General features: G+C 35.5%; 3 protein-coding genes and 1 pseudogene across 3 annotated transcripts; 1 reads left to right on the forward strand and 3 right to left on the reverse strand.

Annotated features, from left to right (window-relative positions):
* Positions 1-4,705: 4,705 nt before the first annotated feature.
* On the reverse strand, positions 4,706-5,653 carry LOC136157577 (olfactory receptor 14A16-like). The gene has a single exon (XM_065919421.1). The coding sequence runs from the start codon at positions 5,651-5,653 to the stop codon at positions 4,706-4,708; it is 948 nt and encodes a 315-aa protein (XP_065775493.1).
* An 11,258-nt stretch (positions 5,654-16,911) lies between these two features.
* Positions 16,912-17,871, reverse strand: LOC136167362 (olfactory receptor 5F1-like). Its single transcript, XM_065934965.1, has one exon. It carries the CDS (start codon positions 17,869-17,871, stop codon positions 16,912-16,914), a length of 960 nt encoding a protein of 319 aa, XP_065791037.1.
* A 34,898-nt stretch (positions 17,872-52,769) lies between these two features.
* LOC136157588 (olfactory receptor 6E1-like) lies at positions 52,770-53,717 on the forward strand. The gene has a single exon (XM_065919428.1). It carries the CDS (start codon positions 52,770-52,772, stop codon positions 53,715-53,717), a length of 948 nt encoding a protein of 315 aa, XP_065775500.1.
* Positions 53,718-55,896: 2,179 nt separating this feature from the next.
* On the reverse strand, positions 55,897-56,880 carry LOC136157599 (syntaxin-17 pseudogene; annotated as a pseudogene).
* Between the last annotated feature and the right edge of the window lie 15,209 nt (positions 56,881-72,089).

Below are 72,089 nucleotides of genomic sequence, written 5' to 3' on the forward strand. Positions count from 1 at the left end.
ACAAGTTCATATAAACTCTTTAATTTGACATTTTTTTTCACAAACTAATGCATTGTAGCTGTTCATTAGGTCCACATATAGACATCATACTACCATTTTTATATCAAATATATGAATAAAACTGTAGTATAAGATCTTATCTGTTTTGATAGGCATAAAGGATGCTTCTAATCTTCTTTGATATTCTTTGTTATAAAAATATCTTTTGTTAAAATTGTTGGACTCCACAATATATTGAAAGAAAGACACAGAGAAAGAGAGTATGACAGAAAGAGAATGAAAGAGAGGTGGAATGAAAGAGGCAGGAAGAGAAGGGGGACAGCAGGGGATGAGATGGTTGGATGGCATCACCGACTCAGTGGACATGGGTTTGGGTGGACTCTGGGAGTTTGTGATGGACAGGAAGACCTGGCATGCTGCAGTTCATGGAGTAACAGCTACTGCTGCTAAATCGCTTCAGTCGTGTCCAACTCTGTGCAACCACATAGACGACAGCCCACCAGGCTCCTCCATCCATGGGATTCTCCAAGTAAGAGTACTGGAGTAGGGTGCCATTGCCTTCTCCATATGTGATCATGTTTAACTACTAATAATACTATGTTTCTAATAATCATTCCCTATACTTGCTCTTCCTGAGGAAATAACTTATTTAACTCTACATCCCATCAGTTTAACCTAGGACTTGAAAGTGTATATGTATTAATCTTTATGTATTAAAATTCTTAAATTAATAAGTGGATCAATGTTATACACTTAAATTTTTTTTTACTGCTTTCATGTTTGTTTGTTTGATTTTTATTACTCAACAGAAAGTAAAGTTTTTATAATTAAAATATTTTCCCTGCATCCAGGTAACGTAACATTTAATGTGTTTGTGCTGAAATAAATTTGATTTACTTTGATTTTTACCATTACTATTATCATGTATAAAACTTGATGTACTATGTTCATGAGTGTACATTCTCTGACCATGCTGTATAATCTCCTTAAAGTGAAATATTGGTTCCATTCATTAGTGTTTCTTACCAAAGAGAATGCCCAGAAGATGGCTAACAAGTTAACATTGAAAATATATAAAGAGATCACGAATGGCTGATTGGCTGAATGGCACTATGTTCTATTCCCTGGAGAAGATGACCTATTGTACCACTGAAGGTATTGACAAAGATGAGAAAGTTTTTCTGGAGGCCTACAAGAAATAGATTGCCAGACTAACACAGATTTCAAGATATAAAATGAAAATGTGTAGCTATAAGAATCTATAAACTACAATAATACAAATTGTTTTTTAAGATTAATATTCTTATAAACATGAAATAAAAAGTCAATAAATCAGTAGAAGTATGTCTGGCAAGTTTGCTCATATTAGAACCCTTCAGAGCACGACACCTTGTCAAGTCAATTGGCATTATGACTGAATTTTTATCACTTATTTCTTAGGATAAAGAGCATATCATGAAATTAGCTATGCTTTTTTTTTGCATTTATGTTACTCAAACATGTAAACTGATACCACTTGATTCAAGCCAGGTATTTTCTCCTAATGATGGCTCTCTATCTCCATTTGAACACATAGTTGTAAACTAATTGTCAAATTGTTATTTCACAAGGGGGATAAACAGGGACACGTGATATAGATCATATTAAATTTGTTGATTGTTATGTGTAGTATGGCCATTTTAACAAGACTTATCTAATCCAAGAGCATGGAATATATTTTGGTTTTTTTGAATCATTTTTTATTTTCTTTAACAATGTTTTATAGTTTTAGTGTATATCTTTCACCTTCCTTACTAGGTTTATTCCTAGTTTGTTTTTGCTTTTTATGACCCAATTTTAAATGGGATTTTTTAAAAATTCTCTTTCTGATACTTTATTGTTAAAGAAATGCAACATATTTCTGTATATGACTCTTCTATCCAACACACATATATGCACATATATTCACAAACACTTTTGATTATTTTAATCAAACTTTTTACAGCTAGTTATGAGCAAAGCTTTATGATTTATATAAATGTCAATGTTTTTGACAATATTATTATATATAAAGGCAACCCCTTACTGGATAGATACACAGAGCATTATGACACCATCATATGAAACATCAGACTAGGTTTTAAATTTAGAGTAGCTCTAGAGAGGAAAATCTAGAGAAATCTGTCATATATCAGAAAATTATTACTGACAACAATGAAAGACTTTCAGTTTATGTTTCAATGTAGCTCAGAATAATATGCATTTTAAAGCATGAGTCAACATTTACACATGCATAACTCAATTCGTATACATGACATAATAAGTTAAATTCTGATAAAAATAATTGGCATTATTTCTACATAATCAAGTAAGTTACAACAAAATAAGTATTTATGGAATTGTAACTGAGATCTATCCTGGGGTCTAGAACTGTGCTTCCTAATACAGCCGGCATAGCACACATGAGGCTACAAAGCACTTGATACTGAATTGACATGTACTATAAATGTAAATACACGCAGAATTTTAAAGGCTAAATATGAAATACAGACAATATTTAATATATAATTTTGCCTTTATTCTACATTGGAATAATAATATTCTACATATAGTTGTTTAAAAATTAATTTGAAATGCTAAATTTACTTGTTTATTTTTTTCTAAGAGGCTGGAAGAAAATCTGGAATTACATATCCATTTTGTATTATGGGCTATTGGACAGCAGTGGCAGAAGCAGAAAGAAAGATAATGCTCTTATCTTTGAAAAGGCCACCATCTATTATTACATTTCATGCATAAATTTTATAATACAGTATTGCAAACATAATGTTGATTTTCTTCAACATGTAGTCTCAGTAAAAATTATATTTTATTTCACAGTGTATACTCATCAATATACCTAATTTGTTAAAAGAGAAACATTTTTAAAAAGGAGAAATCTATTTGACACAAACAAAAAGAGAAATTTAAAAGAATGTAAATCTTTAAATGGGTGTTGGGTTTGGGGGAAGATGTATATACAACATGAAATACAAGCCCTTTTTCATATCTCAGTTCAGTTGACTAAGGTAAGCAAAATTCAGCTCTTTCTAATAAGTTTGAAGTAGAAAGAAAAACATTAAAAATATAAAGAGAGACTATAAAAATGGGAAGAAAAGGATAAAAAAGAGCTAATAAAAAAAGAAGTAAGAGAATGAGATAAGAATGGATGGAGAGAAAAGGGGAGCACAAATATAAATACTGAGTTTTAAGTTTAGTATTTATATTTGTGCTCCCCTTTTGTTTTACACTGTTGGGAAAGCAAACTGGTGCAGTCACTGTGGAGATTCCTTAAAAAACTAGGGAATAGAACTGCCATATGACCCAAAAATCCCACTGCTCTGCATAGACCCCGAGGAAACCATAATTGAAAGAGGCATATGTACCCCAAAGTTCATTGCAGCACTATTTACAATAGCTAGAACAGGGAAGCAACCTAGATGAATAGGTAAGGAAGTGTGGTACAGAGACACAGTGGAATATTACTGGGCCAAAAAAAAGGAATGCATTTGAGTCAGTTCTAATGAGGTGGATGAACCTGGAGCCTATTTGTCAGGAAGAGAAAGACAAATACTGTATATTAATGCATATATATGAAATTTAGAAAGACAGTACAGATGACAAAGGAGGCATAGACATAAAGAACTGACTTTTGGACTCAGTGGGAGAAGGTGAGGGTGGAATCATTTCAGAGAATAGCATTGAAACATGTGAGTTACCATATGTAAACTAGATGACCACTGTGAGTTTGATGCATGAAGCAGGGCACACAAAGTCAATGCTCTGGGAAAACCCAGAGGGATAGGGTGGGGAGAGAGGTGGGAGAAGGGTTCAGAATGGGAGGGACATGTATACCTGTGGCTGATTTGTGTTATATATGGCAAAAATCATCACAATATTGTAATTATCCTCCAATTAAAATAAATAAATAAATTAAATATATATAAATACCTTAAGAAAAGACATATATGAAAATAGTAAATGATAGAAAATTAAAAATATATAAGTTAAACAAAAATAGGATGATAAAACATAAACTTTCTGAAGGCTGGCTGGAAAAAAAAAATTAAACTGTTTTTGCTAAAGTTTCATTTTAACCAGAAATATGTAGTAAGTGATACATTATTTGTTATTACAATCCATAAGATTCTTCTTTGTGACTGATTCTTGATTATTGCTACTTAATAATTTTCTATTTTTAATGAATATATTTTAAACAGAAGTTTTTAAAAATTCTTTTTTTACTCTAAGTTTCTAACAGAAAAAAAAGCATTTTGATAAAAATTAAATTAAATTTCTTCATAACTTCTAGAATAAAATTGTAAAATGCAACGCTAGGAAATAAAACATGGTGTGTAAATTTTGGAGAAATAACATAATCATGTAAAGAAATTGTGATGATATTAACAAAAGAAATGAAACCATCAGAATAATCCAAACAGAATCTTTTGATATGAAATTAATGATGGAATATATTCAATACATATTGTGCTTCCTAGATAGTCCTCAAGTTCACAAAAAAAATATAAAAATCATCAGATATAAATTGATTGCAGAATATGTAAATTTGGTATAGCTATGGCAGGAGAGATGGCAAATATGGTATCTATTAAGATCTAGCTCTCAGTAAATGATTTCACTTACTTTATTTAATATATGTACCATACAATTAAAGTCAGCAGGGTACTTATATATTTAGCAACAATTTACCACCCAGTATTTTGCCTAAGGCTGCCTTCATATCCTTGTTCCTCAGACTATAGATGAGAGGGTTCAGGCTGGGAGGTAATACAGAGTATAATACAGACATGAAGAGATTCAGTGATGATGCAGACTTAGAATTAGTCCCTAAATAATTGGCAATACCAGAAAAGAGAAACAATATCACTACAGTGAGGTGTGGTATACAGGTAGAAAAAGTTTTGAACCTGCCTTGTGCAGATGGAATCCTCAGGACAGCTGAAAAAATGTAAACATAAGAGGCAATCAGGAAAAGAAAGCATACAAAAGCAAAAGTAAAGCTAGCAATGACAAATGCATATTCTAGAATTTGTTCTCCTGAACAAGCAAGTGTGAGCACTGAAGGAATATCACAGAAGAACTGATGTACTATGTAAGGCCCACAGAAATGCACAGAGAATGTACCTGCAACATGAATGGATCCATAGACACACCCACTAGCCCACGATGCTGTCACCATCTGCAGACAGGTGCCTCTATTCATGATTGTCTCATAGTACAGAGGATGGCAGATGGCAACATAGCGGTCATAAGACATCACTATAAGGAGGGCATACTCTGTGCCAGCCAAAAAAATGAAAAGAAAAATTTGTGAGGCACATCCCAGGAAAGAGATGGAATGGCTTTTGGTCAGAGAGTTTATGATGGATTTGGGCACAGTGACAGAGATATAGCAGATATCAATCAAGGACAAATTCTTTAGGAAGAAATACATGGGCGACTGGAGACGCCGGTCAGTGGTGGTGAGAATAATAATGAGGAGGTTCCCCATCAGTGCTGTCAGGTAACTCAGGAAGAAGAACGGAACATAGAGTCCTTGTAGCACCTGGTCATCAGTGAATCCCATGAGCAAAAATTCTGTTATGATGGTAGCGTTGGTTAACTTCTCAGTCATGCTGATTCTTACTTGTAAAAATAAAGATTATACCAGTAATTAGTTCATTCAGATATGGTAGCATTCATCTTTACTTAACTTTTGATGTGGCTTAATCCTGAGTGGGGCATAGTTCATCAGAATAACTGAAAATACATCATATAGATTTCCCTTCTTATAATATTAACAGGTAGAAATAAGATTAATATTAAGGAGAGCTTAGAAGAGGCGGAAAGTGAAATGAAATGCTGCTGTTGTCTAGTTGTCTACAGTACAGAAAAATTTTATATTTCATGTTTCAGGTACATAGCAGACAGGTGTAAAGCCTTTAGGACATATCTGTGTGTCAAGCAGCTAACACACTTTGCAATATTCTCAGCAACTGATGCAAGTTTCTTTCACAGATTCAGATGACAATGTTGCAACATCTTCCTGAGGTCAGAAGAAGAAAAGCACTTGAATAATATACCCTTCAAATGTATCAAAATTAATAGAGACTTTTCTTCCCATTCATTAGACTTGGCAATCAGACATGGAATAAAAAAGAGAATATCCCAATAACCATAGTGCGATGCGGTCCATTTTTCTCTTCCATTTTTCATGTGTTCCTTTAAATGTGTAAGGAAAGGATAGTCATTGGTATCTGTTATCAAAAAACACTTTTATTCAAGAATAGCTGTCTGCTTCATGACCAAGGTGCTTAAGTAGTTGTACAATCTGTGTATGACTGTTGTTTTAAGCTTTGCCTTCAGCCTCTACCATTGGTTTAAGTTTAATGATCTTACTTTTCACATGAGGTTACAGTTATATAATTGTGGTAGGAATTAACTAAGAGAAATGACCAAGGATTCTAATGAGAGATAGCATTTATTCCCCGAGGGATCAGAAGGCAACCTTAAACCTAGAACTTAAGACTTAGGACCGCTTAGGACTTAGAACCACTTAGATGGGTAATTTACTTACAACTACTGGTTTTCTGTCATAAGTATGTAACAACTTTATGAATACATTCAAGTTGTGTTTTCTATTTATTAATGTATTACAACATAAAGATTTCTGTGGAAAATAGAATATTTGAATTCAAATACTGAAAATAAGCTATGAATGTTGCTTTATTTTCATTTGGTCATGATTTTTCATTTTTTTGACACTATTATATATTCAAATGTTATTTATGTAATATACCAAGCAATGTAATAGACAACTTAAAGTAAACCTTGCCTAACTACCACATTTCTTCCCAGGGACTGTGGAAGGTACAAGAGTGGAAGTCTTTCCTCCAATTTTAAGTAGCTCTGTTTCTGGTTTTATTCATATAACAATGTTCGACTAAGCTGAAAATTCTGATTGGTTTACATTCACTCTTAGACTTTACAAATAAACCATGATCTCACAACATTCTCAGGACAGTCACACAAAATAACACATTTTACTATTATTCCAAGAAGTGTAAAGTATCTGTACTTAACAGGAGGTTACACAAACCTTATAATTTGATTCTGAGTATTATTTTTTATCTTGTTTATTAAATTTTTATTAGTGAGTTTCAGAGTTGAGCCATCAGATGAATGTCAAATCATTATGGTCAGTGGTCATTTAGGAATTAAGAATGTCTAAAGATGATAATGAGAATATTTCCATAAAAGTCCTGGTACAGAAAAGAACTTCAGCAGGAATGCTTTCTTTAATCAGAAATAAATTACAATCAGACAATACTGCAAAGATTCTGGACATGCCAATTTTTTTCTTTTTCTGTCTTAAATTCCTCCTTCTTTCTTGTTTTCAATTTTTCTTTATTTCTTTCAACTTTTGTCCTATTTTAGTCTTTTCTTCTCCACTTTAAATATAGATTTATTTTTTTCTTCCATTAGTGCTACTTGACATTCTATTGTTTCTCAAACTGATGAAATAAAATTTGTATTTAAGGCAGGAGAAGAAAAAGTAAACATAAAATTTTCTTCCTAATGTGCAGTCTATATCTGCACTATACATTAACCTGAGCTCTTCAAAGAGGGGAATATCTTGGTCATCCTTAGACATCAGTTTTCCCCCTTTTTGTCTGACACTACCAAGGTAATTACTTATAAAAATAGTGCTCTTCCCCAGCTTTGCCAGGGTTTTTTCCGACTTGCTGCTCACTTAGTATATGCTTGTGTGCGTGTGTGCTAAGTCACTCAGTTGTGTCCAACTCTTTGCAACCCTACGGACTGTGGCCCACCTGGCTCTTCTGTGCATGGAATTCTCCAGGCAAGAATACTGGAGTGAGTTGCCATGCCTTCCTCCAGGGGATCTTCCCAACCCAGGGATTGAACCTGTGTCTCCTGCGGCTCTTGCATTTCAGGCAGATTCTTTACTGCTGGGATACTGGGGAAATCCTTGTATGTGCTTACCTGCACTATTTGTTCCTGGTGAACTTTTTGTGAAATATCTGTATGTCCTTCTTTTATATGATCCTTTGTCTCAAAAATCTATGTGACTGTGTCTTCAACTTCTGATAGATGGAACACTTCTCAGAACTATCTGAGAATTTCTCTGCTGGGTTATAATCCTTAGTTGACTGGAATAAATTTCCTTTTTCCTTCTTAACTTGATTATTAACTGAATTTTTTGACTTTTTTTTTTTTTTTTGTACAGTCAGCAGAATATCAGAATACTCGCCAGAGGATACTTGGAGTCTACCCTGAACCAGTGCTTGGTACTAGCATGGCCCTTTGAGCCCCACCCACTTACTGGTATTCCTTAGGTTCTTTGGTGATTTCACCTGCTATCTGGACATCACTGCTTTAGATGACACCTGGATTTTACTTGAACTGTTTTACTTGTTAGTTGGATGCCTAAGATATATTATACTGCTACAATTTAAAGCAGAGATCTAGGGAGAGCTTTGGAGTGAACTGGCTTAGCTCACCTTTTAAAATTTTGGTTTAAATTGAAAAGATTATGTATATATGATCTGAACAAACCCTTTGCTAGTAAAATGAGAGGCCAAGACTACCCATCTCTGACAAAAAAGGGCACTTGCTCATTTTGGCCATAAGGTGTTGTCAGATAACTAAGAACCTAGTAGAAATGTTGGTGCATTAGTTCTACGAGATCCCACTACAATCATTAAGTAAATTCTGCTCACTGGGGTGGGGTACAATAATCCTGATAAACTAGTGGCCCAAGCACCCATAGCAGTTTATGCTGGAGCCAGAAACTGAGACTTACGTGAGAGTCAAACAGATCCAAGGGTAACTCCTTGGGGAGCTAAACTTACAAGCAGCACATATTCTATTTATCGCACTGCACTGAGAAAATTCATATCTGATCTGGTCATATCTGAATCAGGCTACCAAACTGATAAAGAGAAACTTCACCTCAAAAGCTGAAGAGTTCCCAGATGGATAATCACTCACTTAAACCCAACTGGCTTTATGTACATTAAAAATGAAGTTTTGGAATAGGGGTGACAGTGGCATCATAGAATGAGTTTGGGATTGTCCCTTCCTCTGAAACCATTTGCAGTTCTTTGAGAAGGATAGGTGTTAGCTCTTCTCTAAATGTTTGACAGGCTTTGCTTGTGAAGCCAATGCATGCAATCACGTATCCTAACTCTTAAACGGACTGGATGAAACTCTTTTGACATTCCAAAACTGTAGAGAAAGGTGGCTTAACAAAACATCTTTTCAAAATTCTGACTTTGAGAGAACAAAAAACTCCTAGGAAAAATCTGACATTTTAACTTCCATCATATCTTTGAAATGCAAACACAGTCTACATCACCTGAAAATGCAACCCTGGTTCAATTAGTGAGACCTAAAACTGAAAGCAAGAAGGGAAAAGAGGCCTTTTTAAACTCAGGCAGAAACAGAGATCTCTGTGTCCATTAGGATGAATATACATCTGTGTGTACATTATAACTATAATATATATTCCTATTTTCAGATGGTGTTATCAAAATTAATTGTAAATGACTTAAAAGTAAGCACATACAAATAAAATATTTCTAAAATAACTTCAACTAGTCCAGTTTTTTAAGGAGGATCTAGGACTAAACTTTAATGAATAAAAATAAATTTAAATTGATGGTTTAATTAATATTGATATGTCTTTTGAATCATCAACTTTATAATATACTTTTCTTGTATCTAGGCTTACTGAAAGTTAATAAGCACATGTTATCTGTGTTAAAATTTCCCAACAAGAAAATTAACTTGGTATCATGATATTTTCATAAATTAATGAAGTAGAGATAAGTGGGATAAAATCTTCTGGGTAAGATTTTTAAAGAAAGTTATGTTTTATGGTATGTCTTCCTACAAATACTATCTCCAGCTTTTTAGAAATTTGAAGCTTTGGAATTCAGCTATGTTAAGTAATGGAAATTCATTGAATGTCTAGATTATATTTAATAAAATACTAAAGCATCAACTTATATGCAGAGTACTTCATGAGAAATGCTGAGCTGGATGAAACACAAGCTGGAAAAAAGATTGCTGGGAGAAGTATCAATAACCTCAGATATGCAGATGACACCACCCATATGGCAGAGAGTGAAGAAGGGTTAAAGGGCCTCTTGATGAAAGTGAAAGAGGACAGTGAAAAAGTTGGCTTAAAGCTCAACATTCAGAAAACTAAGATCATGGCATCCAGTCCCATCACTTCATGGGAAATAGATGGGGAAGCAATGGAAACAGTGACAGATTTTATTTTGGGGGGCTGCAAAATCACTGCAGATGGTGACTGTAGCCATGAAATTAAAAGACACTTGCTCCTTGGAAGAAAAGTTATGACCAACCCAGACAGCATATTAAAAAGCAGAGACATTGCTAACAAAGGTCTGTCTATTCAAAGATATGGTTTTTCCAGTAGTCAGGTATGGATGTGAGAGCTTGCATATTGTGTTTCTGTGGCAATAGTGTAAGTTTAAAAGATGACACAGAAAATAAAGTGGTCAATAAGTAAGTGATACAGTGATTATTTTACCCTGATGGTTGTGATATTTATATTAGAGATACTTCTATTATTAATGTTTTAAATATTTCTTGAAATTTTATTTAATATATAATAGCTCTTAAGAAGTGTCATTTTTCAGGTGACGTATCATTTATGGGAAATTTATTTTAATTTAATTTAATTTTATTTAGCCACATTATAAATATTTCCTCTTTAGTAAGGGTGGTAGGGGCTTCTCAGGTGACTCAGTGGTAAAAGAATCTGCCTGCCAATTCAGGAGACACAGAAAACACAGTATATGCTGGCTTGATACCTTAGTCAAGAAGATCCCCTAAAGGAGGAAATGGCAACCCACTCCAGAATCCCGTGGACAGAGGAGACTGGCAGGCTACAGTCCATGGGGTTGTAAGAGTTGGACATGACTGAGTGACTAGGCACACATATTATTTTTGTTGTTATTAATTCTACCTAAATGAGAAAACTGATTACAACATACAATATTGTTTGGAGCTTGTCTACTTGCAAGCGTCTCTCTTAAGTGCATGATGAAGAACAGTAGAGTAGGTTGGATAACTTTTAATTCTACAAAATATGGGCCAAATTTGGGGGAACCAGAAACTACCTTTAGATCCTGAATTTCCTAAATAGATTACTCAATCTTTAAAAAGGAATATTCACTTAATTGTAGATTAGGGAAACACACTACAATGTAGGAGGGCTAGAAAGAGTGTCCAATACTAAGGGAATTTTAAAATATAAAATATCCTATGAACATATAATAACAAAAAGTCCTCTGAATCCTGGCATCAAACATCCTTCATGATGCTTAATTGCAAAGTTAAAACAATCAACAGTACAGTGTATATATTATACTCTATTTTTGTACAGAAAATATTCTAAATTTCTATTTATTTTGTATGCCTTCTGCCCACACCCAGCCACAAAGAATATCCAGATTTTTCTAAGTAAGCACTGCATTTATGTACAGAAAATCATTTTACTGTTTACCTATACAAGCAAAGGAAAATATAGGTAGATGATGAAATTGAAGCATTGCAATTTCTAAATATTTACTTTCTTTTATAGCTTTGAATTTTTAGACACGTGACATAATTCATTCTTAGATGTAAAATAAAATAGCGTGAATTGAATGCCATGACCTTATAATCATATGGATTATGTAAAATTGTAACTCAGCAAAGTTTGAGTAAAAGGTGCCTGATGATTGGAAGAACTTGATTTACAGAACCTTGAGTTTTTTCAGTGAGTTCAGGGAGGGCTTCTGCCAAAGGAGAGTGATGCCTTAGGGGAGGTCTTGAAAGAAAAGCAGCATACCCTGATGGCTGAAGGGAGAGCCCCGTGGAGTGAGTAACATCCTTCATGACATGTAGGGGAAAATTCATGCTGAGTATATGGTGATAAGACAATCTAGTAATGCATCAACTTTGACAAAAGAAGGAACAAGAAAATAAGACAGAACTGGACCATGCAATATTTCTAGATCAGGATGAGTAGTCTTTATATTCTTAAAGCAGAAAAATACTCTTACCTGTTTTAGAAACAAAAGAAACATGTTCTTATTAACACTGTAAAATGTCCATTCTGATTGTGTCATGTGCGTATCATTGGATGTTGTCTTGAGGGGAAGGGTCAGATCCTTGTGGGGAATAACAGTGGTATCTAAATATGCATAATATGTAGCTCAAATTCTGATATTGTCTAAGGAAATGAAAATATATTGATATATTTGAAAAGGATTTGGTAGCAAAAATGAGAATTTTGATGGATTGGCTATGAATAGTGATGGATTAGGGGATGGCAGTGAAAATTCGAATGTGCCAGACTTTCCACCTTAAATAACAAGGAACCATTGCTCAATATAGTTGTGGGGTTGTTTCCCATGAAAATACTGGAATGAAGCAGACTTCAGTTTTCTACATTTAATTTCAGAATTCAAGCCTCTTTCATAAGGAAACAATCAGTGAGCAGATAGATATTTTACACAGAATTCAGAACACTAGTATTTGGAAGGAATACACAAATACAGGTTTAATATTAAAAATATAAATTGCAACATTTATTTCAGCATATTCATACCATAGAGAAAGGTACAACCAGAAAAAATATTTATAAACAATTTCCTAAGTCAGGAAGTTGCTCAAATACTTATAAAAATTACCTTTATATACATTGTCATTTTAATTCACAGAACTACATGTATTGATAAGCGTTAGAGAACAAACTATAAGTAAACACTATTCTTTCTATAAAATATTTAATTCATTTGCATCCTGTGAAATTTTATCAAATACTTTTCTAGTTTTATAATCTAAATAAATATTATTTTACTTTCATTTTAACTTTTTCTTGTGGATTTGCATTTTGTTTTATGTTTTTACTGCTTTATAAAGATCACCAGCAGGAAAAATTCTAAAATATATGATAATCAGTTTTAATGTACCCTGCCAAAAAGAAATGTAGTACTTATCACATACAAAGTTTGACTTTTTCCAGTTTTTAAAAGTAAGATCAAAATGTGACAAAAATATAAAAACAAGATGAATATGAATAAATGAGACAGGCAAACTTATCTGTGTATCTTTAAATTGTAGTTGGAGTAGATAACAGACATTTTCCTTTTGGAATAACTCAAAATCACCTACAGTTCCTGGCTTGACCTTGCTAAAAACAAAGAAAAATAAATAAAATAGTCAGTTTTGGGATAAGCAGTGTGGCAAAAGTTTGGAGACAGATATATTTTCTGTCAAAGAACTGGATTTAGGAAGATCACTACCAGTAACAGAGTAAGAAAAAGTCTTTATCCATTTGTGAGGATTTAAGAGAATGCCACACCAAAATATGCTGCTTTGGCATAATGATTATTTCGAGCTGAAGGCACTTGAGAAACAGCAGATTCAGGAAGGGCTTTATGATTTTTCCTTTCTACCTATAATCAAGACATAACATTTCCTTTTGGAAGCTGCCCACTCTGATGCAGGAAAAGAATAGCATTCTTATCATTGAAAGCTGGGCTTTGACAACAAAATGAACTTGTAAAACAAATGTAGTAAAATACATTTTATTGTTCTTTAGTTTCTCCATGAATTTCTTAGTCACCCTCCCATGACTTCATGCTCCTAGCCTAGGAATCTTCATCTTGTCACATCCACAAAACTTACCATTATTTGATTAAAAAAAAAAGTTACATAAACTTCTGGGTTTAATGACTTCTGGTTTCTGTTTTCTTAAAGAAAAATGAATAATATAATGGTTGTAAATTCAATTTTTAGGCCTTTAGCCTGGGGCATAGCCTCTCACTAGCTTTAGGAAGAGGTAGGGGATAAGCCAGTATATAAAACTTTTTGCTAGGAAATACATGCCTCCAAGTATACATCTTGGTAAGAGATTACTGTGACTCACAAATAACACATACCTCAGTAAGTTATTTCAGTGTTTTTCTGTGTGTGGGAAGATGCAAAAATGTGGATTTATTAAAACACTTCCTGAGATATACATCTAACTAAGGAGCATACTATGTCAAAACATGAAATGACTCATCTTTATTTTCATTCTAAATTCCTCTTATTGGGCAGTGTCATCAGCAACTTCAGAAGCTAATGACTTAACCCTTCTAAAATTGCATAATGAGCAACATTATTTGTTTTATGTTTCTTTTCTTTAAAAGACACTGATGTGCTGGTAAAAAATTAAAATAGTGTATCTGCTTCTACCCCATGAAATCTGTCCTGCTAGTTTAATACATAGGCTTAACCACAGAACCTCAAAGTGTAGAATATCCTTTTTCTTACCCTGAAGAATGGCATACAGAAATACCTGTGTGAAGATACAAAATGTTTCCCTGTTACTGTAAAATTAGAGTCCCTTGGACTGCAAGGAGATCAAACTAGTTAATCTTAAAGGAAATCAGCCCTGAATATTCATTAGATGGACTGATGCTGAATCTGAAGCTCCAATACTTTGGTTACCTGGTGTGAAGAGATGTCTCATTGGGAAAGACCCTGATGCTGGGAAAGATTGAAGGCAAAAGGAGAAGATGACGACAGAGGATGAGATGTTTATGCACCAAGTCCAAGTTCACTCTGCTTGCCTCACGACAGGCCAATGAATCCGAGAGACAAGGTGTTGAGGCAAGGAAGAGACTTTAGTCAGGGAGCCAGCAGACCAAGAAGATGGCAGGCTAGCACCTCAAAATAACCATCTTATCGGGGTCTGGATGCCAGGTTGTTTTGTAGATCAGAGAGAAAGAAGCAATGAGGAACTAAAGTCAAAACGCAGAATAGAGAGGGAGATGCTGTGGGAAAGTAAAGTGAAAGGGTCTTCAGTCTTTCAAAATATCTCCAAGGGACTGTCCAGCCTTCAGGAGGGGTGTGATAGTCTTTTCTATTCACAGAGGGGCAGGGACAAACTATCTCTCCATGAGCTGAACAAAGGCACTTTAGTTTACAGTCAAGCAAAGGGGCAGGGTCTCCAGGCAAGCCACTGAGTACGATTATAATAATAAAAGGAAGTCGAAGAAACAGTTTCCAACATGGAGTCAGAGTTGACTTCCTCCCTGTAACAGTTAGATAGCATCACTGACTCAACAGACATGAATCTGAGCAAACTCTGGGAGATAGTGAAGGACAGGGAAGCTTGGTGTGCTGTAATCCATGGAATTTCAGAGTCGGACTTGACTGAATGACTGAAAAACAAAAATAGAATATTTCCCTGTTATTGTTATAATTGTATATACTTTTGATATTCTGTTGAAAAAGAAAGGGATAAAAATGTTGATGGATAACATAATTTTGGCAATAGTTTCCATGGATATGTATTGCATTAAAAATAAAAACTCATTGGGAATTCATGCAAACAACTTGTTTTAATTATGTACCTGAAAATGACATATCAAAATTTAAAATTAAAAAAAGAAAAAGAAAACCAGCATTGTCATGTGTGAGAAAATTTTGAATCGATATTTTTTTAAAAGATTTTTTTAAAAACTTGACTGCTTAAAATAGTTCTTCTAGTGATTTCATTTGCAAATCAGTCAACTGGGGAATTTTGTTTCAGTGCATAGTATCATTCAAGGGACTGAGGTTAGATTCGGCTTTCTACAAAGTCCCAGATTACTCTGATGCTTCTATGCCACTGACCACACTCTAAATAGCAAAACTTTCAGAGGCAATCTGGTAAAGAAAGAGAAGTGAAAGTGTTAATCTCTTACTTGTGTCCGACTCTTTGTGATCCCATGGACTGTAGCCTGCCAGGTTCCTCTGTCCTGGGAACTCTCCAGGCAAAAATATTGGAGTGAGTATCCATTCTCTTCTCCAGGGGATCTTCCAAACCCAGGAATTGAACCGGGGTCTCCTGCATTGCAGGAAGATTCTTTACCATCTGAGCCGCCAGGGAAGTCCCCAGGTAAAGGACACTTATCCTATAAAGCTTTGATAGAATTTATTTCTTCCAGCACTCCTGTAATCCTTTTTGTTATTAAACTATTTTGAAATAAAACTTGTAAAGCTTTTCATTAACATGGAATGTGGACTTGATAATGGTATTGTTTTTTCTAAGACTTTTTTTTCCTTTTTTCCCCTCTCTTTCTTTGCTTAATTAAATTAGTGTGCTTAAATTATTGACTGTTTAAATATTTTATAAGAATATTAGAAAGTTGATACTTGTTTTTACCATATTAGATATTCAGTTCTTGTACCCTCTAGTTCTAGATTTTTCCTTTTTCCCCCCTACTTATCAAAAATTTCTACCTCTGTGATCATTAGAAATTCTGTAATATTATCTGAAAAAATTTTAGCTATCTAATATTTTCCTGATATTTTTCTAATGAAATTCTCCAGTTATATTTATATGCATACTTAAATCAACATCCACGCTTATGAATAGTACCTGGCTCATTATATGTGTTTAATAAATATTTAATGAATTTGAAGTAAAAGATGGTACATTTATAATGGTCCATCTACTAAATGAAGCAACACTGAGTTATTTAACAGGAACAAATTTTGATCCATGGTTACTATTAAGATATAAATTATTTAAAAAATCAACCTAACTATTATATGGGACTAAATTAGCCAATTTTCCCATTGTAAATGTCTCATGGGCAGGAAATTTATGTTATTTGTCTCTTTATTATTATGACATTGCACTGAGATCTTCTTGAACATAGTAATTACAGAATATCTATTTCAGCATAATTCAAACCAAAATGAAAAGTACAGATATGTCCATATTAGGTTGTATCACTTACATAATTTTAAATACTTACCGTCTGCAAATGTGGTTTGGGAATCAATTCTAAATTGCTTGTTTTAGTTGATCTCTCAAATATTCTGCATGTGTCTGGCCAAGAGCAACCTCTTTCGTTCTAGAACTTTCCTGAAAGCTTTCTTCACATCTTTGTTTCTTAGGGTGTATACAAGAGGATTTACCAGTGGAGTGACTACACAGTAGAATACTGAAATCACTTTACCCATGGTAAAGTTGTACTTGGCTGGAGGGCGAACATAGGCAAAAATAATGGTGCCATAATAGATGGTGACCACAGTGAGGTGGGAGGCGCAGGTGGAGAAAGTTTTCTTCCGAGCCTCTCGGGAAGATAGATTGATTATTGTGACCACAATATTCCCATAGGATGACATAGTGAGAAGAAAAGAACTTAGAATCACAACAGAGCTACATGTGTAACCCAAAGCCTCCACCAAGAAAGTATCTGAGCAGGAGAGTTTAAAAATTGGGTCTGAGTCGCAGAAGAAATGATTAATCTTTTGAGGTCCACAAAAGTTTAGGTAAGAGATGAGTATGGTAGGTAGGAGAGGGGCAATGAAGCCCCCAATCCAAGATCCAGCTGAAAACCGCAGGCACACCTGGAGACTCATGAGGAATGCGTACCTTAGAGGGCTGCATATGGCCACATAGCGATCATAGGCCATCACAGCCAACAGGATGCACTCTGTGGCCCCCAGAGAAAAAAAAAAGTAGTACTGGGTTATACAACCAGCAACGGAGATGGTAACAACCTGTGAGAGACAAGTGGCCAGCAATTTAGGCACTGTGGCTGTCGTGTACCAGATCTCTAGAAAGGACAAATTTCCTAAAAAAATGTACATGGGTGTTTGAAGTGTGGAATCCATGAGAACAATGAAGATGATGAGGGTGTTTCCCATGAGAGAGAGCAGATATACAGTGAGAAACATCACAAATAATGCAAGCCTCAGATAGAGAACACCAGAAAATCCCAGAAAAATAAATTCTGTCACTCTTGTTTGATTTGCCACATTCATATCTCATCTTCTTGGTCTGGAATGAATCAACAAAACCTAGAATATGGCAGATAAGCAAGGAAGGAATATTTCATATTTATTTCATGATGATAATAGACAAAATAATAAAGATTAATGTCTGGCAAAAAAGTTGGTATCTTTATAAGTATTTTTACATCATTTAGTTTATCTAGTTTATGAAATAAATCACAAAGGTAAGCAGTCTAATAATCTACTTTATAAATGAAGAAATTAAGCAAGTATATTTCCTAATTACATCAGTTTAGTTTGAAGGTGATATAGTATAACCAAGTAGGTTGTTTTAAACAACTGCAGGTCAACTAATATATAAAATTGTGGCCATTGGAACAAGCATGCGATTGTCATATCGCTGAAGATTTCACATCCTAGAGGAGGGTGAAGAAATGAACAGCATGTGGATCAGAGGCCAGTGCATTGGGGGTGGGCACTCTCAGAATGGAACCCCTCGGCCATACTAGTAGCCTTATGTAGACAAAGAATTGCCTCCACTTTTAACACTGTAAACCCTGTTACATGGAATCCTTTAGGTTTTGGTGGGAAATTGGTAGATGAGCAAACTGTATCTGCAGACAATTTTTTTAAAAAGCATGAATTTGACATTTATGGACAAGCTTTTGTTCATAAATATTATTTTAACATTTTTAGTTTTTTTTTTAAATCCTTGCATCTATTAATTCTCCTATATTGCTTGTGTGTGTGTGCATGTTGGTTGCTTAGTTGTGTCCAACTCTTTGCAACCCCATAGACTTGTAGCTCACCAGGCCCCTCTGTTCATGGGATTTTTCAGGCAAGAACACTGGAGTAGGTTGCCATTTCCTTCTCCAAAAGGAACTATAGAAAGAAAGAAAGTGAAATTGCTCAGTTGTTTAGGAGCATTCAAAAAATTAATGTTAAAGTCAAATCCATTCATCCTTCAATGTATATAGCATTTTTAAGCACATAACACAGTATTTATAACTATAGTTGTAACTATTTCTTATCAAAATTTAGAAGAAAAAGAAATCTTGTTTTAGAGAAACAATGCTTTTCAACTGTTATATTTATGTATATATTTGCTCTTGTGCCAAAATATCCAGATGATAAAGGCAAATTATAATAGAAAACAATCAATATACATATTAAAACTTTGTATATGTAAAATACATATATTTGTCATTTAAATAAAAGTTCTGACAGTGAAAATATAGACTTTATATCTTCTATATCACAATGAAAAACCAGCTAAATGGAATATGAAAGCAATATGGTTCATATCTACAGGTTTCTGTTGTAAACCTCTGTGGATGTTTTGAATCATAAACCTCTATAGAGAACTGTATATAGGCTTTATGCCACAGCCTTCATGCTCCCTGTGGCTTTCTTATGATAAAGTAGAACTTTTCAGGATATATATGATAAAAATTTAAACCAACATTTTGATATTAATCCCCTAAAACTTCTAAGATTTTTGCCACATTATTCTGAATAATAAAAATAAAACTGTGCTTTTAAAACCAGTTGAAAAGTATTTTTTAAAAATATGACTAGAAATTGACCTAGAATATATAATTTAAGAAAGCCATTCTGCGGAAAGAACTCGGACAAAATATTTTTAATGTATTTGCCTAGTTTGATACTCTGGTATCACAAGAAAAATATTGATGTTTATATTCTTTTTGTAAGACCATGTGTCTGAAGTGTTGTTCAGTCACTCAGTCATGTCCAGCTCTTTGTGACCCCATGGAATGCAATATGCCAGGTTTCCCTGTCCTACACTATCTTCTGGAGTTTGCTCAAACTCATGTGCCAAAGTTATCTCATTGCTATTATCTATATATCTGATAACTGGGAAATATTGAAGGCAGGAGAAGAAGGGGATGACAGAAGATGAGATGGTTGTGGGCATCACCAATTCAGTGAACACGAGTTTGAGCAAGCTCTGGGAGATGGTGAAGGACAGGGAAGCCTGGTGTGCTACAGTCCATGGAGTTGCAAAGAGTCAGACACAACTGAGCAGCTGAACAACAAATAGCATACTATCTAGTCATGCTATAGCATGTCACATGACTAATCTATTGTTACTATTATTATTCTCCTAGAATTAACAAAAGGAAAGAAAAACTGTTTATTTGGAAGGAATATAAGTATAAACTTAACAATAAAATTAATTCAACGCCATCCCAAAAGAAAATACCTTTTCTTTTTAAAAATTATATAATTCTACCATTAGGCAGAAGGGAGTTTTTCACTCTCCAACTATATATATATATACACACACACTTAGTAGGAAACAAACGGAGAAGGAAATAGCAACCCACTCCAGTACTCTTGCCTGGAAAATCCCATGGACGGAGGAGTCTGATAGGCTGCAGTCCATGGGGTCACAGAGTTGGACACGACTGAGTGACTTCACTTTCATTTTTCACTTTCATGCATTGGAGAAGGAAATGGCAACCCACTCCAGTATTCTTGCCTGGAGAATCCCAGGGACGGGGGAGCCTGGTGGGCTGCCATCTATGGGGTCGCACAGAGTCTGACACGACTAAAGTGACTTAGCAGCAGCAGCAGCAGTAGGAAACAATGATAAAAATAAAAATTATTTAACATTTTTATAAAAATATAATAGCATTAAATATAAGGAGAAACTTACATGTAATTTTACTTATTTGATGTCTTAATTGATAAGCCATGATAACTCTTCTTGCATGCCAAATAAATATCTGAGAAACTGTCTCAAATCACAGAAATAATCTAAATAATAGAAAGTATTGCCATGTAACACTACTATTCTCTAGAAAAGTGAGAAATAACACAGGTTATATCCACCCAGGTATACTCACAGCCTGTATTTTTTGGTTATTTTTCAGAAATTTAAGGCTATTATTTATATTTTCTTTAAATGCGCCTTTTCATGCTATTCATGAATTAGATTGCACTGTATTCAATTAGTTTATGAGGGAAATAAGCTGAGGGATCTGCTCCCTGCTATGCCATTGACTTTGGCACACCATCTATGCTACAGATAAACACAAAATTCCTGTGTTTTTTTTTCTTTTTTCTTACTTTGTTTGTCCCTGTGGCCAGGATGTAGATAAAGACATGGTCTGAGATCCCCTTGGGAGAAGTATTAGGATTTCATCAGCCTTGAGACTTGGAGAACTGGCATTTACCTTGGGACATCTACCTGCAGAAATTCTCTGAAGACTTTCCTTTGGTGAAAGTTAGAGTATTCTACTTGTGAGGGTCAAAAGGAAAAGACAAAGTGTGAGAAGCATTTGAAATACCTCCACAGAAACTGAAGAAATATTCTCCTAAATGGCTTAACTGATTGCCACTGCCCATAGAATTTATCCTTCAAGCTATAATTTCAGTACTGTGTCTCAATGTGTCAGCCACCACAGAAGATAGTATTCTCTAGCATACAAAATACAAGCTGCATTCACATTGAAGAATCTTTCTTTTCAATAAAACAAATGAACTAAAAACAACACTGGTTTGACATTTTGATAGCAAATAACTCACCTCAAAAGCATTTACTAAGTGTATGTGGTAAACAAGATTGCCCAGTCAAGCCAGTACCAAGATCGAGTCATTTCACAAATAGTTACAGATGAGGCATAGTACACATGTGCAGAGAGAACGAAAGCATAACAAACCTCAGTATCAGAAGAAGAAAACAGCTAGAATAGTGAAAACAATAAAATAGATGCTGTTCATATACATGCAATGAAAAGAGAATTAGCAATGTAAGTTTCAGGTTGTTTAAATTATTCACAGAAAATAGTGTCTGTTCAGCATGTTGTTTTATAAACAGTTGGTTATCCCACATGCAAGTAAAACAAAAGCACAAATAAATGCCAAGTAGGTCAAACTCTTATGTATTAAAGAAGTAGATTATAAACCAGTAGTCAATGAGGCAGTGGAAGTCGCCAAGAGATATTTGAAAATGTGTGGAGATAGTTTTTATTTCCAGTAACATGAAATGTTGGTTTCATGTGTTAATATTGTCATGAAAGTTGCTTAGATAAGAATCCTTATCCAAGGTTCAAATCCCCTACCCAAGGTATTAATAGTGTTCCCACTGAGTATTGCTATTCTAAAGGTAAGAGATGACATCATTTTATAAATGTTTAGAGCTATAATTTATACATAATAAAATGCACCCATTATAAATATAGAGCCAAATGATTTTCACAAATGTATACACACACATAATTCCAACCATAGTAAAAAATATAGCACTCCTATACTACACAAAGCTTCCTTATGCCCTTTACTCTCACATTATTTCCCCCTTAGACTTAAGCAATGAACGCTTTTCTTTTTGTCACTATAGCTTAGTGACAAATAATATAGCTTTGCTTATTCTAGATTTTCAATTATACAGAATCCATGGGTCATATATTCTTTTCTGTCATCTACCATGATAGATACTTTTCCATGCTGCTGTGTGTTTTGTATGTCTGTTACTTTTTATTATATTGATTTCTATTTCTTTGAATGAATATAAATATCAAAGTTTAATTATCTATTTGCATGTTGGTAGATAATTAGATTGTTTCCAATTTGGGATAAATGAAAACAATATTAATATAAACTTCTATTTACAAATCCTTGCTGCATATATGGTTCATTTCACTTGATTAAACAGCTAGGAAGGCAATTGCTAGCTCATGTGGTAAGTGCTCTATTATTAAACAAGAAATTACCGTAAGATTTCCAAAGTCATTACAGCTTTTTACATTCTCACTTTAATACTTTCTTTTTTTTTTTTTTTTTTTTTTAGCTTTTGTAGTAATTATACAGCGTACTTGATGCCTCACTTTACATTTCTGATGACTAATGATAGAACCTTTTCATGTGTTATCTGGCCATTGTTATGAAATTTCATGTAATACAAAGTAATCAGCTCAAACTAAATAATTAAATGTAAGACCCAACTGTAAAACTGCTAGAAGAAAACATCAGGGAAAGTCTTCTTGACATCAGTCTTTGTAAATAATCTTTTACTATGACATCAAAAGCACAAGAAAATAAAACAAAAATAAATGAAGGGACTATTTTAAACTAAAAGATTCTTCTGCACAGCAAATAATCATCAAGATAAAATAAATCAACATATGGAATGAAATATGTGCAAACTATATATATGATATGGAGTTAATATTCAACAAATATAAGGAGCTCATAATTCATTAATAAAAGTAATAGTTGAAAATGGGGAAAGGACTTACATAGAGATAATGCTAAAGGAAATATTAAATTAACTAACAGGTAAATGTAAAGTCCAACATCACTAATCATCAGGGAAATAAAAATCAAAAACACATGTAAGCAGCTATACATCAATAAAATGAACAACTTAGAGAAATTCTTGGAAAGGTACACCCTCCCAAAAATGAACCAAGGAGAAATAGAAAATATGAACAGACCAATCATAAGTAACAAAATTGAAAGTGGGGTTTAAAACTTCCAACAAACAAGAGTCCAGGAGCAGATAGCTTCACAGGCAAAGCCTGTCAAACATTTAGTGAAAAGCTAACACCTATATTCAAAGAACTGCAAATGGTTTCAGAGGAAGCGACAATCCCAGACTCATTCTATGAGGCCATTGTCACCCCCAGTCCAAAACTACACAGAGATAGCACAAACAAAAAGGAAAATTATAGGCCAATATCACTGACGAACACAGAAAGCCTCTACAAAATACTAGCAAATTGAATTAAAAAAATATATTAAAAGTACCATACAACATGATCAGGTGATATTTATCCCAGGGATGCAAGAATTCTTCAATGTATTAACAAACTGAAGAATAAAAATCATGGGATCATCTCGATAGATGCAGAAAAAAATTTTGACAATGTTCAACTTTTTATCGTTTATGATAAAAAAAAATTCAGAAAGTGATCATAGAGGGAGCCTACCTCAACATAATAAAGGGCATATATGACAAACACACAGCAAACATAATTCTCAGTAGTGAAAAACTGAAAGCATTTCCTCCTAGATCAAGAACAAGAAAAGGATGCTCACCCTCACCACTTTTAATCAACATAGTTCTCTAAGTCCTAGCCATGGCAGTCAGAGAAGAAAAAGAAATAAAAGGAATCCAAATTGGAAAAGAAGTAACTATCCTTGTTTATAGATGACATGATATTATGCATAGAAATCCTAAGGATGTAACCAGAAAACTACTAGAGCTAATCAGTGCAGAAGTTTTTAATCTCCTGGCTTAAATCTATTAGCAATTATTTTATTTTTGATGCTATTTAAAATGGAATTTTTTTGTTAATACTATTTTCAGATAAGTTATTGTTAGGACATAATAGAGCAATTGGTTTTATATGGTAAATTTTATTCTACAACATTATTCTTTTTTTTTGTGTGTGTGTGTGTTGAGGTTTATTTTTTACTGGAGCATAGCTGCTTCACCATGTGTTGTTAATTTCTGCCATCCAGCAAAGTAAATCAGTTATATGTATATATACGTCCAATCATTTTTAGATTTATTTCCCATTTACATCACCACAGATCATTAAGTAGAGTTCCCTATACTATACAATAGGTTCTCATTGGTTATCTATTTTATTCATAATACTGTATAAATATCAACCTAATCTCCCATTCATCTCACCTCTCTCCTTTCTTGGTAACCATAAATTTGTTCTCTATATTTGTGACTCTACTTCTACTTTGAAGGAAGTTTATCTATATCACTTTTCTGCATTCCACATATAAGTGATACTACATGATATTTGTTTTTTCTTTCTGACTTATTTTATTCTGTATGACAATCTCTAGATACACACACATCTCTGCAAATAACACTATTTTGTTCCTTTTTATGGCTAAGTAATATTCCATTCTGTCTATGTACAGAAACTTCTTTATAGGGTCCTCTGTTGGTGAACATTTAGCTGCTTCCATGTCCTGCCTATTGCAAATAGTGCTGAAATGAACATTGGGGTGCATGTAACTATTTTTTTTTAATTGGAGGCTAATTACTTTACAATATTGTGGTGGTTTTTGCTATACATTCACATGAATCGTCCATGGGTGTATATATGTTCCCCGTCTTGAACCCCTCTCCCACCTCTCTCCCCATCCTATCTCTCAGGGTCATCCCAGTGCACCAGCCCTGAGCACCCTGTCTCATGCTTTGAACCTGGACTGGCGATCTGTTTCACATATGATAGTGTACATATTTCAATGCTATTCTCTCAAAACAGCCCACCCTCGCCTTCTCCTACAGAATCCAAAAGTCTGTTTTTACATCTGAGTCTCTTTTGCTGTCTCACATATAGGGTTATTGTTACCATCTTTCTAAATTCCATATATATGTGTTAATATACTGTATTCGTGTTTTTCTTTCTGACTTACTTCACTCTGTATAATAGGCTCCAGTTTCATCCACCTTATTATAACTAATTCAAATGCATTCTTTTTAGTAGTTGAGTGATATTCCATTGTGTATATGTACCACAGCTTTCTTATCCATTTGTCTGCTGATGGACATCTAGGTTGCTTCCATGTCCTGGCTATTGTAAACAGTGATGCAATGAACATTGGGGTACACGTGTCTCTTTAAATTCTGGTTTCCTCAGTGTGTATGCCCAGGAGTGGGATTGCTGGGTCATATGGCAGTTCTATTTCCTGTTTTTTAAGGAATCTCCGCACTGTTCTCCATAGTGGCTGTGCTAGTTTGCATTCCCACCAACAGTGTAAGAGGATTCCTTTTTCTCTGCACCCTCTCCAGCATTTACTGTTTGTAGACTTTCTGATAGCAGCCATTCTACTGCCGTGAGATGGTACCTCATTGTGGTTTTTATTTGCATTTCTCTGACAATGAGTGATGTTGAGCATTTTTTCATGTTTGTAAGCCATCTGTATGTCTTCTTTGGAGAAATGTCTATTCAGTTCTTTGGCCCATTTTTTGATTGGGTCGCTTATTTTTCTGAAATTGAGCTGCAGGAGTTGCTTGTATATTTTTGAGATTAATTCTTTGTCAGTTGCTTCATTTTCTATTATTTTCTCCCATTCTGACAGCTGTTTTTTCACTTTCTTATAGTTTCCTTCATTGTGCAAAAGCGTTTAAGCTTAATCAGATCTAATTAAAGACATAATTAAACTTAAAATTTTGCTTTTATTTCCATTACTCTGGGAAGTGGGTCATAAAGAATCCTAGTATGATTTACATCAGAGAGTGTTTTGCCTATGTTTTCCTCTAGGAGTTTTATAGTTTCTGATCTTACATTTAGATCTTCAATCCATTTTGGGTTTATTTTTGTGTATGGTGTTATAAAGTGTTTAGTTTCATTCTTTTACAAGTGGTTGATCAGTTTTCCCAGCACCATTTGTTAAAGACATTGTCTTTCTCCATTGTATATTCTTGCCTCCTTTGTCAAACATAAGCTGTCCATAGGTGCATGGATTTATCTCTGGGCTTTCTATTTTGGCCCTTTGATCTATATTTCTGTCTTTGTGGCAGTACCATACTGTCTTGATCACTGTAGCTTTGTGGTAGAGCCTGAAGTCAGGAAGGTTGATTCCTCCAGTTCCACACTTCTTTCTCAAGATTGCTTTAACTATTCAAGGTTTTTCATATTTCCATACAAATTGTGAAATTATTTGTTTTAGTTCTCTGAGAAATACCATTGATAGCTTGATAGGGATTGCATTGAACCTATAGATTGCTTTGTGTATTATACTCATTTTCACTATGTTGATTCTTCTGATCCATGAACATAGTATATTTCTCCATGTATTTGTGTCATCTTTGATCTCTTTCATCAGTGTTTTATAGTTTTCTATATATAGGTCTTTTGTTTCTTTAGGTAGATTTATTCCTAAGTATTTTATTCTTTTCATTGCAGTGGTGAATGGAATTGTTTTAATTTCTCTTTCTGTTTTCTCATTGTTAGTGTATAGGAATGCAAGGGATTTCTGTGTGTTAATTTTTTATCCTGCAACTTTACTGTATTCATTCCTTAGCTCTAGTAATTTTCTGGTGGAATATTTAGGGTTTTCTATGTAAAGGATCATGTCATCTGCAAACAGTGAGAGTTTTAATTCTTCTTTTCCAATCTGGATTCCTTTTATTTCTTTTTCTTTTCTGATTGCTGTCGCTAAAACTTCCAAAACTATGTTGAATACTAATGGTGAAAGTGGGCACCCTTGTCTTGTTCCTGACTTTAGGGGAAATGCTTTCAATTATTTACCATTGAGGATAATGTTTGCTGTGGGTTTGTCATATATGGCTTTTATTATGTTGAAGTATGTTCCTACTATGCCTGCTCTTTGGAGGATTTTTATCATAAATGGGTGTTAAATTTTGTTAAAGGCTTTCTCTGCATCTATTGAGATAATCATATTGTTTTTATCTTTCAATTTGTTAATATGGTGTATCACATTGATTGATTTGTGGGTATTAAAGAATCCTTGCATCCCTGGGATGAAGACTACTTTGTCATAATGTGTGATCTTTTGAATGTGTTGTTGGATTCTGTTTGCTTGAATTTTGTTAAGGATTTTTGCATCTATGTTCATCACTGATATTGGCCTGTAGTTTTCTTTTTTTGTGGCATCTTTGTCTGGTTTTGGTATTAGGGTGATGATGGCCTCATAGAATGAGTTTGGAAGTTTACCTTCCTCTGCAACTTTCTGGAAGAGTTTGGGTAGGATAGGTGTTAGCTCTTCTTTAAATTTTTGGTAGACTTCAGCTGTGAAGAGGTATGGTCCTGGGATTTTGTTTGCTGGAAGATTTCTGATTATGGTTTCAATTTCCATGCTTGTAATGGGTCTGCTAAGATTTTCTATTTCTTCCTGGTTCAGTTTTGCAAAGTTATACTTTTCTAAGAATTTGTCCATTTCTTCCAAGTTGTCCATTTCATTGGCATATATTTGCTGATAGTAGTCTCTTATGATCCTTTGTATTTCTGTGTTGTCTGTTCTGATTTCTCCATTTTCGTTTCCAATTTTGTTGATTTGATTCTTCTCCCTTTTTTTTTTTTTTTTTTTTGATGAGTCTGGCTAATGGCTTGTCTATTTTGTTTATCTTCTTAAAGAACCAGCTTTTAGCTTTCCTGATTTTTGCTATGGTCTCAATTGTTTCTTTTTAATTTATTTCTGCCATAATTTTAAGATTTCTTTCCTCCTACTAACCCTGGGGTTCTTAATTTCTTCTTTTTCTAGTTGCTTTAGGTGTAGAGTTAGGCAATTTATTTGATTTCTCTCCTGTTTCTTGAGGTAGGCTTGTATTGCTATGAACCTTCCCCTTAGCACTGTTTTGACTAAATCCCGTAGGTTTTGCTTTGTTGTGTTTTCATTTTCATTCATTTCTATGCATATTTTGACTTATTCTGTGATTTGTTGTTATTCAAAAGTGTGTTGTTTAGCCTCCATATGTTTGTATTTTTAATAGTTTTTTTTTTCTTTTTTCCAGTAGTTGACATCTAATCTTAACCACATTGTGATCAGAAAAGATGCTTGGAATGATTTCAATTTTTTTTGAATTTACCAAGGCTAGATTTATGACCCAGGATGTGATATATCCTGGGGAAGTTTCCGTGTGCATTTGAGAAAAAGTGAAATTCATTGTTTTGGGGTGAAATGTCCTATAGATATCAATGAGGTCTAACTGGTCCATTGTATCATTTATTTGTGTTTCCTTCCTAATTTTCTGTTTAGTTGATCTATCCATAGGTGTGAGCGGGGTATTAAAGTCTCCCACTATTATTGTGCTACTGTTAATTTCCCCTTTCATACTTGTTAGCATTTGCCTTACATTTTGGGATGCCCCCATGTTGGGTGCATACATATTTATAAGTGTTATATCTTCTTCTTGGATTGATCCTTTGATCATTATGTAATGTCCTTCTTTGTCTCTTTTCACAGCCTTTATTTCAAAGTCTATTTTATCTGATATGAGTATTGCTACTCTTACTTTCTTTTGGTCTCCATTTACATGAAATATCTTCCTCCAGTCCTTCACTTTCAGTCTGTGTGTGTCCCTTGTTTTGATGTGGGTCCCTTGTAGACAGCATATACAGGGGTCTTGTTTTTATATCCATTCAGCCAGTCTTTGTCTTTTGGTTGGGGCAATCGACCCATTTACATTTAAGGTAATTATTGATAAGTATGATCCTGTTGCCATTTACTTTGTTGCTTTGGGTTCAAGCCTATAAACCTGTCTAGAATGATACTTTAGCCTTTGCTGATGAGCTGGTTTGGTGGTGCTGAATTCTCTGAGCTTTTGCTTATCTGTAAAGCTTTTGATTTCTCCTTCATATTTGAATGAGATCCTTGCTGGGTACAGTAATCTGTTGTAGGTTTTTCTCTTTCATCACTTTAAGTATGTCCTGCCATTCCCTCTTGAACAGATTCTATTGAAAGATCAGCTGTTGTCCTTATGGGAATCTCCTTGTGTGTTATTTGTTGTTTTTCCCTTGCTGCTTTTAATATTTGTTCCTTGTGTTTGATCTTTGTTAATTTGACTAATATGTGTCTTGGGGTGTTTCACCTTGGGTTTATCCTGTTTGGGACTCCCTGGGTTTCTTGGACTTGTGTGACTATTTCCTTCCCCATTTTAGGGAAGTTTTCAACTATTATCTCCTTGAGTATTTCCTCATGGCCTTTCTTTTTGTCTTCTTCTTCTGGGGCTCCTATGAGCGAATGTTGGGGCATTTAACACTGTCTCAGAGGTCTCTGAGGTTGTCCTCATTTCTTTTAATTCTTTTTTCCTCTTTGCTTCATTTATTTCCACCTTTCTATCTTTCACCTCACTAATCCTATCTTTTGCCTCCGTTATTCTATTCTTGGTTCCCTGCAGAGTTCTTTTGATCTCATTTTTTTGCATTGTTCATTATTGATTGACTGTTTTTCATTTCTTCTAGGTCCTTGTTAAACGTTTCTTGCATCTTCTCAATCCTTGTCTCCAGACTATCTGTAGCTCCATTTGTTTTCAAGATTTTGGATCATTTTTACTATCATTATTCTGAATTCTTTTTCAGGTAGACTCCCTATCTTCTCTTTTGTTTGGTTTGGTGGGCTTTTATCATGTTCCTTTACCTGCTGAATATTTATCTGCCAATGAGTAAGAGTCTCAATATATCTTTATAAATGTTCTAATTCATTTTTGTTAATTCAAGCTGTACTTGAATTTTTGTTATATTTCATATTTGGATAATGAAATTATAATATATTCTGAATTCATACTAACAAGCAAAATAATTTTCAAAGAAAAAGACAATCATTTTTTAAAAATACATATTGGCAAATTAACACAACAAATTCAAAAGATCAAGATTTTTATAATCTTTTTAACCATTCATGAAGTGAAAGTGAAAGTCTCTCAGTGTGTCCGACTCTTTGTGACCCCATGGAATATACAGCTAAGGAAATCTTCAGGCCAATATACTTGAATGAGTAGTCTTTCCCTTCTCCAGGGGATCTTCCCAACCCAGGGAGCAAACCTAGGTCTTGTGCACTGTAAGTTGATTCTTTACCAGTTGAGTCACAAGGGAAGTCCAAATAAATTTTTGAAAGTGAAAGTCACTCAGTCGTGTCCTATTCTTTGTCACACATACCATTCACAAGTGGCCTCAAATATACATTATATCACATATCAAAAATCAGTCCTTGTCTGAGTCAAGTTCATAAATGATTATCACCATCATAAGATGAACGTTTAGAGAAGCTACTATTATCTGAAATGTAATTATTATCAATTTTTATCATAAATATTTCAACATTAAATTTGAATAGAATAAAAATCAAATTCCTCAGTCCAGAAAGCATCCTGAAAAGCTTCTGTAATTAATTAAATTTGTAATACTTGTGATATAAATGTGATGCTTACCTGCATTTAATATTAGAAAGAAAGTTATAAATAATGAAAGCACTTTATTTCCCCAAGTTTTTATTCTTTCTTCAATATTTTTACACTTTCAAAGTTTACACTGAATGATGTTATTGTTTTTATTTTCCATAAATTCAAAGTGATTTTTCCTTTAAAAATATACATATGTAAAAGTAAATATTCTATGTAAGACTTACCATGAGAAAATAAAGTATCCCACCCGGACATTTTTGTATTTTCACATGAACTTTATGTAATGAAATAGACAGAAGTGAAGTGAAAGCACTCATTTGTGTCCTACTCTTTGCGACCCCATGGACTGTGTCCATGTAATTCTCCAGGCCAGAATACTTGAGTGGGTTGCCATTCCCTTCTCCAGGGGATCTCCCCAGCAAAGGGATCAAACCAGGTTCTCCTGCATTGCAGGCGGATTCTTTACCAGCTGAGCTGCCAGGGAATACCAATAGAAGCAAATATATTCCCAAAGTATAGTGTAATGTTATGACTGCTATTCAGCAAATAATTTTGGAAATATTAGAATTAGAATGTAGTCTACTATCCATTAGATAGTAGATTAGAGCTGAGAGACAGAATGCCTGAAGAACTATGGACAGAAGTTCATAACATTGAACATGAGGCAGTGATCAAGAGCATTCCCAAGAAAAAGAAAAGCAAAAGGGCAAAAGGGTTGTCTGAGGAGGCCTTACAAATAACTGAGGAAAGAAGAGAAGCTAAAGGCAAAAGAGAAAAGGAAAGGTATACCCATTTGAATACAGAATTCCAAAGAATAGCAAGGAAAGACAAGAAAGCCTTCCTCAGTGATCAGTGCAAGGAAACAGAGGAAAACAGTAGTATGGGAAAGACTAGAGATCTCTTCAAGAAAATTAGAGATACCAAGGGAACATTTCATGCAAAGATGGCCCCAATAAAGGACAGAAGTGATATGGACCTAAAGGAAGCAATTAAGAAAAAAAAATATGTGTACTAGAAAAAAAATAATAAAATTCAACATTCAAAAAAGCAAAAAAAGAAAAAAAAAAAAGAGGTGACAGGAATACAAAGAAGAACTACACAAAATGGATCTTCATGACCCAGATAACCACAATAGTGTAATCACTCACCTAAAGCCAGAAATCCTGGAATGAAAAGTTAAGTGGACCTTACAAAGCCTCAATATGAACAAAGCTAGTGGAAGTGAGGGAATTCTAGTTGAGCTATTTCAAATACAAACAGATGATGCTGTCAAAGTACTGCACTCAATATGCCAGAAAATTTGGAAAACTCAGCAGTGACCACAGGACTGGAAAAAGTCAGTTTTCATTCCAATCCCAAAGAAAGACAATGCCAAAGAATGTTCACACTACCACACAATTGCACTCATCTTGCATGTTAGCAAAGTAATGCTCAAAATTCTCCAAGCCAGGCTTCAACAGTACATGAACCCAGAACTTCCAGATGTTCAAGCTGGATTTAGAAAAGGCAGAAGAACCAGAGGTCAAATTGCCAGCATCCGTTGGATCATCGAAAAAGTAAGAGAGTTCCAGAAAAGCATCTATTTCAGCTTTATTGACTACACTGAAGCTTTTGATTGTGTGAATCACAACAAACTGGTAAATTCTGAAAGAGATGGGAATAACAGAACACCTTACCTGCCTGCTGAAAAAACTGTATGCAGGTCAAGAAGCAACAGTTAGAACTGAACATGGAGCAATAGATTGGTTCTAAATCAGGAAAAGAGTACATCAAGGCTGTATATTGTCACCCTGCTTATTTAATTTCTATGCAGAGTACATCATGAGAAATGCTGGGCTGGATGGAGCACATGCTGGAATCAAGATTGCCAGGAGAAATATCAATAACCTCAGATATGCTGATGACACTACCCTTATGGCAGAAAGTGAAGAAGAACTAAAGAGCCTTTTAATGAAATTGAAGGAGGAGAGTGAAAAAGTTGGCCTAAAACAGCATTTAGAAAACTAAAATCATGGCAACCGGTCCCATCATGTCATGTCAAATACATGGGGAAACAGTGGCTGACTTCATTTTGGGGGGCTCCAAAATCACTGCAGATGGTGATTGCAGCCATAAATTTAAAAGACACTTGCTCCTTGGAAGGAAAGTTATGACCAACCTAGATAGCATATTTAACAGCAGAGATGTTACGTTGCCAACAAAGGCCCATCTAATCAAAGCTATGGTTTTTCCAGTAGTCAGGTATGGATATGAGAGTGGGAATATAAAGAAAGCTGAGTGCCAAAGAATTGATGCTTTTGAACTGTGGTGTTGGAGAAGAATCTTGAGAGCCCCTTGGACTGCAAGGAGATCTAAGCAGTCTATCCTAAAGGAAACCAGTTCTGAATATTCATTGGAAGGACTGACACTGAAGCTGAAGCTCCAATACTTTGGCTACCTGGTGCAAACAACTGACTCATTGTAAAGACATTGATGCTGGGAAAGTTTGAAGGCAGAAAGAGAAGGGGATGACAGATGAGATGGTTGGATGGCATCACTGACGTGATGGACATGAGTATGAGTAGAATGCGGAAGTTTGCGATGGACAGGGAAGCCTGGCCTACTGCAGTCCATGGCGTCGCAAACAGTCGGATACAACTGAGCGACTGAACTGAACTGAACAGAACTGAACTATCTGTAGAATTTTATTAGTTTTTAGTAATTGTTTTGAAGGTGAAGTTAAAACTTTTGTATCACCTATTACTGGTGTCATCACAAAAATATATAATTTTTTTAAAATGAGTGATAAACTTTCCATATCATTGATAGATTTATTATATTAAATATGGTCTCATTTCAATAGCATCTTTAATCCTCAACTACATTAGAAGGTGATTATGTAGATTCTAACTACAAATCATAATACATACTTTATCTATGTTACAGAAGTTCTTGTACTTATTGAATTATGCAATGTTGTATATTAACCCATGGTCATTGACCAAACAAATGCTCAGAGATTTTAGACACAATGAAACAGGAAGCAAACTTACAAACATTAGAAATAACAGAGAAGCCAATTAGAAAGTATTTGCTGAATACCGAGGTTTACATCAAACTTTGCAATATGTTATCTCACTCAACTTAAAACATAATTTCAAAGAAGATGTTTAAATATATGTGCACATGTAGTTAAACAAATATAGAGAGCTATAATGTAAAAATCACAGTTAGTAATTAGTAAAGGAGTCATGAATTTATTTATCCTACTAAATTTTTGAAGATGTAGGTATTCTATGCTAAAATTTTATTTTAGTCATAAATATGTGTCAATGGCAATAGTGGTAAAAATTATAACACATTGAAAAAACTAAGGAAGTGATTTCAAGGAATGTCTATTTTGCAAAATAATGACAGTATAAGCAAATCAAAGACATCATCACCCATTCTTTATACACTAGTAAATTCTAATTACTGCCTAAGTCAAAATGTTTATTTGCTAAATATTTGCATTTAGCGAAGATTTGAGCCAGAAAAAGATAGAATATTATAAGCAAAACATATATATTAAGCAGCATAGTTTTCTGAGAAATCTGTCTGAGTTTGTAGCAGCTTGTTTTTCTCTTATGTTATTTGGGCAAGAGTTTAAATGAACAGTGCCAAAAAGAAACACTAACAGACCATACATCAAAAGATACCACATAAATTATTTCTGTGTACTGGTCAGTTATAATAAAGAATTAAAAGCTTTTCAAAATATTGGGTATGAAAAAACAAACAGTCCAATCAAAAAGTGAGCAGATCTAAATAGACATTTCTCCAAAGTGAATCTTCCAGGAAAAAGCATCTCTCTTGTTTTAATTTTCAATGATACTTATGAAGACTTTTGAGACAGAATCAAATGTTTTATTTAGCTATGTTCCAGTCTTATAGATTATATAAAAGACTGACAATAACCTGTCAATGCATATGCAAAAAAGGTTTGTTGCTGTAAATGGTACAATGCAACAAGAGCAAGAAAGTGTAATGCAATATTGAGATTCAGAACACCCTGGCTCAGCTTCCAGGGGCCATTCTCAGTCACATTCTCCAGAGATGATGTACTTCCTCTCCAGAATACAAAGCAGGACACCTGGGAATCCAGGTTTACTCAAGGAGGAAGCTGCTCTCTAGTTAAGAATCCAAAACCAGGATGTGTGAGCTTACTCAATAAACAGAAATTAAGTTGGCCTAATGGTAACTATTTAATAACTATGAATGTACATTTTCTCTAGCATTTCTTCAAAACTGGAACTGTCAGACCTGAGTGCAACTTCATTCATACTAGATTTTATGGTTTATTGCAGATTGACCAAGCATCATCACCATGAGTCCAGGTAATCTTGGAGACTAACACAACAAATCAACCAGATCTATCCTGTACTTACACAAATATTAAGAAGAAAAACTCCTCTATTCTTGGAGAAAGATAAGGATATTTTCCTTTGTCAGAGTTTTCCAGTGAGTAACTTATCTAAACCTGTTTTCATGGCCTTGTTTCTTAGGCTGTATAAGATGGGATTAAGGAAGGGGCAATAAAATATAGAAAGAAGATAAAATGAGATCAGTGAATGTTGTAGACCCTAAAATAGGTTTCAAGTATGCAATAAATCCAGTTGAGAAAAAGTGCACTAACTGCCAAGTGTGGGAGGCAAGTAGAAAAGGCTTTGACCGTCCCTCTGTAGATGGAAACTTTCTGACAGTAGAGAAGATGTAGATGTATAAGATTATGATGCTCATAAAGCAACAGAAATCCAGGACTGTGTTAACAAGTATAAGCACAATTTCTGCAGTTATATTCTTTGAGCAAGTAATAACTAACAAATGGGGAATATCACCGAAGAATTGTTGGATCTTGTTGAGCCCACAGTAAGATAAAGAAAATGTTTCTGCTATGTGCATAACAGATAGCAAGCCACCACTGAACCAGGATAGAACCACAATTCAGAAAGGTGAAGGAATTTCTGTGGGTCAAAAAGTTGACAACAGTTTTGAGCACAACAACTGAAGTGAGGTAAATGTCAAAAAGGGACAAATTTCTTAAGAAGTAATGTGTGGAGGCATGGGTCTAAGGATGCTATTGAACTATGATGTTGGAGAATACTCTTTAGAGTCCCTTGGACAGCAAAGATATCCAACTAGTCCATCCTAAAGGAAATCAGTCCTGAATATTCATTGAAAGGATTGATGCCGAAACTCCAATACTTTGGCCACCTGAGGCGAAGAACTGACTCATTTGAAAAGATCCTGATACTGGAAAAGATTGAAGGCAGGAGGAGAAGGGGATGACAGAGGATGAGATGGTTGGATGCCATCACCAACTCAATGGACATGAGTTTGAATATGCTTCAGGAGTTAGTGATGGACAGGGAAGCCTGGCATGCTGCAGTCCTTTGGGGTCTCAAAGAGTCAGACACGACCAAGTGACTGAACTGAGCTGAAGAATGTTATAATAAAAATGAGGCCATTCCCCATTAGGGCTGCCAGGTAAATTACTATGAAAAACCCAGCTTGTAAGAACTGAAAAATCCATGAACCAGGAAAACAAAATATAATAAATATTGATACTGTGGAGATATTGTTCATTCTTAATGAAATATTCTGCATTAAGAAAAAAGAAAAAAAGTTTGATTAAAGTGGTCATAAATCCTAAATATAGTCAATATTACCTCAGCATACCTGAAAAATAACAACCCTAATAAGTGTTCCTATTTAATGATCATCTTTTTAATGACCATGTTGAGTGTGTGTGTGAAAGAGACAGAAGTAAAAAATAATTTCAATGGTATATCTTCTCCATCAATATAAGCCTATATATTAGTCATATACTTTATATGTACTTTATGACATTTTTTTCAGTTTCTCTTCATTTGTCTACAAACTGTTATAATGCTATGCAACTATATAATAAATTGTTTCAGATTCTCAGCACAATAGGATCCTAATTTACATGTGAATGAAAGTAAGAGAAAGATATGGAGTATGCCATGATGCCATGTCACAACTTATATCTATTTGCCTTGCATTTTTTTTCTTTCAATCAATTGACTGTTAGACATGATTATTTGTTCCAACTTTTGTCTTAAAAATAATCTCCATAACATGATAGAAATTCTTCTCTCTACTTAAATTTGCTTCCTTTCTACACAACTCCAGGCTTTCCAGGTGGCACTAGTGGTAAAGAATCTGTCTGTCTGCCAATGCAGGAGATGCAAGAGATGCAGCTTTGATCCCTGGTTTGGGAAGATCCCCTGGAGTAGGAAATTGCACACCTCACTCCAATATTCTTGCCTAGAAAATCCCGTTGGCAGAGAAGCCTGGTGGGCTACACAGTCCATGAAGCCCCAAAGGGTTGGACACAACTGAGCACACACACAACTCTGACCTTTTCTGATATCGTCTACGATTTTATATTATTGAATAATGGATTAAATGTATATCCCAGAATTTCTTCTTTTGGCCTTTTGGGTTTCTCTACATTCTCCCTTGACATCCTCATATCATTTTGGTTACCCAGTTTTCACCTTTTTAAAGTCTATTCATTTATTTTTAAAATTCATCTGCCTAGATAGATGATAGAAAGTTAGAAACAGATATAAACTCACACATATATTTAATAGGTCATACTTCAATATATTACTACAAACATGGAAATATAAGAAAAGCTAAATTCATGTCTACAAAACTATATTTCCTTTATATTTTAATTGCCAATGTCATTTTTCTCACCCCTAATGTGTATGCTTCCTAGATGTCATGAACTGTTTCCAAATGTATTGCCTAAGTTTTAACTCCATTTTAAAATGTAAATTCTGTCTTCTTCTCTACTTGATTTAAAATCTGTCAATCCATTGGTAGGGAAGATATAGATAAATGAAAGCATAGCTATAGACATAGGCATAGATATAAACATACATGGGTACATATATTTAAAAGCATATATTAATAAGTTTATCTCTCTATCATCTATTTATTAATAGTCTTACCTCAACATATTTCTGGCTTAATTTTTGATGCCATAATTGAGACTATTATCTCTGGCCTGTCTTTCTCACTCAATGATCAACAATTATTTTTTACCCATTTAAGAATTCAATTAATAAAACTGAGTAAAATGGATAAAGAAAATAGAGTTGTTTAAATAGTTAGGTGAACAAATTTAGTGTAAAATGCTGAAATTAATTGACATCTCTGATATGTGTGTATCCTTTCTTCAGTGCATGATTTTTATTAAAATAGAGCTTCATGTGTTTTGTGATTATGTTGATATATATATATTTTTTTACTTCCCAGATTGGCTAGTGTTATTATATTTTACCTTAAGGTCATCTAATATCTCTTCTACTCTCTGTCAACCTGACTGTCTCTATAGATAGATAGACAGATCTCCTATTTATATACTTTGAAAAATGTAGATAAATAAAAATTAAATGAATATAGAATATTTGTGATGGGATATTTGGCATGTAATGTATTTCCTCTTATACTTTATTAGAAAAAATTACCTAAAACTAATCATTCCAAAATTATATTTATTTAAGAGTTATGAAATGTAACAAAGTAGAGAAGATATAGTTGAACTATAGTTGAGCTTACATTTTAGAGGCTCAAATGCATAGAATTCCAAAATACTTTTAAAAATCTAAGCTCCATATGTGTATTGTATAATTCAAAGCAATGTTTTACATAAATCAAAACTAAACAAAGCTAATTGATAATTACTATGGTAATTATTTGCTTCATCCAGTAATATCCAGTATATTTTAGTGGTAATGCATTGCCAAATTATATATAGCTTTTTGATCTTTTACTTCAGCATTTTACTTACTTCCTTTGCTAATTTTTTTATTGTGGTTAATTTACCTAGTGTTTTCAACTTATTTTTCATTCATTACAATGAATCAGAATGCTATTGTGCTTTACAAAGAAGTTATGTAAATAAAGAGTTACAAAGACAAATATGTCTTTTGTATATAAACTCATTTTAGAATATAGATAGATACAGAAGACTTCTCTGTGGCCTATACTTAGCAACTCATGCTTTAGAGATATTAAATTAAGCATTATTACAGAAGAAACTTTTTAACTACAGAATTTAAATAAGACTTTTTTACAGGCTTCTCATATTCTGACTGAAATTATAATCAACAGTCAGAGTGAAAGAAAATAAAACTCACTAAAGTATCTGTTCTATAGAAGATGAACGAATACAGCAGGCTTCATGTCATAGTCACTGTTCAAATTATTACTGATGATTCATCCAGATGGACAACACTAACTTTGACTTTCAAATATGTAAAAGCTCTTTTCCTTTCCAATAGGCACTATACTTTCTGTGAGCAAACATATTTATCGGTGAGTATAGAGAGATTAAGAATGGTGATGATTTTATATCTGCTGCCCATGTCCCAGTGGCTTAAAATTGGAAATATTCCAAAGAGAGAGGCTGCCACTTTTGTTGAAATTGGCTTATCTGTACCTTTCAATTACAAGACAAATCTTGGCACTGTCTTATATGAAGAAATTAAGTACCACAACTGACTTTTCCTTACCAATAAGTAACTTCAAGGGCTTCTGTGGTGTCTCAGATGGTAAAGAGTCTGCCTGCAATGTAGGAGACCTGGGTCCCATCCCTGGGTCTGGAAGATCCTCTGGAGAAGGGAATGGCCACCCAGTTCAGCACTCTTGCCTGGAGAATTCCAATGACAGAAGAGCCTGGGGGGTTAAAATTCAAATACTGGCATGCAATCAAGAGTCCCCATAATCAATAAGTAGGTATTTAAGGAACATATTTATCCTATCACCCATTGAGCTGATACAGAAAAGAATCTATGTAATTAGCATGTTCCCAAGTATTGGTTATGTCACTCATAGAGAGTGTGTATGTGCTATGCCACTTCAGTCGTGTCCAACTCTTTGAGATCCTATGGACCTTAGTCCATCAGGCTCCTCTGTCCATGATATTCTCCAGGCAAGAATACTGGAGTGGGTAGCCATTCCCTTTTCCAGGGGAGCTTCCTGGACCAGGGAACAAACCCGCGTCTTTTACCTCTGCTTCATAGGCAGGTAGGTTCTTTACCACTAGCGTGACTTGGCAAGCCCTGTAGCACAAATATATTTTTATTAGTTTCTTGAAATAAAAAAGCCATATTTGCATTTATAATAGTGAGATGTCAGTCATATTCTCTCCTAAAGAGCTGTACTAACAAATACTTGATTCTGTTGACTGAAACCAATCAATCAATATCATAAAGTCAAAGCCTCCAATTTGTACAGGTAATGAAGCACACAGAAAGTGACTTAACAAACTAAACATTAGTTTACTTATACTTTGGTAAAAAGAGCATAATAAGTTAGCTGTAATTTAAATAGTGTTCATTTGTGATAGACTTTTATGCATACAAATTCCCTAAGACAAAATTGTAATACAAACATTCATATTGCAATACCTAAATAAATTTCAGATTCAAATGCTGAAAAATGTTACATTTTTTATGAAACTCTGGTAGCTCAGATGGTAAAGAGTCTGCCTGCAATGCAGAGACCCAGGTTCGATTCCTGGGTTGGGAAGATCCTCTGGAGAAGGAAATGGCAACCCACTCCAGTACTCTTGCCTGGAAAATTCCATGGATGGAGGAGCCTGGTAGGCTACAGTACTGCTGCTGCTGCTGCTAAGTCACTTCAGTCGTGTCCGACTCTGTGTGATCTCATAAATGTCAGCCCACCAGGCTCCCCCGTCTCTGGGATTCTCCAGGCAAGAACATGGGGTCGTAAAGAGTCGGCCACAACTTGGTGACTTCACTTCACTTCAGCAAATAAGTTAAATATTTTAGCAATGTCATCACTACTAGGCTGCAATACAAGAAATGCAAAACAAAGTTTTTCAAGTTGAAATAAAAGGACACTAGTTAGTAATATGAGTACATATGACTGTATAAATTTACAGGTAAATGTAAACATATAAACACATTCTGCATAATACTGTAATAGTTATGTGAATCATTATTAGCTGTAGTATAAATACTAGAAGACAAAAGTATTAAATAAAGTTATAGCTATAGTAATTAATTAATAAGTACATAATATAGAAATATGACTGGTAACATAAAAAAATAAAATATTTTAGTAGGCAGTAAATATGCTGAGCTTAAAGTTAAGCTGTTGTCAATTCAGAATAGACTGTTATGACTTCTGATTCAAGATGCCAGAATAGAAGGACATGTGCTCATCTCCTGTGGGAACACTAAAACTGCAACTAGCTGTTGAATAACCATCTACAGAAGGATGCTGGAACACACTCATAAAAGATACCCCACATCCAAAGACAAAGAAGAAGTTGCAGCAAGATGATAGAGAGCCGCAATCACAATAAAATCAATCCCATACCTGCTGGATGGGTAACCCACAAACTGGAGAACAATAATACCAAAGAAGTTCTCCCACTGTTGGGAAGGATCTGAATGCCATGACAGGCTTCCCAGCCTAGGGTTCTGATAAAACAGAATATAGTAAAAAGAATGAAAAGAAATGAAGACAGCCTAAGAGACATATGGGACAACAATAGGTGCACTAACGTTCACAGTATAGGGGTCCCAGAAGGAGAAGAGAGAGAAAGAACCTGAGAAAATATTTGAATAGATAACTGAAAGCTTCCTTAACATGGGAAAGGAAATAGTCAACCAAGTCCAGGAAGAACAGATCCTAAGCAGGATAAATCCAAGGAGGAACACACCAAAACACATAGTAATCAAACTAAAAAAGATTAAAGATAAATATAAAATATTAAATGTAACAAGGGAAAAATGACAAATAACATACAAGGGAACTCCCATCAGGCTGCAACAGGAGCGAAAGAGGCAGGGCACAACTTTTGAAAGAAGGACATAGCCCAAGGACACAACAAAAACCAATTAGAGTCAAATGAGACCAAGATGGCAGACAAGACTAGACCTCAATCCTCAATCAGCAAGTGAAATGACACACCTAAAGGTGCCATGACAGTTCCACAGCATTGTTAAAAGACCAAGGAGAGGGAGGTGGCCCAAATCCTTAAAATCTCCACCCCTTCTCAAAAATAGCTGGAATAATCTTCCCACTCATTCAGTTCAGCTCACTTCAGTCCACCAGTTGTGTCCAACTTTTTGCAAACCCATGGACTGCAGCTTGCCAGACTTCCCTGTCCATTACCAACTCCCAGAGATTACTCAAACTTATGTCCATTGAGTCAGTGATGCTATCAAAACATCTCATCTGTCATCCCTTTCTCCTGCCTTCAGTCTTTCCAAGCATCAGGGTCTTTTCCAATGAGTCAGCTCTTCCCATCAGGTGGCCAAAGTAATGGAGATTCAGCTTCAGCATTAGACCTTCCAATGAATATTCAGGACTGATTTCCTTCAGGATGGACTGGTTGGATCTCCTTGCTGTCCAAGGGACTCTCAAGAGTCTTCTCTAACACCACAGTTAACAAGCATCAATTCTTTGGTGCTCAGCTTTCTTTATAGCCCAGCTCTCACATCCATACATGACTGCTGGAAAACCATAGCTTTGACTAGACAGACCTTTGTTGGTAAAGCAATGTCTCTGCTTTTTCATACGCTGTCTAGGCTGGTCATAACTTGGTCATTCCAAGGAGTAAGCATCTTTTAATTTCATGGCTGCAGTCACCACCTGCAGTGTTTTGGAACCCCCCAAAATAAAGCCAGCCACTGTTTCCATTGTTTCCCCAACTATTTGCCATAAAGTGATGAGACCAGATGCCATAATCTTAGTTTTCTGAATGTTGAGCTTTAAGCCAACTTTTTCCACTCTCTTCTTTCACTTTCATCAAAAGGCTCTTTAGTTCTTCTTCACTTTCTGCCATAAGGCTGATGTCATCTGAATATCTGAGCTTATTGATATTTCTTCCAGCAATCTTGATTCCAGCATGTGCTTCATCTAGCCCAGCATTTCTCATGATGTATTCTGCATAGAAGCTAAATAAACAGGGTCACAATATATACCCTTGACATACTCCTTTCCTGATTTGGAACCAGTCCATTGTTCCATGTTCAGTTCTAACTGTTGCTTCTTGACCTGCATACAGATTTCACAGGAGGCAGATCAGATGGTCTGGTATTCCCAATTCTCGAAGAATTTTCCACAGTTTGTGGTGACCCACACAGTCAAAGGATTTGGTGTAGTCAATAAAGCGGAAGTAGCTGCTTTTCTGGAACTCTCTTGCTTTTTCTATGATTCACTGGACATTGGCAATTTAATCTCTGGTTCCTCTGCCTTTTCCAAATCCAGTTTGAACATCTGGAAGTTCTCAGTTCAATACTGTTGAAGTCTGGCTTGGAGAATTTTGACCATTTCTTTGCTAGAGTGTGAGATGAGTGCATTTATGCAGTAGTGTGAACATTCTTTGGCATTGCCTTTCTTTGGGGTTGGAAAGAAAACTGACCTTTTTCCAGTTCTGTGGCCACTGTTGAGTTTTCCAAATTTGCTGTAGTTTGTGCGACAGTTTGACAGCATCATCTTTCAGGATTTGAAATAGCTCAACTGGAATTCCATCACCTCCACTAGCTTTTTTCCTAGTGATGCTTCCTAAGACCCATTTGACTTCACATTTAGGATGTCTGGCTCTAGGTGAGTGATCACACCACAGTGGTTAACTGGTTCATTAAGATTTTTTTTTGTATAGTTTTTCTGTGTATTCTTGTCACCTCTTCTTAATATCTTCTGCTTCTTTTAGGTTCATATCATTTCTGTCCTTTATTTCACCTCTTCTTAATATCTTCTGCTTCTTTTAGGTTTATATCATTTCTGTCCTTTATTGGGGCCATCTTTGCATGAAATGTTCCCTTGGTATCTCTAATTTTTTTGAAGAGATCTCTGGTCTTTTCCATTCTATTGTTTTCCTCTATTTCTTTTCATTGATGTCTGAGGGAGGCTTTCTTATCACTCCTTGCTATTCTTTGGAATTCTGCATTCAAATGGATAGATCTCTCCTTTTTCTACTTTGTCTTTAGCTTTTCCTCTTTTCACAGCTATTTGTAAGACCTCCTCAGACAAGCATTTTCCCTTTTTTCATTTCTCTTTTTGAGGATGGTCTTGATCACTGTCTCATGTACAATGTCATGAACTTCCAGCCATAGTTCTTCAGGCATTATGTCTATCAGATCTAATCCTTTGAATCTATTTGTCACTTCTACTGTAGAATCATTAGGGATTTGATTTAGGTCATACTTGAATGGTCTAGTGATTTTTCCCTAATTTCTTCAGTTTAATTTTGAATTTGGCAATAATGGGTTCATGATCTGAGCCACCATATGCTTCCATTCTTGTTTTTGCTGACTGTATAGAGCTTCTTCGTCTTTGGCTGCAAAGAATATAATCAATCTTATTTCTGTATTGACCATCTGGTGATGTCCATGTGTAGAGTCCTCTCTTGTGTTGTTGGAAGAGGATGTTTGATATGACCAGTGCTTCTCTTGACAAAACTCTCTTATCTTTCACCCTGCTTCATTCTGTACTCCAAGGCTAAATTTGCCTGTTACTCCAGGTGTTCTTGACTTCCTACGTTTGATTCTAGTCCCCTATAATGAAAAGTACATCTTTTTTGGATGTTAGTTCTAGAAGTTTTTGTAGGTCTTCAAAGAACCATTCAAGTTCAGCTTCTTCAGCATTACTGGTTGGGTCATAGACTTGGATTCTTGTGATATTGAATGGTTTGCCTTGGAAATGAACAGATCATTCTGTTGTTTTTGAGACTGCATCCAAGTGCTGCATTTTGGACTCTTTTGTTGACTATGATGGCTACTCTATTTCTTCTAAGGTATTCTTGCCCACAGTATAAGATATAATGGTCATCTGAGTTCAATTCACCCATTCCGGTTCATTTTGGTTCACTGATTCTTAAAATGTCAATGTTCACTCTTGCCAGCTTCTATTTGACTACTTCCAATTCTTCGTGACACCATGGATTACACAGTCTAAGGACTTCTCCGGGCTACAATAATGATTGGATTTCCTTGCAGTCCAAGGGACTCTCAAAAGTTTTCTCCAACACCACAGCCAAAGTCATCAATTCTTCGGCACTCTGCTTTCTTTATAGTCCAACTCTCACATCCATACTTGACTACTGGAAAAATCATAGTTTTGACTAGATGGACCTTTGTTGGCAAAGTAATGTCTCTGCTTTTTAGTATGCTGTCTAGGTTTTCATAGCTTTTCCTCCAAGGAGCAAGCATCTTTTAATTTGATGGCTGCAGTAACCTTCTGCAGTGATTTTGGTGCCCCCAAAATAAATTTCTCATTGTTTCCATTGTCTCCCCATATTTGCCATGAAGTGATGTAACAGGATGCCATGATCTAAATGCTGAGTTTTAGAAATGCTGTTTTAAGCCAACTTTTTCACTCTCCTCTTTCACTTTCATCAAGAGGCTCTTTAGTTCTTCTAAAAGTCCTATGTATGCTCTGCTGCAGGGCACTGTGACCCAAGCCTCTGCCAGAGACTCTTGGACACTCACAGGCAAGTCTGGGTCAGTCTCTTGTGGGATCACTGCTCCTTTACTTCCTCTGGGTCCTGGTGTGCACAAGGTTTTGACAAGGGTCTGTTTGCTGAGTCCTGTGTAAGCTATGGTGGCTTTATGGGAGGTTTAATGGTGACCTCTTCAAAGAGGGCTTATGCCATACCCAGGTCTGCTGCACCCAGAGTCCCTGTCCCTGAGTTAGGCCACTCTTGACCCATACCTCTGCAGGAGATGCTCAGACGCAGCTCTGGCTCAGTCTTTGTGGGGTCTCTGGGTCCTGGTGTGCACAAGGCTTGTTTGAGCCCTTGAGTATCTCTGGAGGGAATGGGGTTTGATTCTAAACATGATTTTACCCCTCCTACTGTCTTGCTGGGACTTCTCATTTGCCCTTGGACATGGGGTATTTTTTTTTTTTTTTTTTTTGGTTGGGATCAAACATTTCTCTTGTCAACCATTGTACAGCAGCAAGTTGTAATTTTAGAGTTCTCACAGAAGAAGATGAACACACGTCCTTCTACTCTGCCATCTTAAGGATACCTCATTAAATTCTTCTCATGCTTGAATGTTTCCGCTTTAGTGTTCTGCTACCAGCCAAAGGAAACTCTTCTCTCAAAGGGCTCCTCATCCTTTGGACAGTCAACAGGATCTCAAATCACCACAAGATCTTTTCAAGGTCAAGTTGTCCATCATTTCAAGTTTTGCTGCAGGTTTCTTTTCCTTAAACTGCTCTGGATGTCAGAAGTCCTAAACATCAAGGTGTCAGCCAGGCTGTCTTCCTTCTATAGGCCACAGGGAGAATTCATTTCTTCACTTTCTCCATCTTCTGGAGTTGCTTACACTTTGTGGCTTGTGGCCCCTCCTCCAGAGAGGTGGTTATGTACAAATGAATTGACTATAGTCAATGTCGGCTTTGAGTTGGAAAGTGGGTATGATCAAGACTCAGCACACATGCATACATCATCAATAAAACTAGAAATTCTTTAGAAGCTTAAAAAAACAAGAAAATGGATTATCCCTTGGAGTTTTCAGAAAATAATATATCCATGTTAACAGATTGATTTTAGTCCAGTGAAATACATATAAGATTATTGACTACCAGAAATTTAAGTTTAAAAATATGATATTGTCAGTCACTTCTTTTGGTAGAAAAATAAAAATATATATGGAAAAACAAAATGTAAACAAAATTTGTATTTTAATGTTGAATGTAAGATCAGAAACTATAAAACTCCTAGAGGAGAACATAGGCAGAACACTCTCCGACATAAATCACAGCAAGATCCTCTATGACCCACCTCCCAGAATATTGGAAATAAAAGCAAAAATAAACAAATGGGACCTAATGAAAATTAAAAGCTTTTGCACAACAAAGGAAACTATAAATAAGGTGAAAAGACAGCCCTCAGATTGGGAGAAAATAATAGCAAATGAAGAAACAGACAAAGGATTAATCTCAAAAATATACAAGCAACTCCTGAAGCTCAATTCCAGAAAAATAAATGACCCAATCAAAAAATGGGCCAAAGAACTAAACAGACATTTCTCCAAAGAAGACATACAGATGGCTAACAAACACATGAAAAGATGCTCAACATCACTCATTATCAGAGAAATGCAAATCAAAACCACAATGAGGTACCATTACACGCCAGTCAGGATGGCTGCTATCCAAAAATCTACAGGCAATAAATGCTGGAGAGGGTGTGGAGAAAAGGGAACCCTCTTACACTGTTGGTGGGAATGCAAACTAGTACAGCCACTATGGAGAACAGTATGGAGATTCCTTAAAAAACTGGAAATAGAACTGCCATATGACCCAGCAATCCCACTTCTGGGCATACACACCGAGGAAACCAGATCTGAAAGAGACACATGCACCCCAATGTTCATCACAGCACTGTGTATAATAGCCAGGTCATGGAAGCAACCTAGATGCCCATCAGCAGACGAATGGATAAGGAAGCTGTGGGACATATACACCATGGAATATTACTCAGCCGTTAAAAAGAATTCATTTGAATCAGTTCTAATGAGATGGATGAAACTAGAGCCCATTATACAGAGTGAAGTAAGCCAGAAACATAAAGAACATTACAGCATACTAACACATATATATGGAATTTAGAAAGATGATAACGATAACCCTATATGCAAAACAGAAAAAGAGACACAGAAGTACAGAACAGACTTTTGAACTCTGTGGGAGAAGGTGAGGGTGGGATGTTTCAAAAGAACAGCATGTATATTATCTATGGTGAAACAGATCACCAGCCCAGATGGGATGCATGAGACAAGTGCTCAGGCCTGGTGCACTGGGAAGACCAAGAGGAATCGGGTGGAGAGGGAGGTGGGGGGAGGGGGGTCGGGATGGGGAATACATGTAACACCATGGCTGATTCATGTCAATGTATGACAAAACCCACTGAAATGTTGTGAAGTAATTAGCCTCCAACTAATAAAAATAATATAAAATAAAATAAAATTAAAAAAAAATAAAGCAAACTTTCCTTCAAAAAAATAAATCAATCAAAAAAAAAAGAAAATTAAAAAACATTAATGAAATGTTAAAGTGAGTGAACACACCAGGGTTTCTAAAACTAGATGCTGCATCACTACAAATGCCACAAATATTGAAAAGGTAGCATGATACAGCATAAACTTTATGTCATTTTAATGATAACATTGATGAAATTAACATGTGCCTTGTGCTAAGTCGCTTAGTTGTGTCTGACTCTTTGCAAGAATCCTGGAGTGGGTTGCCATGCTCTCCTCCAGGGGATCTTCCTGACCCAGGACTCAAACCCATGTCTCTTATGTCTCATGCATTGACAGACATGTGTTTTACCACTAGCACCAACTGGAAAATTGACATACTTTTTGCCAAAAAGGTCATAATAATGATAAAATAGAAAACATTACTTTGACCTGCAAAAAATCTGCAGAAGAATTTATGGATCCACATGACTTCATAAGTGAAATTTTGTGAATATTATTAAGGTTTATTTCCCCTACACAAATTATTTTAGGAAATAGAGGTAAAAGAATTCTACCCACCCATTTTATGAGCTCAAAAAGACTTATAATAGTGTTGAAATTATTATAAAATTATGAAATTATACTATAGTATTATTATAATAATAAAGTATAACTTTAACTGAGAAGGCAGGAAGAGAAGGGGATGACAGAGGATGAGATGGTTGAATGGCATCACCAACTCAATGGATATGAGTTTGAGCAAGCTCCTGGATAGGGAAGCCTGGCTTGCTGCAGTCCATGAGGTCGCAAAGAGTCAGACAGGACTGAACGACTGAACTAAACTGATAACTGAGAAGAACATTACAAAATCAACAGCCAAAGAACAATATTCTTCATAAACATAGATAAAAGAGTTCAAAATATATGCAAACATGATCATGCTCTCTATTGAAAGGTTAATATATCATACATTATTGATACATATTCAAGGAAAGTTTATTTAAGTCTTCAAAAAATCAATCAATTTATTATTTACATGAATAAATGAGAGAAATAATATGATCAACTAAATAAAAGTACGAAAATAATAGAAGTCAAAATTATTCACAATAAAACCATAATAGGTACAAATAGAACCTCTCTTAATGTTGCAGCTGTTAAGTGTATAGTACACCTTTTGGGGAAAAATAATTTGTTAGCAGGGAAGTCTTTATTTATAGAATACATTTGGCAGGATCTACCTGGCTGTCTTGGGTTCCTTACAGCATATAGCACTTTATGTATTTATTGACTAGGACTTCCTGGTAAATGTCATGCAAATTAAAAATGATATGTTTATACAGGGCATGTTTCTTTAACCAAACCTTTGTGTTCAATACATATAGTGTGATTACACATATTATACAGAAGTATCATATATTAAATTGAGTTGGAAGGATGCCCTGATATGTACAGTACTTCTCTGAAAAACTTCATTGAAGAACTTAGAGTTCACCAGGAGACTGAGAGGTCAAAAACACTCAGAAGTTTTTGTGTTTGAAATTATACATAAACTTGGTACTAAATGAGATCTCTGGGCTTTCTAAGTGTAATTTGACAATTCAGTAATTTGTCTTATCTCAGTTGAAGCTCAAAATTATACCATGGAAGACTAGAAAGGTAAACTTATGAAATAAGAGAAGAAAGAAAAATTAAGGTTGATTTAAACTTGATATATAGAGAGATGTTAGCAAAATGGAAGGCCAAAAATATCTTTCCCCCACAAAGACAGCAAGTTAAAAGCAATATAGGGGCTACAGAAACTTTGAGAACTCTAGAGACCAGCTGAGAAGCTACAGCACACAGGATAATGTAAAATCATGGGAGGATTCAAGTAAAAGTGGTAGGAAAATTCAAAGCATTTGCATGCTTATTTATGATATTCCTCTACCCAAGGAAAGCAGTGAAACTGGGAGGAACCTTGTATATCAAGATTCCTTCTTCTGGATTGAAATAAACAGGGGACTGTACGTTCAATGCTTTCCTTGTCTGGAGGCAGCCCAAGAAACTGGTTTATGTGCAGCCTCACTCAGTGTGTTCATGGGCCCTGTGGCAGAGTTTGGAAGCCACTGAAAATAGAAGCAAATACCACAACAATTTATAGCTACCTGTGGTTCTAGAAACAAATGCTAAGTAGAATTAGAGATCAGAAAAGGTTTCTGAGGTTCTAGAAACTTTAGGTGTGATGAGTGGTGAAGGTCTTCAGTTGCTTAAAGCCAGTATATAGGGACTTCATTCAACTGGTGTTCCAGTTGAATGAATATACCTACCAATGCAGGGAACCTGGAGTCCATCCTCGTCCAGGAAGATTTCACATGCCATGAGGCAACTGAGCCCACACGCCACAACAACTGAAGTCCATGTGCCCATTCATTTTTAATAATTTTAATATTAGACACAATTTATATTTTGATATAATTTTTATTTATTAATTTTGTGAAATTTGACTGATTTTTTATATCATTTATTTATTAATTAAGTGAAAGGGCATAAGTCAATGTAACAATACAGTCTATGTCATATAGTTTTTATAAAGTTCAAAAAGATATAAGTACAATTTTTGAAAGAGTTTGCAGGACATAGCATTCAATAAATATAGCTGGTGATTATGCTGCTGTTGCTACGGATAATGATAAATATCAAGATCCTTCTGACGACCTGATGTATGTACATGACATTATATTGTAGTTAAAAGACTCAGTCTTGAGCAAAGCATCTCTAATGGTTTTGCTGGGTTTAATGTGTTTCTTATAGAAATTGTGTTTATAAGTTTTCACTTTTCTAATTTGGGGCACTTTTACTTTTCTTTTAATTGGATTTTTTAAAATATTCTCTGGAGGCTATTGTGCTACTAGAAACCCTGGCCTTAGGGAAGCAGAAATAATGAACTCAGGCTTCCCTTCCTTTTCCAAGTTCTAATAATCTACAGGTATATACTAGCACTTCATAGTTGTGAATCATTCATTCCCCAACAAGTCTTTAAAAATTCACTTATCAATATTGTTGCAATCACCAGACTTTGCTTCTTAACTTCTGAGGCTGTCAGAAGAAGGAAGTAAACTTTAAGTATGAGTCCAATCATAGGCAAAACCCAAATCATGAAGTTACAGAGAAGGAATACTTGGAAACTATGTACTTGAACATTCACAACAATTTTGAGGTATGGTTCATCAGGTAAGGACAGAATTTGCAATATTCTTTTTTAATTGATACTCTTTGCTAACATTGCTTTTGGATTCTTTGTTTGTTTTCCCCAAAACTATCATTTCCTCCTGCTCTATCTCTTCTTTTTGTTTAGACAAGCTTAAAGCAAAATTTTTGAATTGATTGAATAAATCTTTATTGTTTCCAGTTGAGTTTGGGCAAACTCCAGGAGATGGTGAAGGACAGGAAAACCTGGCATGCTGCTGTCCATGGGGTTGCAAAGAGTCAATCATGACTTAGTGACTGAACAACATCAACACCTGAATCTATGGCTTCTGCCCTGCATAATTATAACCTTTGAGATTCCCATCAATTGTCCATATTCAAACCAATCATTTATGAGATGACAAGAAAGTCTCTTTCAAGTAATATACTCCACAATTACTTTTTCCTTATTCATCTAATCCATCAATATTTCTTTTTCTTTGCAAGATTATAGGAAAGTAAACTGGTTGCAGTGTTTCATACCAAGCCACTGTACTGACAAATTTAGTTCATATTTATTTAAATACTGAATTTGTGTTACTGTGTTAAGAGTGGTCATTGTTAAGAATCATAGTGCTTTAACTTTAATTTTGGTCCAATTTATTCCTCTTACTCATAAAAACTGTAACATGCATGAATCATATATTTATGTTTCCTCATTATGCAGTAAATAGATAATAATAAAAGTGAGTAAAAGAATAAGCTAATGAACTTTTAGGATCCAAAAAAAAATGGTTAAAAGACATGAGGTATTGTCTTATTTCTAATCCTCTTATGTAAATATTAGTTCACTTATGTCATGCTCATCCATCACGTCTATTGAAAAGTAGCAACAAAAATTCCCACTTATATAAAAATAGCCCTTTCATAACCTATCAATATAAAATTTTATGTGTTTTGTAATTTGAAATTAGCCCCAATCCAAACCTTTATTTTTGCCTATCCAAAATATCTTCATAGCCATCCAGTAAAATCACCTTCTCTCCAACAAGTGTCCTGTTTTCTCTGTGCTTTTGGCCCTTGTTTTCTAGTAAGAAGAATACAAAATTATGCTTTCACTACTTCTCTTAGGAATATTCAAAATTCAAAAGTTTCATTTTTCTATTCCATCTTGGCTGAGTATTTGCTCTGTCTCTCTGAATTCTAAGAAAAATATAATCAATATTGACAAGTCATTTATTTAAACCTTTCCCTTACTCTTGAAATACCTATAAGATGTGATTCTACATGGAAATTACATAAAGTTGACTTTATAGTGGACTATCTAACAATACAATGGCTGGAACTTGTAAGTCAAAAGTAATGAATGTATTATGTAATCATGTTTAGTTGTTTATTTTAGCACTTTTTCTTCTCAATGATAAACTAGCTTTAAAAGACCTTTTGTACATATGTAATAATATAGAATTAGACTTTATTGCAACTTTTCCAGCACTCTAAAATGCTTTACATCTGAATGGACTAAGGACACTGTGATGTGTTTATCTCAAAGGACACTCTATACATCTGTTCACAAGACTTGTGAAGAACTAAATTCAGTGTTAGGTTCTCTACACTGAGGGGAAACTCACAGGTCTTTCAATAGGATATTTATCACAATCTTATTGTGGAACTAATTCAGCTATTATGAGTGAATTTCACACTTGAACTCTTACATCTGGCACAGTTTATCTCAGGAGCTGTTTATACACTGGAAAAATAATAGTTTGTTTTTACTGTTTTTCTTCCATAAAAAGAAAGTAGTTAAAATCTATATGTGGATTATTTCCAAGATTTAGATACAAAGACCAATCATAAACTTCTTTTTTTATTATGCCAGGTGGAAATGAGAAATTATGGATCAAAGAAACAAGACCATTGTCACTGAGTTCATTCTTCTAGGATTTCAGAACAGGAAAGAAGTAGAAATTCTTCTTTTTTCTGGATTCCTGCTTATGTACGTGACATCTCTGATTGGCAACACCATGATTATCCTTTTGGTGTGTGGTGACTATCGTCTGCACTCACCCATGTACTTCTTTGTAGCCAATCTTTCTTTCCTTGAGGTTGCAATTACCTCCACAGTGGTGCCTAAGATGTTAGCAAACACATTTTCCCTCACCAAAGCAATATCCTTTGCGGGATGTCTTACTCAGTCTTTCTTCTACTTTCTCTTGGGATCCACAGAATTCTTCATCTTGGCTGTTATGTCCTTTGATCGATATGTTGCCATCTGCCACCCACTGAGGTATGCCATCATCATGAACAAACAAACATGCATATCATTGCTTCTGGGATCTTACGTAGGTGCATTTTTGTCAATTTTGGCCTCATCAATATTAACTGCCCCTCTGCCCTTTTGTGGGCCAAATGTAATCAATCACTTCTTCTGTGACAGTGCTCCTGTGCTAAAGTTGGTCTGTGCAGATATCTCTCTGGCTGAGCTGGCTGACTTTGTCTCCTCTGCTGTGTTGCTGTTGGGTTCCTTGCTCCTGACAGGAGTGTCTTACACATATATTATTATTACTATCTTTAGAATTCCCTCTGTCCAGGGACGGCAGAAAGCTTTCTCCACCTGTGTTTCACATATCACCGTAGTAACACTTTACTATGGAAGCTCCATCTTCATCTATGTCCGCCCACAAAAGGGTAATGTGATGGATGTTAACAAATTTGCCACAGTGCTAAATACCATTGTGACACCAATGTTGAATCCTTTCATCTACAGTCTTCGAAATGAGAAAGTGAAAGATTCCTTGAGAGATGGTGTCTATAAATATGTGATTATGCTAACAAATCTTTAAAATCTCAAAAAGGATATCTTTACAACAAAGATACCTTCATGTCTGGCTTTAAAATTATTTTATCATATAATTACTTCCAAATGAATATGCTCACATAAGGAAGGGCTTTCTTTGTGGCTCAACTGGTAAATAATCCGCCTTCAATGTGGGAGACCTGGGTTCGATCCCTGGGTTGGGAAGATCCCCTGGAGAAGGTAAAGGTACCCATGCCAGTATTCTGGCCTGGAGAATTCCATGTACTATATAGTCCATGGGGTTGCAAAGAACTGGACATGATTGAGTGACTTTTTTGCGGAGGCTTCCTTTGTAGCTCACTTGGTAAAAAAATCTGCCTGCAATGCAGGAGAACTGGGTTCAATTCCTCGGTTGGGAAGATCCCTTGGAGAAGGAAATGGCAACCCACTTCAGTGTTCTTGCCTGGAGAATCCCATAGATAGAGGAGCCTGGCTGGCTACAGTCCATGGGATCATAAGAGTTGTACACAACTTAGTGACTAAATCTCCCATAAGGAAGGAATTAGGATAGCAGATGTTACTTTTCTATCTCTCACCAGGTTCAGCTAATAGTGATTCATATAGATCTAAAAAATTATACATACATTCATAACACACACACATAATGACAGAGATGAGTGATAAATATGTGATTATTTTATTTTCCTGTGCCTCTAGTGTTTTAAAAATCAAATTCATGTACAAGCAAATGATTTAAACTCAAACAATGCCAGGATTGGATGTCTCTGGTTTAGGCAGTTCCTCAACTTTATCGCAAAACCTTAAAAAGAAAAAAATGTATACTTTTAAAAGTATCAATATTTCTTACAATTAATGCATATGTATTATCTTAATAAAATAGTATAAACATTATTTGAATTTAATTTGAAATATTATATGTAGATTATTTGTTATTTAAATTTTTATTTAATTGTACACTGATCTACTCATGGTTCCATATCTGTTACAGTGTAGAACAATTATGCTCCTATTTCTGTGCCATAGTGTGATGATAAATCTACCTGAGGCAAAAGAATTCACCAAAACTTAGAAGCTAATCATTCACAGAAAGAAGAGTGACAGAAACGTATCAGATTTTTCTACCCAAAATCTTTTTTTCAGAATGGTACGAAATTACAATAGTCACTGAACTTTCATGTAAAATCATTTATAAGAAGAGATTTTTAAAATGCTAATGCTAATAATAATCTGCAAATTTCAACATAACAGCCAGATCACATTACCTTTTCACTATTTGAAGGAACCTGTAAAATATCTTAATTAGATATAAGTGAAGAAGTCATTTCAAAATTGGAGAAGACAATGGCAACTCACCCCAGTACTCTTGCCTGGAAAACCCCATGGATGGAGGAGCCTGGTAGGCTGCAGTCCGTGGGGTCGCTGAGTCGGACACGATTGAGCGGCTTCCCTTTCACTTTTCACTTTCATGCACTGGAGAAGGTAATGGCAACCCACTCCAGTGTTCTTGCCTGGAGAATCCCAGGGATGCGGGAGCCTGGTGGGCTGCCGCCTATGGGGTCGCATAGAGTCGGGCATGACAAGTGACTTAGTAGCAGCAGCAGCAGCATTTCAAAATTCTTAGTTGAACATGAAGTACAACCCATCATTGTTACTATAAGTTATAGATTTCACAGGAGCCAAGTTGTCTCCTATAAAAAACAAGTAATTTTCCCCCCATTTTGTTACACTATTTATTTCTTTTGCTGTATAATATTGTTAGGCAAAAATGCAACAGGGCTTGCCAAATGGATTCCATTATGCAGTTCACTCATGCTCCTTGCTAGATCCTGTTTTCCCTATTTGATATGAAAAGCTCTTAAACTTCCATTCTTTTCTCTGCTAAAATGCCTAAATAATCTACATTTAGGAGAAAAAGAAACATATTTATAATATGCTTAACCTTGAGGTCTCCAAGTCAGGGTCATGGAAGAAACTATTCCAAAAACTATCCTCCGGTAATCCAACATGTCCACACATCACAAGTCCTTATCAAAGTTATGGGTTCAGTTTTCACATTTCCAGGTAAAAATTTTGCTCCCTGCTGGCCCTTAAACTTTACCTGACAAATAGGCCAGGCTCCTAAGTCTCTCACAACTCCATTAATTCCCAGCAAACAACAAAATATATCCCCTTATCACAGTTCAATCCCACTTGAGTATCTGTAGCTACTGTTTCGATATAATCATGTTCTGAAAGCCAACTGAGTGTCCAACAGCAGCAAAGGTCCTCATTAGGATAGACATGATGGTGCTAATAATTAGTAAAGTTTGGTTTTTAACTGCATTTTTTGGGTCAGTGGGGCTGGGGAGAGCTGGACAGCTGGAAGTGAGCTTCCCCATCATTTTCTGTTGTTGTTTTTTTTTGTATCACTTTTCCACCTGTGAAGCACAACACCCACCACCAAGTGCAGCTGCAATTTCTGACACTTTGAAGCATCAAGGAGGCCAATCTGACCCTTCCTTACTCCTCCCATGAGTGGCTTGCTACAGGCAGGGCTGCCAGCTTGTATTTTTCAGCCTTCCCCCAGGTTTTGGTTCTCTCTTCAACATTCACAGCTGCACTGTCAGTCTTCTCCTGCTGAGAATTCACTAGGAGAGAGAAATCAGTGTGACCAGTTGGCTAAGTTCAATTAAGTCTGCTTCTAAGGTCTCCCGTGATTCTGCAGCATTTTAATCTCGAGGAGTTTCAGGCAACGCATACATCTGAGTCATACTCAGGATCAGCTTCATTTTCAGTAGTGTGAAATGTTCTCAGTCATGGATCTAAAGAAGGCTGTAATAAAGTTTCTTCATAATTAAATTGTTTCTTAAGTTCTTCTACAGATTCTAGATGAAGTTGGAAAAATCCTGCTGTTGCAGCTGATGCATCTTCAACAGAATCTATCATTTTCTTTAGAAGTCCTAGGTCATCCTTTTGGACTTTCAAACAAAGCTTCTCCATTCCTCCAATACTGCAGCAGAGTTGCTGAACTGTACGTCCTGCATTGACATGCTCTTCATGTAACTTGTCTCATGTTCAGCACCTCTATTTCTCAGTATTTACCTGGCATTTTCTTAACATCTCCAGGTCTGTTGGGATTACCATTTTAGTAAATTTCTGGATAGCTGGTTCAAGAAGGCATAATTTCACTTATCCTCATCTTCAGACATCTTTAAAATATGTTGTGCTTCTCCTACTTGCAACAACTGTCTTCTCCACTTATGCAGAGAAACCTCCCTCAGTGGTGCTTGAGGCTGGTAGGTAGGCATGGCACAGATGTGGGGGCCCCAAACAAGTAATTTTGAAAGCATTCTGTTGGCATAGATGGTGGTTTAAATGCACAAACCATAAAGATACTCTTCTCATATATAGCCTCAGTTTTTGACCATTAAATACTCTGTAAATGATCCAAACATGTCTTTAGTCTGTGATTTAAAAAACCCAGATATAAAGAGTTACAATGATCTGTATTTATTTGTCAATTAGTCTCACCTTCTTTATAATCAATTTATCCTAAATCCTAGATATTAATTTTCTACCTTCCATTTCTCTGACTTGAACATCTTGACTGTCCCTCTTTTAGTAAAAATAATGATTGATAACAATATTTTTATTTATATTAAAACAATAACTCAAAGTGCACTGTTGTTTCTCAGCACCTAGCATAGTACCTGGTACATAACATTTTTCAATAAATTTTATTAAAAAATATCATTGTCTAAAATATCTCAAATGCTAAAGGAGTATTAAAAGCCTATCTCATTCCACCTCCATCCTGTACCAATTCACTGTACTGGAATTATTAGTGATGTTCACACTTCAGAATGTCAGTGGTTGCAACCACTCTATATTGCTCGTGTCTTGTTTTCTTGCTGGTAAGTAATCCAATTTCAAAATGTTATTTTGAGAAAAATGGAGCTGAACTCAAAGAGAACTCTTACAGCCACTAGATGATAGGGCTATCTCATCAATGGGACAAGGTAATATACCAATTTCTGTCAGTCACTGATGAAGAACTGAGAAAAGAATATTATTAGATCTTTGGTGCCATTATTCTGATACACAGATGGGTACAAGAGGCCATTAACAGCTTTCAGGCAAGAAATACTGGTATTTGAGTGAAAGTTAGCTTGTATAAGGGACTTCTCTGGTGGTTCAGTGTAAAGAATCCACCTGCAATTCGGGAGACACAGGAGACATGGGTTCGATCCTTGGGTTGGGAAGATCCTCTGGAGAAGGGCATGGCAACCCATGCCAGTAGTCTTGACTGGAGAATCCCATGGACAGAGGAGCCTGGCAGGTTACAGTCCATAATGTTGCGAAGAGTCGGACATGAATGAGGAGACTTAGCACATTTGCACTTAGCTTATATAAAATGAAGTACTGTAGTTCTTCAATGGTTTCATCTATTTTCTACAACTATGCTGCTGCTGCTGCTGCTAAGTCACTTCAGTCTGTCCGACTCTGTGCGACCCCACAGACAGCAGCTCACCAGGCTCCTCCATCCCTGGGATTCTCCAGGCAAGAACACTGGAGTGGGTTGCCATTTTCTTCTCCAATGTATGAAAGTGAAAAGTGAAAGGGAAGTTGCTCAGTCGTGTCCGACTCAGCGACCCTATGCACTGCTGCCTACCAGGCTCCTCCATCCATGGGATGGAGTACTCCAGGCAAGAGTACTGGAGTGGGTTGCCACTGCCTTCTCCATCTACAACTATGATATGTGTTGAGATGATTTAGAAATTTCCAGGGAATGAACCACCCATTTCTCATTTGTGTTCTTCCAATCATCTAAAGAAAAAACGATTATCATTTTAGATCTAATTCTTCAGAGAAAATCAAAGGCAAAACGTTTTTTTCTCATATTAAGGAAGTGTTAGTTACTCTGTCATATTCTACTCTTTGTGACCCAATGGGTTGTAGCTAAGCGGGCTCTTCTATTCATGTAATTCTCCAGGCAAGATTACTCGAGTAGGTAACCATTCCCTTCTCCAGGGGATCTTCCACACCTAGGGATTGAATCCAGGTCTTCTGCATTGCACATAGATTCTTTACCATCTGAGCCACCTAGGAAGCCCAGTATACACTTTTAATCTAAATCAAATAAGTATACTTCAAGAAAAGGTTGCTAAAGGATAATGGTGCTCATTAACATGGAGGCAAGTATTATAATAAAAACGTATAAAGTTAAAAATTGAAGCATGTAGAAAAGCATACAGAAAATCTAGATGGCTAAATAGAATAAATACAATTTGGTTTAATGTTTGATGTTTATTAATAAGTGATGCAATTTATCACTTTATTTATTTATTTATTTTTTACTGTTCTTTTATTTTTTTTATTTTTCAGTGGATTTTGTCATACATTGATATGAATCAGCCATAGAGTTACACGTATTCCCCATCCCGGTCCCCCATCCCACCTCCCTCTCCACCCGATTCCTCTGGGTCTTCCCAGCCCACTAGGCCCGAGCACTTGACTCATGCATCCCACCTGGGCTGGTGGTCTGTTTCACCACAGATAATATACATGCTGTTCTTTCGAAACATCCCACCCTCACCTTCTCCCACAGAGTTCAAAAGTCTGTTCTGTACTTCTGCGTCTCTTCTTCTGCCCTGCATATAGGGCCACCATTACCATCTTTCTAAATTCCGTATATATGTGTTAGTATACTGTAATGTTCTTTATCTTTCTGGCTTACTTCACTCTGTATAATGGGCTCCAGTTTCATCCATCTTATTAGAACTGATTCAAATGAATTCTTTTTAACGGCTGAGTAATATTCCATGGTGTATATGTACCACAGCTTCCTTATCCATTCGTCTGCTGATGGGCATCTGGGTTGCTTCCATGTCCTGGCTATTATAAACAGTGATGCGATGAACATTGGGGGGCACGTGTCTCTTTCAGATCTGGATTCCTCAGTGTGTATGCCCAGAAGTGGTATTGCTGGGTCATATGGTAGTTCTATTTCCAGTTTTTTAAGAAATCTCCACACTGTTTTCCATAGTGGCTGTACTAGTTTGCATTCCCACCAACAGTATCACTTTAACACAAAAGGATAAAATAAAATGTATCATCATCTCTAAAGAGGATAAGGCTATATTTCAACCATCTACTACAAAGCAACTTTAAATAATGAAAACAGCATTTGCTGGTTTCTTACAGTCAATGATTATGTGAGAAACTCATATATAAGCAAACAAAATTAATTTGTTTCATATATTTTAAAAATCTCAAGGAAAAATTCATATTCTCATGTCTTTATAAATAAATTATAGATATATGGGAAGAAATAATGTTTCAAATGCTATTTTTATAAAATAGAAGAAGAGGAACCCCTTCCAACTGATTTTATAATCTCAGAAATACACATTAAAATAACAATAACATAAGAACATTACAAAAATAAAAAAATTCTTAATGAATCCAACATATGTTTCTCATAATACTAGCAGTTCTTTCAAACTCAAAAGGATGATATGTCATATTTTACTAGGTTTTTATTATAAAAATGTTTTGCTGTTTATGTCTTCAAACACCAGCCAATTAATGCATCAATTACCTATTGGATGAGAAAATTATACTATTTGATGCAGAAAACAGTTAAAAACATACTACATTCTACATTGTATGTGTATGTCAAATTATTAAATTGCACATGTTAAATACAATATGTATAAAACTTTTGTCAATTGCACTTCAATAAAACTTAAAAGAAGCTAGCTGTCATGTGGAAGGGGATTTGAAATAAAGAATTCTGTATGATGTAAATTAAGAGTGCCCAAAGCTTTCCCAAGTCTTTTTTTCTAAAGTCACCATGAATGTTCATATCCAGCCATGAAACCAGTGAGAAATAAAAAATACACCCCCCCTTATTTAAGGGAAACCCCCAGTGGCTAAGTGGTAAAGAATCATTCTGTAATGAAAGAGACTTGCAGGAGATGTGGGTTCGATTCCTGAGTTGAGAAGATCACCTGGAGGAGGAAATGGCAACCCACTCCAGTATTCTTGCCTGGATAATCCCATGGACAGAGGAGCCTGGCAGGATACCGTCCCTGGTGCTGCAAAGAATCAGACATAATAGCAGATGAGCACACATGCACATAAATTAATTAAGACAATATCAATATTACTGTGGTATTCTATAACTGTGGAATTCCAAAGTTATTCCATAACTTTGTTATGTCAGTTCAGTTCAGTCGCTCAGTCATGTCTGACTCTGCAACCCCATGAACCTCAGCACATCAGGCCTCTCTGTCCATCAACTCCCACAGTCCACCTGAACCCATGTCCATTGAGTCGGTGATGTCATCCAACCATCTCATCTTCTGTTGTCCCCTTCTCTTCCTGCCCTCAATCTTTCCCAGCATCAGGGTCTCTCCAAATGAGTCAGCTCTTCGCATCATGTGGCCAAAATATTGGAGTTTCAGCTTCAACATCAGTTCCTCCAATGAACACCCAAGACTGATCTCCTTTAGGATGGACTGGTGGGATCTTCTTGCAGTCCAACTTTGTTACATTGCTTTATCCAAATCCAGTTTCCTATCTTAGTGACATACCTAGGTGTAACTTGATGTATTAAAATCATAATGTAGTAAGAACATATATAGTCATTTTCTTATGTTACAGTTACTTTTTAAAGAATTAAAAACTTAAAGTTCGTAATAGGAAAGAAATTACAAAGATCAGAGCAGGAAAAAAAAAAAAGAAAAAGAAACGAAGGAAACAATAATAAAGATAAATAAAACTAAAAGCTAGTTCTTTGAGAAGATAAACAAAATTGACAAACCATTAACCAGACTCATCAAGAAAAAAGATAAAAGAATCAAAGTAACAAAATTAGAAATGAAAAAGGAGAGGTGACAACAGACAAGACAGAAATACAAAGAATCATAGAGACAATTATGAGCAACTATATGGCAGTAAAATGGACAACCTGGAAGAAATGAACAGATTCTTAGAAAAGTTCAACCTTCCAAGACTGAACCAGGAAGAAATAGAAATTATGAACAAGCCAATCACAAGCCCTGGAATTGAAGCTGTGAAAAAAATCTCCCAAAATACAAAAGCCCAGGGCCAGATGGCTTCACAGGTGACTTCTATCAAACATTTAGAGAAGAGGTAATGCCTATCCTTCTGAAATTATTCAAAAAAAAAAAAAAAATGCAGAGAAAGAAACACTTCCAAACTTATTCTATGAGGCCAAGATCACCCCTGTACCTAAACAAGATAAAGATATCGCAAAAATAGAAAATGTAGGCCAACATCACTGATGAACATAGATGCAAAAACCTCAGCAAAATTTTAGCAAACAGAATTCAGCAGCACTTTAAAAAGATTATACACCATGATCAAGTTGGTTTTATCCCAGTGATGAAGGGTTCTTCAATATATGTAAATCAATGAATGCAATACACCATAATAACAAATTGAAAGATAAAGCTAAGTGATAATCTCAATAAATGCAGGAAAACATTTTGACAAAATTCAGCAACAGGTTATGAAAAGAACTCTCCAAAAAATGGACATAGAAAAACCTACCTCAACATAATGAAGGTCATACACAATAAACTCACAGCAAGCATTATTCTCAATGAAAAAAAACTGAAAACATTTCCTCTATGATCATGCCCAATCTATTATCCAACATACTTTTGGAAGTCCTAGCTATGGTGAGTAGAGAAAAAAAGAAATAAAAGGAAACTGGATGGGTTAAGAAGTGAAACAAATGTCTTGTACTAATGTGTATAATCACGATGGTGTGATCATTGAACTAGAGCCAGACATCCTGGAGTGCAAAGTCAAGTGGGCCTTAGGAAGCATCATTATGAACAAAGCTAGTGGAGGTGATGGAATTCCAGTTGAGTTGTTTCAGACCCTAAAAGATGATTCTGTGAACATGCTGCACTCAATATGCCAGCAAATTTGAAAAATTCAGCAGTGGCCACAGGACCAGAAAAAGTCAGTTTTCATTCCAATCCCAAAGAAAGGCAGTGCCAAAGAAAGTTCACACTACTGCACAATTGCACTCACATCACAGGGTAGCAAAGTAATGCTCAAAATTCTCCAAGACAGGCTTTATCAGTATGTGAACTAAGAACTTCCTGATGTTCAAGCTGGATTTAGAAAAGGCAGAGGAACCAGAGGTCAAATTGCCAACATCTGTTGGATCATTGAGAAAACAAGAGAGTTCCAGAAAATCATCTACTTCTTTACTAACTATGACAAAGCCTTTGACTGTGTAGATCACAACAAACTGTGGAAAATTTTAAAGAGATGGTAATTTCTTTCCAGACCACATTACCTGCCTCCTGGAAAATCTGTATGCAGGTCAAGAAGCAACAGCTGAAACTGGATATGGAACAATAGACTGGTTCCAAACTGGGAAAGTAGTACATCAAGGCTGAGTATTGACACCCTGGTTATTTAACTTCTATGCAGAGTACATCATGCAAAATGCTGGGCTGGATGAATCACAAGCTGGAATCAAGATTGCCAGGAGAAACATTAGTAACCTCAGATATGCAGATGACACCACTCTTATGGCAGAAAGCAAAGAAGAACTAAAGAGTGTCCTGAAAGTGAAAGAGGAGAGTGAAAAAGTTGACTTAAAACTCAACATTCAAAAAACTAAGATCATGGCAACCCATCACTTCATGGCAAATAGCTGGGGAAACAATGGAAACAGAGACAGACTATTTTGGAGGGTTCCAAAATCACTGCACATGGTGGCTGTAGCCATGAAATTAAAAGATGTTTGCTCCTTGGAAGAAAAGCTATGACACCATATTAAAAAGCAGAGACATTATTTTGCCAACATAGGTTCATCTAGTCAATGCTATGATTTTTCCAGTAGTCATGTATGGATGTGAGAGTTGAACTATAAAGAAAGCCGAGCACCAAAGAATTGGAGCTTTTGAACTGTGGTGTTGGAGAAGACTCTTGAGAGTCCCTTGGACTGCAAGGAGATCAAAGCAGTCAATCCTAAAGAAATCAGCCCTGAATATTCATTGGAAGGACTGATGCTGAAGCTAATGTGAATAACTGAGTCATTTGAAAAGACCCTGATTTTGGGAAAGATTGAAGGCAGGAGAAGAAGGGGACAACAGAGGATTAGATGGTTGGATGGCATCACTGACATGATCGATATGAGTTTGAGTAAGCTCCAGGAGCTGGTGATGGACAGGGAAGCCTGTCGTGCTGCAGTCCATGGGGTTGCAAAGAGTTGGATGTGACTGAGCAACTGAACTGAAGTGAAACTAATTCTCTATTTAATAAATTGTTATAAACCCAAGGAGAGGCAAATGTTTGCCAGCCTCAAACCTAATGTACCCAACTTGAATACTGAAAACAGATACATATGTATTTTCAAAATGTTTAAATTTGGTAGCTTTATAGTGGTAAAAATGTTTTTTATTTCTGTTTTCTATCAAGGTGAACAGTTAATTACTTTTTCACAAGACGAGTTTATATAAATCCTTTAATGAAAATATTTAAGTAAAAGTTCAATTGCTAAAATTATTTTCATAGCTTCAAACTTTGTAGAAATATAGAAACAACTATGCCATAAATAGACTAAATAACAAAACTATTTGTTATATTACTGTGATAAAACAGTTACCCCAAGTTTAGTCAAGCTTGTTTTCTTCAGCTAATTAGTTTGGTTTTATTTAGTTACCATAGATCTAGCTGGTGTTCTTGGTGTTAATAGCCCTACATGAAAGTACTTCCCTGGGGGAATCTCTCCTTCTTCCAGGAATTCTCCCCAAGAGCTTTTCAAATAAACTCAGAATATTTATTTCTCCTGGCAGCTCTATCATCTCAAACAATAAACAGGATGACTTCTATTTTCACATTCTCTTCATCTTAGGTCACAAGAGGGTAAGATTTTACTGTATAAACTGGATCTATAAAGTTTTTCAGAAATCATATATCTATAAAAGAGTTACCACACTATCAGCATATTTGGAATGTTCAATTTATATTTAAGAATTAGAAAAGAATCACCAAGAGGATGATGGTTCACACTAAATTAAATGCTAGCTCTATCCTTAAAAAGCACACACACACATTACATCACCTATCTTTAAAGAATATACTTATAAGACGGATTTTGTTTAATAAACTTAACATTGACAATGTTTCTGAAAAGTTAAATTTAAATTAATACAAATTTGAACAATTTAGAAATGTGTATTGTTACGGATTTTTCCTCTGAGATAAGAATTTATTTGTACTCTCTACTTAGTCCCTTTCATGTTATACTGTATGTATTTTGGTTTTGTGGTTTCCTTGTAAAAGATACCTAATGTCTCCAGTCTGTACCAGTACCCAGTGTTTTTCATTTTTCTTTTACTCTTTTAAAATTTTGATCCTGGCCAAGTTGTTCTAACTTCTATTTCTATTGTTGAGAAGCAGATAAACTTTTCTGTAGATAGGAAGTAGACAATGAAAAGTGTTATGAAACTTTTTGCTCCTACAGGAGAAAATAGACTTTAATTCAACAGTTATGAAAAAAAAGTGATAGTTTTAATATATTATTTTAAAAAAAGTTTCTCATTAGGCCAAATGAAACACTTAAGAAATATCAACAGATTTCTATCTTAATAAACTGAGTGGACATAATTTCCAAAGGAGTTATCTACCCTACAATTATATGTATTACTAATGGAAGGCATCAGTAAATTCAATCTACTGTTGTGCATTTTGGACTCAGTTGCTCATGTCCAGTAAAGAATGTTAGAACCAGATACTGAGAACAACTTTCTGATATCACCTGCAGTGTGTAATAGAAAGCAGAGGATTTACAGATTAGGTAAGTTTCTCATTGTAGATCAGTTCAGTTTAGTTCAGTCGCTCAGTCGTGTCTGACTCTTTGCAACCCCATGGACTGCAGCACACCAGACCTCCCTGTCCATCACCAACTCCCACAGTTTACTCAAACTCCTGTCCATTGAATCAGTGATGCCATCCAACCATCTCATCCTCTGTCATCCCCGTCTCCTCCTGCCTTCAGTCTTTCCCAGCATCAAGGTCTTTTCAAATGAGTCAGCTCTTCGCCTCAGGTGACCAAAGTATCGGAGTTTCAGCCAAGTTTAAACCAACTTTTTCACTGTCCTCTTTCACTTTCAAGAGACTCCTTAGTTCTTCTTTGCTTTCTACCATAAGGGTGGTGTTATCCATATTTCTGAGGTTATTGATATTTCTCCCAGCAATCTTGATTCCAGCTTGTGCTTCATCAAGCCCAGCATTTGTAGATAAGAGCAATGTATAATGGTACAACTATTTTAATCAATTAAATGGTAATGGAAATTGTTGTCTGAATAATGTGCCATTTGTAGTCAAAAGTAAACTTGCATTGTCAGCATAACCAGGATACTATGGGGATGTTTTCTGTATGAGACAAATGTCGTTACTCATGACTAGGATGCCTGTGTCTGGATTCGTTCCAGAGATCCAGTGACTCAATGAATCTGATCCCTCATTGGGTTAGAAATCCCTATTCCTGCATCAATCAATCTCCTATTAGTGAGGTTTACCAGTAAGTATGGAGGAAAGTAGAATCATCTCCTACAAATAGGGCACAAGAGAGTCATTTCTATCTAAGAAGCTTCTCCAACTCATGTCCATTAGAGAAAACAAAATGGCAGCTACACTTCATGATCAACATAAAGTCTGAAGATAAATTATAAGCCATTACAATTTTGCAAAACAGTTAAGACTTTAAAGGAAAAATGTTTACTAAAAATGGACAGAATAGATGAGAGTTGGGAAACATTTTTATATAATTTATTTCAATTGGAGAATAATTGCTTTACAATATTGTGTTGGTTTGTTCCATACATCAACATGAATCAGCCATAGGTATACATATGTCCCCTTCCTCTTGAACCTCCCACTCTATCCCACCCCTCTACATTGTCACAGAGCACCAGACATGAATCATACAGCAAATTCTCACTGGTTATTTTACATATGGTAATGTATATGTTTCAATGATATTCTCCCAATTTGTTGCATCCTCTTCTTCCCCCACTGTGTCTACAAGTCTGTTCACTGTACCTGTGTATCCAAAACTGCCCAGCATATAGGTTCATGAAAGGTTGTTGCTGAACGATCAGACACCGGGATTCTTGGCCTCCGGAGGAGACAAATTCAATCCGGGGCCAGAGACAAGGCTGGATCGCTCAGAGATTTTGTGTAATAAAGTTTTATTAAAGTATAGAGGAGATAGAGAAAGCTTCTGACATAGGCATCAAAAGGGGGCAGAAAGAGTACCCCCCTGCTAGTCTTCAGCTGGATGTTATATAGTCACTAGCAGTCTGTTAATGAAAAGAAAGGAATGTCTTAAACTCAGAATGGCACCAGGTAATTCATCCCAGGTCGTAAAATGATTGACTTGAATCTTGTAGAAGGGCAGATTACCATACAAATAGTTTTGGTTACATAGATTAGGGGAACAATATCTGAGTATAACATACTGGTTTGTCAAGTAGGTTCTGAGCCATTTGGTAGAACTTGAAGACAGAGTCTGGGGTACATTAACATGGCTTAAGACAAACATTTCCATAAGAAAAAATGTATTGGTTAACTCAAGGTTTGAGAATAGTTAGCTTCCAGTGAAACCAGGTGTCATGGCAACACAGCATTTTAAGAGAAACCTCCTTTTAAATTTGTATAGAGAAGGAATATATATATATATCTCACCAGTTTGTTTCCTCCTGTGGCTTAAGAGAGATAAAAATGTCTGGCACTTATAGCCTATTTCCTCCATTTGGAGGCCCCTGGCCTTCCTGCCTGTTACCCTCTCATTCATTGCACCATCTTTCTAGATTATATATATATATATATATATATATATATATATATATATATATATATATGAGTTAATATAAGGTATTTGTTTTTCTCTTTCTGACTTACTTAATTCTTTATAATAGGATCTAGGTTCATCCACCTCACTAAAACTCTCTAAATGTGTTCATTTTTAAGGCTGAGTAATATTCCATTGTGTATATGTACCACGACTTCTTTATCCATTCATCTAGGCTGCCTCCATGTACTAGCTACTGTAAATAGTGCTGCAGTGAACATTTGGGTACTTTTTCAATTATGTTTTTCTCAGGGTATATGCCCAGTATTGGGATTACTCGGTCATATGGCAGTTTCAGAGAAACATTTTTGAAGTAGTTTTATTAAAAAGTGATCATTGGTTGAATGTAGAAGTTAAGATATAGCCAGAAGAAAATGATTAGAGATGTCTATCAACAAATTAGGGTTATGATGGGCTATGCAATAGACTAGCAACAAAAATAAAGAAAAACAGGGCAGCCTGCAAAAATGCACTCTGTTTGTTTAAATGTAGTAAATCTCCTATTGTAAAAGAGATTGGATCATAGGTCTGAAACTCCAAAGATTAAAATAGGAGAATTTGGTAAACTTGCAACCTTGAGAGGAGATAAAATTATTCACAGAAAGCATAAACAAAACCATGAGAACAAAACGTATGATTTTCCATTTTAAAAGATAGCTTGAATTATGCATGTGATGTATATAAAAGGCATACAAATAGATAGTTTTTTAATGTTTGCTAGCCTTGTGCCAACACTAATTATTGAAGCTAAAAGTCTTTCTAAACCTGGAAGAAAATGGTCTAGAGGCAATAATGTTTTCCTTTTCTGCAGATAATGTTTTCAATGGGCAATGACCTTTAACAATGAAACTACAACTGTGATGGAATTCATCCTCCTTGGTTTTCACACTACTTGGGGCATGAAGATCTTGCTCTTCTTTACATTTCTGACTGTTTATGTGACAGTTTTAAGTAATGCTATGATCATCCTACTGGTGTGGAGTTAAAACTGCCTTCACTCACCAATGTATTTGTTCCTTGCAAACCTCTCACTTTTAGAAATCATGCTCACTTCTGTGAATACCTAAGATATTGGCCATTACAATTTCACAAATAAACACCATATCCTTTGAAGGCTGTATCACTCAGTCTTTCTTCTGTTTTCTCTTTGGGACAGTAGAGTTCTTCATCTTGGCAATTATGACATTTGACCACTATGTTGTCATCAGTATCCCTTTGAGATACCTAACCATTATGAGGATCCAGGTTTGCCTAAAGATGATCATAGCCTCTTGGGTGAGAGGATTATTGTATAATCTATTGCCTTCCATTGCAACCATAAAATTACCATTCTGTGGTGCCAATATTATGGATCACTTTTTTTTGTGACACTGCCCCCATGCTGCAAATGGTATGTGGTGATCTCCAGTTGGTAGAAATGGTTCATTTTATCTGTTATGCAGTTCTCTTTCTGAACTCTCTTCTTTAACTTGACTCCTTATATCTTCATTGTCTTTTTGAAAAACTGCTTAAAACAAACCCTCCCCTGTGCCCTAATTCTGAGGAAGCCACTGACCTACTTGGGCCATGCAATGAATGGTGTACTTCAGACCCTATGCACAGCCATAGACAAAGTGTTTGTGCAGTATGCAACATTTGCAAGTGTGCTTAGTCACTTCAGTAGTATCTGACTCTGGCTCCTCTGTCCATGGGATTCTCCAGGCAAGAATACTGGAGTGGGTTGCCATGCCCTACTCCAGGGGATATTCCCAATCCAGGGATCAAACCTGCGTCTCCTGAGACTCCTGCATTGCAGGATAATTCTTTACCACTGAGTCACCAGGGAAGCCCAGTACGCAACATACTCAATCATAAACAGCAGTCTGGATACACTACAGGACTTAACACTTTAGGTTTCTGTCTGGGTGGGGGTGGGGGGGAAACTTTCCATCTATTTGCCATCTGGTTTCCCATCTATTTGCCATGAAGTGATGGGACCAGATGCCATGATCTTGGTTTTCTGAATGTTGAGTTTTAAGCCAACATTTTCACTCTCCTCTTTCACTTTCATCAAAAGGTTCTTTAGTTCTTCTTTGCTTTCTGCCATAAGGGTGGTGTCATTTGTATTTCTGAGGTTATTGATATTTCTCCCAGCAATCTTGATTCCAGCTTGTGCTTCATCCAGCTCAGGGATCCTCATGATGTACTCTGCATAGAAGTTAAATAAGCATGGTGACGATATACAGCCTTGACGTACTCCTTTTCCTATTTGGAACCCATCTGTTGTTCCATGTCCAGTTCCAACTGTTGCTTCTTGACCTGCATACAGATTTCTGAAGAGGCAGCTCAGGTCGTCTGCTATTCCTATCTCTTTAAGAATTTTCCACAGTTTTTTGTGATCCACATGTTCAAGGGCTTTGGCATTGTCAATAAAGCAGAAATAGATGTTTTTCTGGAACTCTCTTGCTTTTTCATGATCCAAAAGATGTTGACAATTTAATCTCTGGTTCCTCTGCCTTTTCTAAAACAAGCTTGAACATCTGGAAGTTCACAGTTCACGTACTGTTGAAGCCTGGCTTGGAGAATTTTGAGCATCACTTTGCTAGTAAGTGAGATGAGTGCAATTGTAGTTCGAGGATTCTTTGACCTTGCCTTTCTTTGGGATTGGAATGAAAACTGACCTTTTCCAGTGCTGTGGCCACTGCTGACTTTTCCAAATTGGCTGGCATATTGAGTGCATCACTTTCACAGCATCATCTTTTAGGATTTGAAATAGCTCAACTGGAATTCCATCACCTCCACTAGTTTTGATATTCCTTGATAGAACCAATCAAATACAGCCAATATCTTAATGTCATGGTAAGCATTTATGTACTTATGGAAGGAATAAAATTTCAGGAAGATGAAAAGTTTATGCACAGTGAGGAAAATAGATGGACACTAAAGATTATTTCTTAGTTGGCTTTTATATACTTATTCACACATGACTGAATCCTATGCTGATTTAAATAATGTATTAATGTGTAAACAGCCATACATTTCCACTAGCCTCTGACCAGTAATAAGATTAACTTTTAATTTATTACCAATGCTGGATTCTTTTTCAAAATTAGAAAAAAAATACCATATGGAATTGCTCTGGGAAAAGACAGTGGCAAAGTCATTCTTTTACAGTGCATATCTGATTTTCTGGCCAGCTTATCAATGAAAGAATGCAAATCAATTCTATAAGGCATTCATTTACAAAGGAGGATGTTTGGGTGAGGACCTGTGTTACTGAGGATTGAATAGTTTCTTCTCAATTATGCCATTCTTTGTTCAAATGATGAATGTAAATATTTTCAGAAGACATATTGATTCAATAGAAGGAAATATTTATCTCATATCTAATTGATGGAAAACATGAAAACCTTATAAAGTGTTATTTCTTCCACAGCATACCCACCAGTACAGAAAAATAAGATCATTTACAGAATAGAAGTTCTCATAACTGTTGGGTTACCATTTTCCTTAAGGAAAAATATTTCCTTAGTTAACCAGGCTGCTACTGACTTTATCTTTTTTGATGTCTTCAACTCTATGTCCTTCCGTCTACTTCTGAAAAGAAATTTGCAAATTTGCAAATTTCTTTTTCTCAAAGAATGAGACTCTGGTGGGGAAGTTGTATCCTGCAAAGTATACTTGCTATTGAGTTGTCAGCTCAGTCTGAGCATCAGCACCTAACAGTTTAAGCCCCAGATGTAATGTTTCCTGCTCATACAGTTTGTAGAGACCTATCTGGCTAGAGTTCTAGTTTGTTTTCTTATTAAAGGAATGTGATAGGGTTTGGGGACTCAGTTTACCAATTAACAGATCAGATAACTTGTTGAATTTATCTTGCTGCTTTTTATTTATTTATTTATTGTCATTTTAATTACAATGTATTTTGGAGTGACAATCTTCAAATTAACCCTCTGTGCATCCAGCTGGTGTTGACCTGTTGGTGGGTGAGGTCGGGGCTCCCTGGACTTAGATATCTGTTTCTTTTCCAGGTTAGGGAAGTTTTCAGTTAGTGTGGTTTCAAATATTCTCTTCCCCTGACTCTCTCGCTTCTTCTGGGACCCCCTTTCACTGTAATTTTTAATGTAATCAATGCTGTCCCATTGGTCCCTTAAACCGTATTTCTTTTGTTTTCTTTTTTCGTTAAACTTCAGTGATTTTCACTATACTGTCTTCCAACTTATTTTCCTTTATATCACCTAATCTACTGTTCATTCATTTTATAAATAGCATATAAATATGTATTTTAAAAATTCAGATATTGTATTTATTTATCTCTGTACGGTGTTCTTTGCATTTTCTAACTCTTTATTATGAACTTCTAAGTTCTTACTCTGTTCATTCAGTTTTCTCCTATGTTCTTTGGACATCTTTACAATTGAACTCTTTTTCTGGTAGATTGCCTGTTCCACTTCACTTAGTTCTATTTCTGGCATTTTATCTTGGTCGTTTGTTTGGAACCTATGCCTCTGTCACCTTCTTTTGCCC

The sequence above is a fragment of the Muntiacus reevesi genome, chromosome 1 (assembly GCF_963930625.1).
Source record: "Muntiacus reevesi chromosome 1, mMunRee1.1, whole genome shotgun sequence".
NCBI classification, from domain to species: domain Eukaryota; kingdom Metazoa; phylum Chordata; class Mammalia; order Artiodactyla; family Cervidae; genus Muntiacus; species Muntiacus reevesi.

Bases quoted from the DNA above. Each gene is read 5' to 3' on its own strand.
- LOC136157577 (XM_065919421.1), bottom strand. From the start codon at position 5,653: ATGACTGAGAAGTTAACCAACGCTACCATCATAACAGAATTTTTGCTC.
- LOC136167362 (XM_065934965.1), bottom strand. From the start codon at position 17,871: ATGAATGTGGCAAATCAAACAAGAGTGACAGAATTTATTTTTCTGGGA.
- LOC136157588 (XM_065919428.1), top strand. From the start codon at position 52,770: ATGGATCAAAGAAACAAGACCATTGTCACTGAGTTCATTCTTCTAGGA.